Here is a 72,089-nt window from a genome sequence, read left to right on the forward strand (position 1 = left end):
CCACGTTGTTGTCAGCCTGGGCTTGGCGAGCATTGATGTTGAAGATTCTGGCGCGTGCTGCTTGTTGCTGCTGCTGAGGTTGTTGCTGCTGCTGGGGCTCTTGCTTCACAACCCTGTTTGGGCACATGTTTGCAAAGTGATTAGGATCACCACATGCAAAACAGACTCAAGCATTGACCGCAGGCGATTGAGCTGCTTAAAGCGAGCAGTCAAGGCAGCGTTGTCTCCATCCTTCTGCTTGATGTTCCAAAACTCGTCCTCCAGCTTTTGGCGTTCCTGGGGAGGGCAGATGATGCGTGGGTAGTGTGTTATATTTTTTATGTATATTTTAAACCCTTTTTACACTTTTAGCCAAGTTTTAAATTTATAAAACACGATATTTACTAACACTAAACACACATATGGACAAGTGCACCCATCGTGGACGTAGTATAGTGTTGGTAAGATACCGAGGTCGTCCAAGGACACAAGAGCTTTTAGTACCGGTTTATCCTCAACGTCTAATCAAATCAAAAAGTTAGAAAAGGTTTTTAAACTAAGAAAATAAAAGCTAACTAAATGCTGAAAAATAAAAATAAAATAAAAACAGATAGACAAGATGAATCACTTGGATCCGACTCGTGTATTAGTATAACCTTTAATTATTTTCGCACTTTTGCACTTGTTTAAGAGATTATCTTAGTTATTGTAGTAGGCCCCTCTTTTGAAGGCGACGTTACCCTCAACCCAGTAGTTTGAGTCAGCAAGGATACAATCCTAAAGGGTTGGATTATTGGAAGATAATGAATTAAGTTATTAATGCAAATTATGGTAGGCCCCGCTTTTGGCGGTGACGTTACCCTCGGCTAAGTAGTCTGAGTCAGCAGGGATACAGTCCTAAATAGCCGGGTTATAGTATTAATAGTAGTTAACTTATGAGGGGGTCAAAGAGTTTGGATCCCCGCCATCCAATACCTATGGGTATTGAAGGAGATCTTACTAAATTTGACCTAGGTCCCTTGCAGGACCTCTAAACGCTGAACAAGGGCAAGACCCTTAACAAACCGTTCCCTTAACCCCTGACCAGGTAGCCAACATACCTCCATATAGACCGTGGAGATATGAATGGTGAAAATCTTTTATTTTATATAGACAGTAAAATAATGCCAAGACACCACGGACAAACGATAAGGAAAGATCACCTTCAACATAAGCAACTAGTTATTAAAGTCATTAATACAAAACCAAATAAAAAGTGCAAAAGATTAAAAATAAAAAGTATTATACTAAACACTTGTCTTCACCAAGTGATGTAAGAGACTTAGACAAACATGGCCTTGATTGTCAAGAACTCTTACGATCAATCTTGGATCCCGAGACGGCTCACACACTCTATGATGGACAATGGATGATGGTGTTATAGTGGTGGTGGGTGGTGGATGAAGTGTGAGAGAGGTGGTGTGCCAAGGGATGAGTTGCAATGAAACCAAGCACTCCTATTTATAGGCTGAACAGAAGGCTGGGCACGGCCCCGTGTCCGCTGGACACGCCCCCGTGCCTGTTTGACACTCTCTCTCTTCATTAATTGTAATCGCAATTACAATTAATGCGCATGCTGTACTTTCGCCACGCCCCCGTGTTCACTGGACACGGCCCCGTGGTGGGCAATAGAAGCTTCTATAGGTTTGTCTTTTCTGCTGCTTCTTGGGCACGGCCCCGTGCTGGCTGAGCACGGGGCGTGTTCAGTCTTCTGCCTTTTCTACTTTGCTTGGGAGGATGTTGTTGAGGGGTCGGGCAATCCACTTATGTTCCTTTTCTTGTATTTATGTTAGATTTAGCTGTCTTTTTGCTTCTTTTGTGAATTTGAGCTCATTTGATGCTGAAAATACAAAAGGAAGACAAAAACACTCTTTTTCCAACATTAGTACTTAAAAAGGGTTAGTTTTATGCCTCATTTGATGTAATTTATATGTTGCATTTTACACACATCAGCAGAATTCGTCCATCATGATGGCTTTTAGCTCTTCCCAAGTCAGCTTATAAGCTGCATCATTCCCGCGTTTGTTTCGTTCGGCAGTCCACCAGTCTAGAGCTCGGGACTGTAAGACGCCGGTCGAATTTAGGGTACGAAGATTTTCCGGACAGCCGCTTTGGCGCAGAGTGACTTCGACAGAATCAAACCATTGAAACATAGCAGTAGGGCCATCTTATCCGGTAAATTCCTTTGGTCCGCATGCCTTGAGCTGTTTGAAGCTGAAAACAGTCTTGGTAGCATCTTTACGAGCTTCAGTTCTCGACTCCTCAGACGATTTGTCGACGTTTTCATAGACATCGCTCATAGCTTTTGCTACATGTTTTCGATGATAGCAGCAAGACGTCGGTCTCTCTTTTCTTGGCGAGTAAGAGGGGTTCGGTGTCCAGATGACGACATGTTCTGCAACAGACATCGTCGTAGGTCTCCGACACATTAAATCGAATCTCACCTCACACGTCTAGTGTAACAACTCTCATTAAAATTAAATAATTCGAATAATAATTAGTCAATAAGGAAACCCTAATTGAGACACCCAAGTGATTTGGCATAAACCCTGAAATTTCCGGAATAATCGGAATCAGGATCAGGGCCCCTAAAACTTAGGGGGGTTAAACCCTAATAGACGTTTATCCTTTAAATTTGCTGTAAAATTGAAATTTATTCGTTTAACTTACTCAGCAAGGCTACCTAGGACACGAAACAACCTAGGCTAGGTAGGTTTCCCAGGCGAGTCGCGACAAGGGTCACGACTTCTTCCGCGACACGCGGGGGAGTCCAATTTTCAGTATAAATAGAAGGGTTCGGGACTTGAATTCAGATGTTAAATCGACGATCGAATTCATAATATACGTCGAGTTATAAGCAAAACAGTCCAACACACACACACACCGATCACGAAACGCTGCCGCAGAACAGGGTAATTACTCGATCGCTATTACAATTCATTTCCGGGATCAATATATCCAAGAAATGTCTAAGTGCCGCCCACATTGGGCTATGCTTTGTCGTTTGTCGGTAATCCGATAAATGAGTTGAAGCATTGTACTTTGTCGTTGTCGATAATTCGATAATGAGTTGAAGTACTATACTTTGTCGTTTGTCATTTTGATAAATGAGTTGAAGTATTGCACTTGGTCATTCATTGTGAGAAATTGATCTCGGGAAATTTATTGTAACTGCTGTATTGATCACTAACTCTGTTTTGTGTGCATTATTGTTAAAATTAGGTTAACAGGGCTAATAGCATATTCCGTCAGTACTAAATCTGCAATGTGAGTTATTCTTCTTTTATAAATTCTTTTCTCACCGTTTGTGAGTTGTTAACTATTTTACAATACTCCAAATTCATTTTCCGAGATTATAATATCAGTGATTAAGTTGATGTAATCACCAAATTACAGCCAGTATGTGGGGTATTGTGCACATTACTACAGTTTAAATCATTTTAGGTGGGCGAACCTAATTTAATTGATTTACGTCATTCATTGGGGCAGCCAATGGTGATATGACCACTGTCACAGATCCGGTCGAGTGACAAATACTGTGGGTAGTTGGTTGATATCAGAAACATGCGTAAAAGATCTTAACACTGTGAATAATCATAAAATGTGTCATTTTCAGTAACTAGAATAATTCACTCAGTATTTCCCCGCTGACAAAATCTTTTTCAAACATATTTCAGGTGATCTGCTGTAATTCAGGAAAAATGCAGGGGAAGCATTTCAAGCTTAAAATAGTGGCTCAGTATAAATTAAAGAAAGTTGTTTTAAAAATAAAAATTTATCCCTAAACTTATGTATTGTAAATTATCAGGGTTTTATCCCAAATTGTGAAATAAAAATAATCGGGAAAAGTTTTAACTTAGCCGATCCTGTGAACAAATTTTCCGCTGCTAAACTCACAATAAATCAAGTACCGCAGGATTTCTGTCCCGCGGCTCCAGAAACGGGTAAAACCGGGTCGGGGCCGTGACATCTAGTTCTAACTAAAGCTCAGGAACACGATAAACCATGTATCACATAAACACATAGGCAAGAAAATCACATAATCACAGAAGCACGTAGGTATTTAATCACAGATGCAATCAGAATACAGAAACCTATCATTAAAAGCCCGCGTATCGTTCGTATATATCGGTCGCGTACAGCATATTGAGTAGTATAGTATATCATATAGCATGTCGAGTATAGTATAAGCGTATATCGTAGCATAATGTCGCCTAGAATTGCAGCGACTTGTTGGCGTATTGAGATAGGAGAGCAATGCGACTCGTGTGTGTCGATCGAAGTGATAGCAAAAATCGAATAATTCTCCAAAAATTTAAACAGGTAAATACACACAAAGCACATAAAAGTCGGCAAATCATCAGAGTCAGCAGTTGCGGGCTCAGAATCGAAACACATAAAATCGAGAAATAGATTGTCTGCGGCTATTAGATATCGACTACCCAAAGCGATTCGACTATTCCCTTTAGACTTGTCGTCACATTTCGACTTTTGGGATCGTGTTTCTGCCTTGATTCTTGGGCATTCAACATGCATTCCCTGGGTCATACTCGTGAGTTCAGGTTGTTGGAGTCCGTCGAGGCTTTGGTGAGATAAATAAAAGTCGGAACAAGTTGTCAAGGTTAGGGTTTCACCCCTGGCTTAGCAACCTTTTTTTCCTTGTTTTTAATAAAATAGAGGAGATTATTCATCAAAATATGGATTTCACTATTGATTTGGTATAATTCTCCCTATTAAACGGCGTTCGTTATTGAAATAATGAAGAAATCATTGATAAGTTGATAAAACAATACTGAGCAAGCAACTTAGTCGAGAGTTTGTGGTTTTCAAACCTAATCCCGACTTAATCACCTGTCTTTGGTTGAAAATTCGAGTGCAGTGATAGTGTAGGATAAGCGAGTAGTAGCACATAAACTTGGTATGTTGGTTCCTAACTATAGTCTAGGTCTCTAAGACATCGACCCGGACTAGGTCGAGTCTAGCCTAATTCCCTATAGTTATGGCTCTGATACCAATCTGTCACACCCCAATCGATGGCGGAATCATCGGGGCATGGCACTGAGCGAAATAGATTGTCCAGATGTTTCCACAACAACTATTATTACCATTCAATTTAAGTAATACGTCCCATACCGTACCTCAAATAGTAAACAAATTATTACAGATAACAACTAGCCAAATATTCCGTTCCGACAACTCAGATTTAAATATAAATATAAATATTGTTTATCTATATCTAGAGACTCGTCCTGCAAGATCTACAGACAACTATGCTCTAGACTCTTATTCTAGCTTCGCCTTCCTAGCAGCTAAGTATCTTAAACACCTGTCACATACGTTAAAATAAAGTCAATACATATAATGTAAAGGTGAGCATACAAGTTTGATAATAGCATATAGAGTTCGAAATAGTTTACGCATAACCAGCACGTACACAGAGGAAAACAAAACATGTTAATTATCGACATGGATCAATCGATACCAATGACTGCGGGTTGACTGCCTGAGGTAGTTTGCAATACATGATTACCACCGTAATCCATGCAAGTAATTGTCCTTAACAACCCCCGTGTGAACGGGTGCTGAGTCTAAACTATAGTATTATCGTTGTTAAGGCAGGTAGACAACATTCCACGTGTAAACATAACAACAAGCATTCATTTAGTCACGTAATACATGCAGAATGGTTAGCGTTTAAAGTAATTGAGTAGTGTGTTTGATTGTTATTTAGATAAGTAACGTATGTAACACCCAGAAGTGCTAAAGCAAAAAGGGTTCAAGTATACTCACAACGGTTGATGGATTGAAGGGAGCGCTTGAGAGTAGGGTTACCCTGAATAGTTCGATAGCATAACGATGAGTAACGCGTAAAATGGAAACAAGTGTTGGAGAGTCGGTCGGCTTAGTCGATCGGACGGTAGGTCCGGTCGGTCGGCTTGACCGTTCGATTAACAGTCCATTCGGACAGCCTGTCCGGTCGGTCGGTAAGTCCGATCAGATGGGCTGTTCGAGTGGATTGTTTCTTCCTTTGAGTAAGATGTGTTTGTGTATGTTGGTTTGACCTTTTGAAGTTTTCGTTGTAGTATTTGAAAACATTGAAGTATCCTTACCTTTCAGGTCGATCGATCGAACGGACCGTTCGATCAGCCGGTTTAACCGATCGGTCAGGTGCCTCAGTAAACAAGTTCTCAGCAGGGTGTCACCTGATCGGACGGTATGTTTGATCGGGTGGCACTCAAATGCATCGAACAAGTTGAAATCGATTAAGTGTTGAAGCATAGTATCTCATGATCCGAAGAGTAATCCAAATCAGACAGTAGTCCGATCGATCAGCATTCGTTCAATACTAGACTTCATAAGATTGTTAAAGTGTGGGGCCATGTACTAGCCGATCGGCTGGCCCGGTCAATCGGCTGGCGTGTCCGATCGGCTGGGTTGTCCGTTCGGACAGCCTGTCCGATCGGTCAGCATCCTGACCTGGTCGGCCTGATAGTCTAACACTTGGCTGTTCTGATTTGTTTGTCGTTATATCGAGGTATTTTGACAACGAGTTGAACCATAGAATCCTCGTTCTTACTTGTTTCTCCTTCTCGGACAGGAATCACCCAAGTCCGGCCGGTGAACGGTTCGGAATGGAGTTTAACGTGTAGCCCGAAATCGGTGAACCTCGTGGATAGAACCTGAATCTTGAACCGCATAACTACTAGAATGATTAGTAAGTCGGCTCAAGCCTCATCTCTATCGATATGAAGTCATTGTGTGTAAAAGAGTTGAAAGAAAGTTGGAAAATCCATCTTTCAATCCTTTACACCGTGTAAATGTTTAGATCTATGATGGATCTTTGTTTGTTTATGTGGAAATCGGTTAGATCCAAGTTATTTTTGGTGGATTGAGGCCAAAACATGAAGTTCTTTAAGAACACCATGATGACATCATCCTAGAACACTTGAATCTTGATGATTTCACGGTTAAAAGTCAAGATTCGAAAGATAGAAAGGTGTAGGAGTGTGCATAGATCAAGAAAGTACAAGATTTAGGATGAAATCTTACCGGAATCGGGAGAAATCTGAGAAAAAGGGTGAGAGCACGAGCTGGTCGGTCAGAGCTTTCCAAAAGTGGTAAAGATGACAATGACAAGGGTATTTATAGGCTTCAAAAAGAGGAAAGGGCTAGCCGATCGGCCAGGCATCCCGATCGGACAGCCTGCCCGATCGGACAGTCAGTCCAATCGGCTGGGCTATTCGATCAGCTAAGAGCCTGATCGTTCAGTTGCCTGTTTTGAGCGTTTGGCGCAACGATTTTTGATATTTCGATTTCGATTGAAGACGATACGAATACGATAGAGTTTCCTTTTCAAATTACTTTTAATCCCAACTACTATATCTACATACAAGCATCTATATCTCGCACTATCCCTTTTCTACCAATTATCATAATTCAATTTTCAATTGAGTTTCGAGTTTCGGTTCGATTTATCACCACACACATAACATAAAGTAAACACGCACAAGTAACACATAAGGCACACACACACGTATAATAACACCAAGGTTTGCATAGTTCGAGCTTCGAGTTCGATGATGATTTGATGTCACACCCCAATATTCCACGTATTACCGGTGGGCCCGGTGGGGAGTATCGTGACGTAGTTGATATCATCATTGTCAATACACACAATAATATAGCACAGCGGAAGGCTGGGTAATTAACTATTACAAACCATACTGTCTGTATGTTAGAATATATGAATAGTACAGACGGGAATGTAATAAGATCCACAGGCGGATCATAAAGTACAAAGGAAAACAAAAACTACAGACTCCGGGTATCTAATGGATTTGCAAGATCCTCTATGACACCCTATAGCTCCAGCCTATTTCGAGAAGTATCTGTCAATCAATCTTTAGGAAAATACGTCAGTATACACTGGTAAATACAATTTAACTGACTCATTTTGAAAAGGTTTAAGAAAATTGGTTTAGGTGCTCAATGCACAAATCATTTATAACTTGGGACAATCTTTATTAAGATCTTGTATACAGCTTTACTTATTTGTCATACAAGTGGGGCCGGTTTGAAAGCCGGACATGATTAACTGACTCACCACTTATAGAACCCACAGAGGAGTTATCCCCAACTTGTGGGTGATTATAATATTTAGCATTTGCATCTGTCGGGTGCATGCCTGCACCCCGTGCATAGGTCGTGGCCATTATTAACTTAAATAAGCCGAGGATATCCAGGACACGGTCGTTAACCCCCAAATTTATGTTATCAAATAATACAGATTAAAACGGGTTTTGCGGATTTATTAAATCACAATCCGACAAAATAATCCCATACCCGACCAAGCGGTATTAATATACCGTATCCCAAGCCCGTATAGGGAAAATAAGTTAAAAGTATTTACCTGATGTAGCAGTAATTTCCTAAGTTTCTTGAAAAGGCACTTTTTACTGGAAGCTATAAATCTGTATGGAAGGTTCAATTTATTTATTAGGATGCTAACGGGTCGTTATATAGTCAAGGACTTAGACCGGCTAGCTAGAAGGAAACCTTACGGTTCTAAACGCTAGATTAAGCGGAGACTGGGATAGAATGTGATTTAGACCCGACAAGCTTGGATACTTGTATAATATGGGTAAACTAAATACATTCTGGAAAATGAGAATTAAATGATAAGGTTTAGCCCGTTTCGGCTATTTTACGTAAACTAGTCACGTAACCGATCCGAACGCATAAATGCGTAACGGGTAACCAAATGAATTATATACAGGTCTTAATTATAATTATGCTCAAAGTATATAAATACATCAGCAATATATTAACATTTATGCCCAAAAAGCAATTTAAACCAAAATAAGTCCCATAAGGGCATTTTGGTAATTTTATATAGACTTAAAAAAAGTTAAAATAGACTTCTGAGTTTTAAGCTTTAGTTTACTGTATTATTATGTAAAATAGCTTAAAACATCAGTAGGTTATGTGTTTTATATGATAAAGATAGTTTTGACCCATACTAGGTGCTTAAAATGCTTAAAATGCGATTTAAAGGGCTATTATTGTAAAAATAGGAAATCTGAGATTTTGGTCAGTTTATAAGGTTCAAAATATTATATTTGTCAAATAAAATCATTAGCAAAAAGTTTGGTACTAAAATGATATGTAAAACTCATTTTATGTAAGAAAAGGGTAAAACCGACCATAACCGAAATTAGGCTATAATCCTATGTTATGCTCATCCTAAAAATAAATAAAAATCTTTAAAAATCCCAAAATATTATTTAACATCAGTAGGTAACAAGTTTGGTGTCAAAAATCGGGTTTAGATAGGTCTTATGCTAATTACGCCTTTTAATTACTAAAAAGTCCTTTAATTACGCTATTGAGCATAACTCCTAATCTAGACCTCAAACTGATGTCAAATTTTCGGGACATGTCTAAATATCAGTAGCAAAGGTTTTAGTTCATTCACTTTGCTAAAAATCTCGGTTTTATGTAAAAAGGGCGTTTTAGGCACTATTGAGCATAATTACGATGAAGAACATATATAACAAACGATTAGGCGCCATGCAATATAACTCCAGAGGGTTATACTACAATGTAATGTGGTCCTAATGGAAGCTTAAAACATGGAAGAATTAAGCTTGAACGGGTCAGAACTGAAAGTCATAGCAAAAGTCAAGCTTTTGCGACTTTCGGTTATAAACTGACCTTAGACTATTAATTGTCGGATTAGGACTGATGAAACATGTTTATATAATAGTTTCCAAGTCATTAGAATGTTAAAATATAATTTAGAACTCTTGGTTTATTAATTTTAATTAAATTTGAAATTTCAGTCCAGTTTGACTTTTTGTCGAACTACTTTGACCCGACAATTAACTGGTCAAACGAGATAATTAGGAGACACCCTTTCAGGGGTTAATCACCTATACTAATGTGGTTCTATAACCACTTTCAATTTGATCAGTGGTTAAGCCACATGTAATTAAAACGAAAGTCAAACTAATTATACACTAAGTTTGACTTTTAAGTAATTAAACTAATTAAACAACTTAAAGGAGTAATTAGAAGCTTACTAAAGCTCCAAGCTATCTTTTCTACACTTGATAGTCTTCTCCAAGTCCTTGTGAGCTCCAGAGATCAGTTATTTTTGATTGTTGCAAAATGTGAGTTTTTGAAACTCAACTTCAAGACCTATTTATACTAATTCATGAACTCTTGGATCATGCCCAGCTGTTATGGAAGGCCCTAGGATCACCCCAGGTGTCCTAGTGGTTTATTTTTACCGTCCAATCATCCATGGTATTGAAATTTACATGTTTAAGTCGGTTTAACAGCTTAACTCACACCTGTCCAATTTTTCTGCCCAGCGACGTCCTTACGGACCGTAAAGGAATTCTCTTGCGGTCCGTAACCATTGCTTACGGACCGTATGTCTAATGGTTTACGGTCCGTAACCGAACCTGGTTCGCATCGCCCAGATACGTCCTTGCGGACCGTAAGCCTAGGGCTATATGGTCCGTAACCGATGACCAGAGGACAAAAATTTTACAACTTTTATACACTTCACCATGCATATTAATGTCCGAATCTTGACCCATAATTCAGTGTAATAGTCCATATGACCAGTTCTGAATGCCCAATAATAATGCCATGCAATTGTGTTTCCTTGTATTTAAAGAAGTTGTCCAAACATGAAGGTTTGTTGGATTTTGCATAAACTTCAAATTCTTGAATTGAATTATGATCTATTATTAGCAACCGAGGTTTAACCTCCCTATAGCCATTTATCAATGTGTCAACCAGAAGTTTAAGATTGGCATGTTGACATCATAAGTCCCTTCGAAAGCATAGTTTCTCAGTTTGTCATTTTTAGTCCCTTAAACTCGATCTTTCATATCACCGGAGTTTAGGACACGTGTTAATGAATAATTGGACACGTTTTTACGTGGTGTTACATCCTCACCCCCTTAAAAGAAATCTCGACCCCGAGATTTACTAGAACAAGTGAGGGTACTTCTGCTTCATAGTGGATTCGACTTCCCACGTATACTCGGGACCCCTACGAGCGTCCCATTTAACCTCTAATATAGGCACATATTTCCTTCGGAGCTTTTTGACTTGTCGATCCTCAATTGATATAGGTTTTTCAATGAATTTTAGGCTTTTATCAACTTGCACTTCTTTATGAGACATTGCTAAAGATTCGTCGGCTAAGCATTTCTTAAGATTACAAACGTGGAACACATCATGAATTCCACTTAGCTCCTCTGGCAATCTTAGCCTATATGCTACACTGCCAACACATTCGAGGATCTCAAATGGTCCGATATATCTAGGGCTCAACTTGCCCTTTTTACCAAAACGCATCACACCTTTCCAAGGTGATACTTTCAATAAAACTTTATCGCCTACTTCAAACTTTAAGGGTTTTCGTCTCATATTAGCATAGCTTTTCTGCCTATCCCTGGCAGCTTTTAGGCGATCTCGAATTTGAATAATCTTTTTCGTTGTCTCAAGGACTATATCAGGTCCTGATATCTGAGCTTCTCCTACTTCGGCCCAACAGACAGATGTTCTGCATCTCCTACCATATAGTGCCTCAAAAGGCGTAGCCTGAATGCTGGTATGATAACTATTGTTATAGGAGAACTTAATCAATTGCAGGTGGTCGTCCCAGCTACCACCAAAATCAATAACACATGCACGAAGCATGTCTTCTAAGGTTTGAATAGTACGCTCACTCTGACCATCAGTCTGAGGATGGTAAGCAGTACTAAAATTCAGACGTGTGCCCAATGATCGTTGGAAACTTCTCCAAAAATGCGAGGTGTATCTAGTATCTCTATCCGAGATAATCGCCACTGGTACACCATGAAGAGCTACAATCTTATCGACATATAACTGGGCCAACTTATCGGAGTTATGAGTCTCCTTGATGGGTAGGAAATGAGCTGACTTTGTCAATCTATCAACAATAACACATATAGTGTCATTTCCGTGCCTTGTTTTGGGTAACTTGGTTATAAAATCCATGGTTACCATTTCCCATTTCCAAGTGGGAAGTTCTGGCTGCTGTAGAAGACCTGATGGCTTCTGATGTTCAGCTTTAATCTGAGCACATGTCAGGCATTTAGCTACATGGGTGGCAATAGATTTCTTTAAACCTATCCACCAATAATTTTCCTTAAGATCGTGGTACATCTTGTCACCTCCCGGGTGGACCTAATACTTAGAATTATGGGCTTCCTGAAGAATTACATCCCGAAGTCCTCCCTGAATAGGAACCCAAGTTCTACCATTCATTCTTAGGATTCCATCTTTACCAGGTGTTAATTGTTCGCCAGTTACACCTAACTTTTCGTTTGGAACATTATCTTCCAACATGGCATCTTTTTGTGCGGCCAACAGTCTTTCATTCAAATTACTCTTCAACTCAATACTCTTTGCATTAATCCTGATTGGCTTAACTCTTTCTTTTCGGCTTAAGGCATCTGCGACCACATTTGCCTTACCGGGATGGTAGCGAATCTCGCAATCATAATCATTTAATTTTTCCATCCAACGACGTTGTCTCATATTGAGTTCTTTTTTATTAAACAGGTGTTGGAGACTTTTGTGGTCCGAGTAGATTACACATTTTGTTCCATACAAATAGTGTCTCCACAACTTTAGTGCGAATACAACAGCACCCAATTCCAAATCATGGGTGGTGTAATTCTTTTCGTGCACCTTTAGCTGTCGCGATGCATAAGCAATTACATTGCCTCGCTGCATAAGTACACACCCCATGCCGGTGTGTGATGCATCGCAGTATACAACAAACTCTTCAGTTCCTTCCGGTAAAGATAAAACCGGAGCATTGCTTAACCTTTGCTTCAGGATCTCAAAAGATTCCTGCTGTTTTGGACCCCAATTAAACTTCACATTCTTACGGGTCAAGGAGGTTAATGGTGCAGCTATTCTTGAGAAGTTCTCAATGAATCTTCTATAATATCCTGCTAAACCCAGAAAACTACGAATTTCCGTAGGTGTCTTTGGTGCTTCCCAATTCATAATAGCTTCTACTTTGGCCGGATCTACTTGGATACCTTGTTCACTGACAACATGTCCAAGGAACTGGACCTTGCGAAGCCAAAATTCGCACTTGGAAAATTTGGCATATAACTTTTCTTGCCGAAGCAGCCCTAATATACACTTAAGATGCTTTTCATGCTCCACTTGGTTACGCGAGTAGATAAGGATGTCGTCTATGAAGACAATGACAAATTTATCTAGATACGGCTTGCAGACTCTATTCATGAGGTCCATGAATGCTGCAGGTGCGTTAGTGAGCCCAAAAGGCATCACTAAGAACTCGAAGTGTCCATACCTCGTTCTGAATGCCGTCTTCGGAACATCTTCAGTTCGAACCTTCGATTTTTAATATATAGGACAATTGTGCCCTCAAGTCTTTTCAAAGTGAGATGGTAAAGATTTTTATTGCAAAACACTCCAATGTTAAATTATCAAATTTTTACTTGGTTCAAAGGTAACAAATCACAATTTTAAATATCTTTTTCACTAACATATGCCTTCTAGACGAGTTTAGCAACTTTAATATAGAAAATAGAGTTATTTGCTAAAGTCGTCCCTAAGGTTTGGGCAAGTTTGTCATTTTCGTCTAAAATGAACTTTTTGTACCATTTTGCCCCACCACGTTTGTAACTTGTTGCCATTTTCATCCAAATGCCTAACTAAGTTACTTTATACCGTCAAACCTGCTAAACACAACAAATGACCTGTTAAACCTACTACAAATGATCACATCATAAAACACAACAGGTATTAAACATTCAATAGATCACATCATAAGTTAACCATTCAATAGATCACATGCAATTACAACCCAAAAACAAATGTCAAATAGCATTTTAACAGTTTACATAGACCATTTATTATAAACAACAAACTAGAACTTTAAACCTGATTATCCACACGAACTGCTAGATCTAATGATATATTGTTAAACCTACACAATGGAATCGACGACCAGGGTTTGATTTTGCAACTAAACCCTAATAATAACACATATGCATACCGCTCTATTGCAACAATGGAATCGATGATAGGGTTTTGCGAGGTCGACGACATTTTTATGATGGTATGAGCACCGTAATTACATACAACCATGTCTAGATTCATGAAGAACAAGATGAAGAAGGAAGGGGGAAGATTTGGGTGATCATCGATCGCTTGACTAAGTCCGCTCAATTCATTCCTATTCGCGAAGATTTCAAGGTTGAACGACTTGCTCGCATCTATACCGATGAAGTCATACGCTATCATGGTGTTCCTCTCGACATCATTTCTGATCGTGATGGTCGATTTACTTCGCGTCTTTGGCAAACTTTTCAGTCCGCTATGGGTACTCATTTGAATCTCAGTACGGCCTTTCATCCTCAAACGGATGGACAGGCTGAACGTACTATCCAAACCCTAGAGGACATGCTCCGTTCTTGTGTCATCGACTTTGGTGGTAGTTGGGATGTGCATTTACATTTGATCGAGTTCTCGTACAACAATAACTATCACTCCAGCATTCAAATGGCTCCTTTCGAGGCATTGTATGGTCGCAAATGCCGATCTCCTTTAAGCTGGCACGAGATTGGTGACAAACATTTTACTGGCCCTGAGTTCATACAAGAAGCAACGGATAAGATCCTTCAAATCCGTGATAATCTACTTAAGGCTCGTAATCGTCAAAAGAGCTATGCTGACAAGGGACGAAAACCAATGGAATTCGACGTTGGGGACCATGTCCTACTCAAAGTATCTCCTTGGAAAGGAGTGGTTTGTTTTGGTAAAAAGGGAAAACTTGCCCCTCACTATGTTGGTCCTTTCAAGATACTCGAAAGGATTGGTAAGGTGGCTTATCGACTCGATTTACCTCAAGAGCTCAGCAATGTTCATCCAACGTTCCACGTCTCGAACCTAAAGAAATGTCTCGCTGATGAAGGACTTCAAGTTCCTCTCGAAGATCTTCAAATCAACGAAACTATGCATTTCGTGGAAAAACCTGTGGAAGTCGTGGATCAGCAAGTCAAGTTGCTAAGGCGCAGTAAGATTCCTATCGTCAAAGTTAGATGGGAAGGAAAACGTGGCGCAGATCCTGGAAGGATATCTATCCTGAACTCTACTTGCCTCTCAGGATGTAATCCAGGTAATTCGTCATGAAAGACATCTGGATACTCTGAAATGATTGGAATGTCTTCAATCTTTGGCTTTGGATTATTCACAGTCAATCTTTGGCTTTGGATTATTCAAGCATTGAGATACTTTAAGAATGGACATATTGCTGGGCAATCCATATTGTGTATCTCCTTGGATGGTGACTAATTCGTCAGAAGGGGTTTTGATAGTAACTAGCTTTTTATCACATGCAATTTGGGCTTGTTTATGCGACAACCAATCCATGCCTAAAACTATATCAAAACCAGCCAATTTCATTGGCAGAAGGGACAGCGGAATAGAATGATTCTTAATAGCTATGGAACATCCATCCAGAAGAGTCGAAACTGATTCTAAGGTACCATCGGCAAGCTCCACCTCATATTTTATGTCTAGAGTCTTAATAGGCAAATTCAACAACTTACAGAACTTATGGTCTACAAAGGACCTATCAGCACCGGAATCAAATAAGACTCTAGCATAAATATTATTAATGAGGAAGGTACCTGTTATGACTTTATCACCATTCACCGCTTCCCTAGCCTGCATCTGGAATACTCTGGCATTGTTCTTTTTAGCCTCCTCAGGCTTCTTTGCATTCTTGGGGCAGTTGGTCTTAATGTGCCCCTTTTCGTTGCAACCATAACAGGTTGCATCCTTGATGTTCCGGCACTCTACAGATTTGTGCCCCATTTTCTTACAAATCCCACAAGGTTTGGCCTGTGGATCCCGGTTGCACTTTCCAAAGTGCCTTCTGTGACATACCTTGCACTTGGGCTTATCACCAGTTTGCCCTTTCTTGGAACCAAAGTTCCCCTTTCTTTTCTTGTTTGACTGAAAGGACTGATCATCCTCTCTCTTCCTCTTCCCCTCTTCAGAAACCTTCTTTGCCCGACTCCTCGCCACATCTAGGGTGAGGGATAATGATAGATCTACAGCGGATCTATAGGTGGCTGGCTGAGAAGCCTTAACATTCCCCTTAACTTTAGGGGCTAAACCACCAATAAAACGCGCAATGCGCTTGGGCTCAGGTGTGTAACGCCCTGCTCTTTCGTACTTTCCATTTATAGAAAGTTTTGTTCGTATTTCTATTTTTGGAAACTTTGTATTCTTGTAATCGTTCCTTTCCTTGTAATCATTATCGAATCGAGACTTGGATCATTAATGAAGCTTGTATTTTGTTACATTTATGTTATACGCATTCTATATATGCTCGTATGTTCGACTTCGTGAATCAATCACTGTTTAAACGTGATTCTTGGAAACTATGTGTGAAACTTGCAATTAATCTAAACTTATGCATTGAACGTATTTTGAACGAGAACGACACTTGATTTGATACTTATACGCTTGATTATACTTGGTTTATACTCCTCATGCTAAATCATAATCTAATCTATGCTTTTGTGACAAGAATGGCCCTTAAAACACCTTAAAAGCATCAATTACACAACTTCAGGGGCCAAATTGTAAAAAAATGAAACTTACCCAGAACCACAAATGGCTCACGGCCCGCGTGAACTTAGCCTGAAACCTCAGGCGGGCCGCGTGGGGATGTCAGATCGGGAAAAAACACAACAGCTGATTATCACGCGAATTAGCACGAAATCCTAAGTTCTAACACTTCCCAATCACCATTAAGCCACCTCCAAACACCTCCAATCATACTCAAACTCTTCCACTATAAATATACACCTTCTCCAAGCATTTCTACACTTTCAACACTCTCAAATCACTCCAAATTCACTCTCAAATCAGTTGTAAATCTGCATTTTCGGATAGAATTATACTCTTGCACAAAAGTGAGTATAACTTGCTCATTTCTTAACGAAATCACCCGATTCTTTTTCCTACTTGCTTGGTTAATCATGGGGTTTGATTCCTTGACTTCTCCTTGGAGAAATCAGACCTGGAATTGCCCCGAAATTGACCAAAAACTTTCTGTTTTGTTACAAACTTATGTAAACTTCATCCAACTTGTGTCTAACACATCTCATACCAATGTCCTAATGCTTACAACCTATCTTATGGCTGGTTAGGCTTAAAAACATGGTTGAGACACTTAAATCATAGATTAAAACCTCACAAACTTTCTGTTTTTAATTAGGGTTTTACCCACAAGTAGTGTTCAAGTGTGAAACTTGATGTATGTGTGATGGTTGGTTTAGCCTAGGCTATCCTTCATAAGAATCCACTCATTACTTGATGTTTTGCTATAGATTAGTTGTTATTATTACCTTAATACTTGTATGTTCATGACCCTCCTTGTTGTTTATAACAACAAGTGTAGTGGTGAACAATAGAGGTGCCTAAATGGAAGCTTGTTCTTCCTACCTCATGTATGAACTCTATGTCACAAAGAGGTACCTAAATGGAGACATTAATCTCCTACCTCATGCTTGAATATTAAGACTTGTAATCTATACTATCTAAGTTAACCTATATGTATATATCTAAGTAACTAAACTTGATGATAACTTAATAGTTACTTGTTAAGAATATGTTACATCATCTATGACCATGCCCTTGTTACGACTCTAATGGATCCTTGAATCCATGAAATCATACCAACTCTTTTGAGTTTTAATAGTGTCAAGAACAAGAGTTATGTGTACAAGATGATTATTTTCACATATGTTATTTTCTATACATCTTTAAACTCCGAATCTATAATCTTCCGACTTCCCCAAACTCACACACCTTTGCTTTCCCGTGTAGAAGGACAAGGTGCTCCAAACTAATTCCTCCACCAACTTGCTCTCGGAACTTCAAGTCACGACTTGTAAACCGTGAGTATACTCGATCCCTTTTTCCCCTTTACACTTTGGGATGCGACATGTATAACTATGCAAACGTCTTGAAACTAAACTAAACTTACTCAATCCTCGTACGAACATGAAACTAATATGCTTTACTTATGATTCTTGTATGCTCTATTTGAAACTTTTTGGAACGTATATGCTCATTAACTTTGCTAGCCCACCTTGACAATTATAGCACTATAGGATTTACGCACCGCCCGTTAAACTTGGGGTATTGTTAAGTTGAAACTTTTACCATCCCGTGACTCTTTGGGATTAGGCTATTTTATGCGTTGGATTCTTGGGTTTGATCATAGTGTACGCCAAAATTGCATACTAGTAATTCACATATTATGAATCATGTTGGATTTGAGTCTTTTATTCTATTATACTATGTAAACAAACTTGTATACTTGCTCTTTGCTTTTGCATTGAACTCTATTTTAATACATGCTGCAGGTTGATTATGAAGTATCGGATGATTGATGAAACGAGTTTAGGGTGGACTAGATACACACCTAGAATATTCTATCTTTTGTTTGTTATGTTACTTGTTGAAACAATGTTGTTATTTCCTTTTTGGATCATGTATGACATTTAGTTTTGAAATGAAATTTGAATTTAATTAATTATTGTCACATAGTGTTATGACGTTTTGAGCAATCTACACACTTCGTCTCATCCCGATGTTTCCGCCATCGGTTGGGGTGTGACAGATTGGTATCAGAGCCATAACTATAGGGAATTAGGAAAATGGCCATGCTTTTTCCCTAATCTATAGTTCTAGGAATTTTGCCTCTTATTTGTTGTTTAAAACTTTTGTACTCTACCATGCATGCTTCCTAGCTATACTCTTGATTAAATTTATGTGCCTTTCCTAAGGCTAACACGAATACACTTATGCTATTTTTATACTCTTGTAACACCAACGAGAAGAATTTACCAAAATAGGCGTGAAACCAATTTGGTAAACGACTCTCATTCTACCTTTAATCTATTTTTGCACAACTTAATGGTAATTTCCATTTCAACTCTAGTGGACCCTCGTCAAAGTGTCAAAATTTTATTTTGGCCGACGAGTACCAACCACATTTAGGGTACGAAATCGTCAAGTTAGGGGTGAAACCCGCATCTCGTCTTTTAAGTCCCATTCCTCGATTTTTATTCTCGCCAAAGTCCCGAATGTTTCAATCATTTAGAGATGTGTAGTAACCGGAAGGGTAAGATACCGTTAATCGCTTCTCGACGAGAGTATCTTACTTATAGGCCAAAGCACAATATCTCTAATTCGAAAGAACTTTCGACCCACTTTGGAATAGAGTTATAAAGTAACTTGGTTAGGCATTTGGATGAAAATGGCATTACAAACGTGGGGACAAAATGGTACAAAAAATGCATTTTGGACGAAAATGGCAAACGTGCCCAAATCTCAGGGACGATTTTGGCAATTAAATCTAGAAAATATTGTTTTTACATGTTTAAGTACTTTAGCAGTTTAGCATATAAAAGTTGGAGTTAAATGTCATTTAAGTACCTGAGGTTTGGACCATTTTGCCAGTTTAGTCCAAATGTTTATTTTTCGCCTATGGGTCCAAAAAGGTTTCACTGTTGCCATTTTAGTCCACTGAGTTAATGATGCGAGAATATCAAGTGTCGACTCAATTATGTAATGAAATAAATCCACATTTAGTGTTCATTAAGTTTTGTTTTAATTGATGTCCATTGAGTTGATCATAAAAACTCTATATAAGTTCTCATGTAATTTGTATTGGGGGATACTTTTGAGTTTTATAAAATAATTGTTTGACTTTTTGTAAATTCTTGTCTTTTGGGGGACGAATTTGGGGGTTTGGGAAAAGATCTTCGCGGGTATTCTTATAATCAACGTGTTTGATCTTCATTTTCGTATTACACGCTACATCAGTTGGTATCAGAGCTAAATTCCTGGCTCAAAATGGCTTGTGAGAGGGATTATCGCTTGTACCACACTCTACCATGTTTTGATAGATACGAGGATGAGCAATGGTATTCTTGGGCATGCGACGGTGACTCGGGTGGTACCAGTAGTGTGCTCACCATTAGGCATGACCACAAAAAAGAGTCGACGATCATGGGAGCCGGTGATGACGAATCAAGTTTCAAAAGTCATAGCGTTAAGGGTGATTCTCCTACTATGGTAACGGGTGGTCCAGCGGCTACATTTGAAACTCAACCTGTTAGCATGTGGGGCTTGAAAAAAAATTTCATGAGCAAAGCAATGAAGTCGAAGGCATTAAGAAACAAAATAGATTTTGGTGCTTCTCAAATTTACTTTTGTACAATTTTAAAAGGTAATTTTCCAACAAATAGTTTTGAGGAAATTATTTTGGATGATGAAAACCATGGTATACAAAATTCTCATGCTGTAAAAATCTGGTACGAGGTTCTATTTGAAAATTTGGTTGATGGCCAGATTGTGGAGGTTGGAGAAGCTATGTCGTCAAAAGATGCCCCTCATATTGATCAAAATGAAGAAAAAGTTGTTAAACTTGATGGGTATGTTGTAAAAAAATACAATGAAGTCCATGGTTTACGACTATATGGTTATTTAGTTGGAACTATATTAATTGAGAGGGTCAAGACAATAGTGAACAAGAAATGGTCCTATCTCCGTTCAACCCAGGTGGTACAGGTTCAGAGTCAAATGAGATAACCCGTGAAGTAGAACTACTTGGGCGGGCCTTGATAATAATCGAAAAGAATCGGATTGATGTTCCTTTCGATCCAGGTGGCTTTAGCCTGGGACAAAACTCGAGGTCGAGTTTTTCCAAAGGTGGGGAGAATGATGCGGGAATATCAAGTGTCGACTCAATTATGTAATGAAATAAATCCACATTTAGTGTTCATTAAGTTTTGTTTTAATTTATGTCCATTGAGTTGATCATAAAAACTCTATATAAGTTCTCATGTAATTTGTATTGGGGGATAGTTTTTGAGTTTTATAAAATAATTGTTTGACTTTTTGTAAATTCTTGTATTTTGGGGGACGAATTTGGGGGTTTGGGAAAAGATCTTCGCGGGTATTCTTAGAATCAACGTGTTCGATCTTCATTTTCGTATTACACGCTACATCGGTTAACTTCATCCATTATTTTTGTTAACTAGAAAGACAATTCGGTCATTTTATATGGCCGAATTGCCTTTCTAGTTAACAGAATTACATATAAAATAATCGAGTTGCCCTTCTCGTTAACATAAATAATTGATGAAGTTAACCCAGTGGACTAAAATGACAACGGTGAAACCTTTTTGGATCCACAGGCGAAAAAATGAAACCCTTATACTAAACTGGCAAAATGACCCAAACCACAACAACTAACATGACATTTAACTCTTAAAATTGAGTTGGGGAGTTTAAATAACAAATATAGAAGTATATTGATTTCTTTATACAATATTAATATATTATTCCTTTAATAATCTATTAAATTCGTATTATTAAAGCCATATCGATTCTGTTTCGAGGACAACAAATCAAAAATCACCATTCATGTAAAATATCTATACACAATGATCTATTATTGAGTTTTATAAGCGAAAATCAAGTTAAATATTATTCAATTCAAATTCAAATACTAAGAAAGTAGAAATGTACTTTTTCAATCATGAATTGTTTATTGCGTTATGCAACTTTACAAGATTATTATTATGTTAAAAGGCAAAGATATACGAATAATATTGTAATTTTTCAATGATTTTAAGATGATTATGTTCAAAAAAGAAAAAAAAGAGAGACACTAAATTATATTGTCTACCGCAAATAGAACATGAATCACAACCCATAGAAATGCCTTATGTCTGTACTATATACCGCAAACATTTTTGATAATTTATAAACACAATAAAACAATGATACGCAATACAAACTAGGCTTGTAAATGAATGGAACGTTCATGAACTGTTTGTGAACTTGTTCGAAGGGAAGTCCGTTTATGTTTCTTTATTTAATAAACGAACGAACCTGAACAAATTTATTTGTTCGTTTAATTAAATGAACGAACATGAATACACGTGTTGTTCGTCCATTAATGTTCGTGGACGTTCGTTTATGTTTGTTCATTTATGTTCGTTATGTTTGCTCGTTTATATTTTAACAAGTACATATGAAGTTGTATTTATACAAATTAAAATAAAAGAGGTTTTGTAACTACTTATATACATAGAACTAATTGATAATTGAGTTTTTTAGTGATAAAAATGTGTTTTTTCCGATAGAACTTATCGTAATTAATCAATAGTTTATATGGAAAAAGTTGAATTATGTCCGTTTATGTTCATTTGTATTATTTTATATTTGTTAAATTATGTTCATTTAAGTTTGTTTGTTTATGTTCATTTATCTCCGTTTAGGTTTAAATGAACACAGACATGCCCATTTTCTTAATGAATCAACACAAACACAAAAATTCCTTCAATTATATGTATATGTTCGGTTAAAGTTAAATGAACAAACGTGAATTAACATGTCTTTGTTCGTGTTTGTTCGGTCCATTTATAGGCATACCGCAAACAAAAGATGTAATAAACTAATAATAACATATTATGTACCACACACATACGGTTAATTACAGACGCTATAAAAAGCATATAATGTACCAAGAAAACATATCAATAGCCCTTGCAAAATAATTTTTTTTAAGGTTGACTTTCTATGTACAGGACCTATAGGTCATCGGGTTCTTGTCAAAGACAATCCCATGTCAGTCCGTGTTGCGGGCGCGATGTTCTATCAGGCCCCGGCCGCGTACGGGAACTGACCTTCGCCCGGAAACCATACTGCCCCCACACGGTAAAGCCGTTGGGGTAACAGCTGGGTGAAAACCGGGTTGCCCTCTGGATCGAACCATGCCAACTTCTAAAAACATGTGGATTAAATTGCGAATTTTAAAAACTTTTTTGAGCAATTAATCTTATTTCAATGGGATATTGGATTTAAATAACCTAAACTTTTATCAATTAGTCGATAGCATTCTCAATTTTCACTTTGTACCACACTACTCCTAAATTTCAACTTATTGGTCGATAGCACTCTCAAAATAAACCAACATTAACCCAGTTTGCTAACAGCAGCTGCCACGTCATAAAAAAGCCAAGTTAGGTGCCACGTCAACAAAAAAACCAAGTCAGATGCCACGTCAACACATAAGTGCCATATCAGCAAAAAAAAAAAAACTAACTGGGTTAGTGTTCAGTTAGTTTGAAAGTACTATTGCCGATTGATTGATGAAAGTTTAGTTATTTAAATCCAATATCCCTATTTTAATTATATAACTCTTGATATTTATTCGTGGAAAACTTGAATTGGTACACAAATTTATAGTTTCAGCCCGCTTGAAGATATGATTTGATGTTTGAACTCAGATTTTGGCCCAACACCAAAATCTCAAGTCGTATTCGCAACTCTCTAGAAAATGAAAAGTGGTGCAAATGAGGTAGTGGTAGAGTGGTTGGAAAGAAGTTGGTGTTCCTTATGATTCAGATTCGAATCCTACTCTCCTTATTATGTTCTGCGGCATCCAGGTGAAGAGCGAGTACGGGTGGGGACGGTTTGACTTAGATGGGAGGCGAGGTTTTACCGATTATTCCACTGTCGAGCATTCTTGTGGGTGGAGATCGGGTTTCCGCGCATCTGGGGAGAGCCAAGGGGCTGGCGGTGGTCAAGTAGTCGACCTTGGCCACAGCGCCCGGTGTCACGGTGGTTGGCACGTCGTTTCTTGCCGAAAAAGAAAACGAAAAATAGGGAATTTTTGACAAAAAATTCATATTGAAAACATTAATCGTTTCATCACGAAATAAAATCCACCGACCAATTAGATTATTTTTGAGTTTTCTATTATAAGACCAGAAGGTATGGGGCTCGTCCCTAGCCTCGTCCTCCCGCCGCCGCCCCATCTTCCCACCCCCTTGCTCCGGCGCCTGGCCAGGCCCGTGATATCCGGCCGCTGGTAGCCGATCTCACGCCCCTCATTCCTTCACACACTCCTATACATACATACATACATACATACATACATACATACATACATACATACATACATATATATATATATATACATACATATATATATATATATATATATATATATATATATATATATATATATATATATAGGGTGGAGTTATTGTAAAAAAGACCAAAAGTGTGAGAAAGGTAAGAAAGAATCTCAACCATTAGATCTAAATTAATTGAAAAGGGTATGATTGTAAATGCACTAACAAATTCAAATATGGTAATCCTTGATTTAAGGATTTGGAGAGAGAAAATCCTTGATTTAAGGAATTATAAGTTTATAACCGTCCATAACATCATTCATTTTAATTCTTTTTGCATCATTCACAGAATCAGAGTATGTTCATGACATGATGTTTTAAAAAAAGTCATAGTTCAATTCATGGTGTTTTTACAAAAAAAATATAACACCATTCAGTAAACAAAAAACACCATTCAGAAATAAAATAACACCATTCAGAAACAAAAAACACCATCCAGTAAACAAAAAATAACATCATTCAGTAAACAAAATAAAACCATTCAGTAAATAATATAACACTATTCAGTACAAGAATATAACACCATTCAGTAAATAAATATAACACCATTCAGAAAAAGAAAAAAAACATCATTCAGAAACAAAATAACACCATTCAGAAAAGAATAACACAATTCAGTAAAAAATAACACCATTCAGTAAAAAATAATACCATTCATAAAAGATAACACCATTCAGTAAAAAATAACACCATTCAGTAAAAAATAACACCATTCAATAATCCTTACATCTCTGTATCATCTTCTTCTCCGATTCCGGCACCACCACTGCCGGTCCGCCACCGCCGTCGTCGAACGCAACCACCCGACAGTAAAATCTCATAGTTCCCAATCGCCGCCTTCATCTAACCCAACCACCCGCCGTCGTCGAACCCAACCACCGCCGTCGTCGACCACCACTGCTGGTTCCGTTTCCGATTGATGTTTGATCTTCCGATTGATGTTTGATCTTCGTATTGATGTTTTATCTTCAGATTCGTGATGTTTGCAGGGATTATGTTCTGAATATGGAAGAAGAAAGAGAGAGAAAGAGAGAAATTAGGAACGTATGATAGAGAGAGAACGAAATTGTAGGGATTTTAGATTGAATTGATTTACAAAATGAAATAAAAAGACACAATTGCCCCTAGATATTTCAATTCAATCCAAATTAATATAAATATTTTACATTTTGGTCCCTATTGATCTCAACCATTAGATCAAAAGATCTAATGGCTGATATTATTTCTTACCTTTCTCACACTTTGGGCCTTTTTTACAGGATCCTAACTCTATCTTTTAATATAACTCTTAATAGTTCAGACTGTTTGTTTTTGAAATGCTTAAACTCCCAGATCAATTTTAAACACATTTAAGTATTAACTCAGAGTTAAACCGTGGTTATTTCCGTTACCGTCCACAAGATTCTCTCAGTTTTCCCAATCCATCCATTGTCACTTGCGTCTTCTGATCCATCTTCTTATCTCACTCCAAAAATGGCGATTCTTCCACCTCCAATTCATTCAACTTTCTCAACAAATTCAAGGTAACACTCACTTCCACATCTACAACTTCAAAATGAAGCACACCACTTGTTTCTACTCATCTTTACCCCTTACACACAGACCTCCTCCTCGATCTATATACACCGATGATCCTACTTACTTACTGTATCACCAATCCGTTACTAATTCAATCATCATACAATTGCTCTTCATGTTGCTGCTAATAATAATTCATATTATAACAGTGTACCTAGAATAGCAAACCCTAGCTTTTTGTGTAATGGATTGAGGCAATCTACTTTGATTCAGTTTTCACCTAGCAGGAGATTACTTGTTCATGGTAGTTGTGTGATAGTGCTTCTAGGTTTTCTTCAACTAGTGAGTCTGATAGAAGCAGCTCTTGTTATTATAATAAGATTGGTACTTTTAAGGCTAGGCGGAAGTTAGGAGACCGTAGGTATGCGTGTTCGAGTTTTGAAGAGAACAACATTGAACAGTCTTTTAGTAATGATTGTGTTGATGAAGTTGAGCTTTTGCTTGATTTGTTAACTGAGGAAGTTGGGTTGGAGAGTATTAGCGTTCGGGATAGAAAACGGGTCCAAAAGAAGGATTCGAGTAAGATTTCCAGTAGAGCGAAAACTGTGAAGTCGGGATCTGTGAAGAGGGATTTGAAGTGTGATGCTAAAGTTGCAGAAGTTCGGTCTAGTGAGAAAGAAAATAGTAAGTTAAGCGATGAGAGACGAATGTCTGTAACAGGGGTGAATCATGAAGGGAAAAGACAAGGGTCTACTCGGTTTCTTCTGCTGGTGAGTATGGTAGTGACGATGATATTGTAATTGAAAATGATGATTATTTTGTTAAAGGAGAATCTTCGAATGAGTATAAAGATGATCGAAGAGTTTATGATGAGGAACTTGAAGAAAACGTGGAGAGACAACAGGAGTTTGGTAAAAAAGAAAGTGAGATGGTGAAAAAGAATACCGCTGAATCGTATTATGGGAATCAAGAGTGGCGAAAGAAATCAGAAAAGAAGCTTAATGTGGAGTCTAGTCAAAGTCAACATACAGAGCGAAATAGTCAACAACATAGTGAAAAAACTGATAGAATTAGCTATCAATCTCGATCAGGAATGAAGAATGAGAACTCTAGCACCCAGAAGCTTTACAGTGGCACTGAAAATAAGTTTAGTGCATCAGTTCAAGAACGAACAAGTCACCATAAAGGGGAAACTGTTGATTTAACTCGCCAAAACGAGTACAAAAAGCAGTCAAATGTGAACTTAGAAGCCTCTGAAACTCATAACTTTGACAAGAGAATGGCATCTTCTTCTTCTTCTTCATCCTTTGAGACTCGAATGAAGAATTGGGAAGAAAATCGAATGAAGAACATGGAAGAAAGTTCAACACAAGTTAGTGGTCGGTTTAAAGATCAAAGAGAAGAAAAACACCAGAGAGTCGTCCAATTGGCTTCATCATCAAAGGATTCAAGAAAGAAATCGCAACAAATTTCAGATACGATTGTTACCAATACCAAAAACACGTCAGTTTCACAAACGCAAGCTGACATCAGAACCAACAAACAAGAACTGCATGATCAGAGAGAAGAAAAACACCAGCGAGTTGACCAATTGACTTCATCAAAAGAGTCAAGAGTGAAATCGCAACAAATTTCAGATACCCTTGTTTCTAATATTGAAAATACATCAGTTTCGCACACGCAATCTGATATCAGAACTAAAAAACAAGAACTGCATTTAGAGTCTTCAAATTCATCTCAGGTGGCAATGGTGGCAGGACCCACAGAAACGATGAAAACCGGTAGAAAAACAACTAAGGCTTCGAGTTTTCATGTTGGTATGCCGAAAGAGTCATCTAGTAGCTATAAAGCTTTGAAATTGAACCCTCATTCTAGTTTTCAAGAAACCGGTACACATATTGCTTCAGCCGATGAACAGCAGAAATCAGCGGGTCAATTTGTGGGGGAATTTGTCGAGAAAGCAAAACACCAACTCTCTATATCCGAAGTTGAATTAGCACGTGAAGACGACGCGCAACACGAACTAAAGAGTTCGGGTGAATCCGGTTCAGGAAATTACGATGAAAAAGACGGAGACATGGGACCGTCTGATGAGGTGTGGCATGAAAGCGGTGCACCAGGTAATACGTCTTCTGACGAACAGGCGAAAAGGAGTGGTCGGTCGTTATGGAATGTCATCGGAGACGTTGTTCGACTGCGGTGGGGGTCATCGCGTTCGGAAACGCATACACCTAAATCAGGCGGGGTATCGAATCAGTCTACAAGTAGTGAAAGATGGTTTTCTGGTCATGAACCAGATGAATCGAGTCGAAAAGAGGTTTCCACCCCTTCTAGTTTCAAAGAGAAACAAGATTCACCGTTATCTCCGTTAGTAATTGAAGAATCATCAATTCCATTGCCTGCAATTCGAATGAGAAGGTCACCTATCGTAAAGTCAACTTCAGTGACCGGTGAAACTGTTGACCAAATAGTCTCGAAACCGTTGACTCAAGTTCCACACGCGGATGCATCTGGTAGTGGCAAAACGGTAACAGTCGAACCACCACCGAATCCTTCGAGACGGAAACTTGCACGAACAGATCAAGTGTCGAAAGATAGATTTGATGAATGGGAAGAGGCGTATACTATCGAAGCAAAGCAACGTAAAAACGATGAATTTTTTATGCGAGAAGCATTGTCGGAAGCTAAAAAGGCTGCCGATATGTGGGAAGTGCCTGTCGGGGCTGTTCTTGTTCAGGACGGTAAAATAATTGCTCGTGGATATAATTTGTAAGTTCGTAATAACCTTTTCTATTCGTTATATTTTTCATAGAGGTTTTTCCATTAGTGTTTGTTAATAAGATAAACTTTATGGTTTTAGGGTAGAAGAGTTACGTGACGCTACTGCTCATGCGGAGATGATTTGTATACGTGAGGCTTCAAACAAGTTACACTCATGGAGACTTTCGGTAAACCTTCACCTCCACACACACACACACACACACAGCAACATCTTCTTTTTAACCGTGTTATGCAACATATGTTGCATTAAATGATAAATATGTTTTTTTACTTGTTACTAATTGTGTAGTTTGTTAAGAACTTGCAATTATGTTGCATTAAATAGTAAAAAATTGGATTAATTTCATATATACCCTTACAAACATTCAAAGTATCATATATGTCCAATGAAATCTTAAAATATCATATTGTTTTATGAACTTTTACTTAATGACCATACTACCCTTTGTAAAATAGCCCTTAATATTAACAAATAAAAACTTAAAAATAATTAAAGAAAACATATAGAACTATTAACTAAAAATTGGTGGGTCTAATCTTCGTTCTTCTGGAAATAAGTACGACTAGATTTTTCAGTCACTGTCTTTATTTTCCGATTGCAATCGCATCCCATTTTCCAATCATCGTCTCTCTTTATACGCTGAATATGTTGACACAAACCCATATCCGAACCAGTCGTAAATAATCTGGAGATCAGTTTTGGTTAACATGGGTGCCGATTATTAATCTATGTAGAAATATAAAAAGAATTGCTTACGAGTGAGTACTCAGATGTCATTTACTTTAACCTATGAACAAGTTTTTGTTAAATAGAAGTTTGCTTCAAGAATGCATGTAAGTAGGGGTGGCAAAATCAACCCAATGACCCATAAATTCAACTTTGGGTTAGGATGGGTATTATTTTTTGTAGTAGATGGGTTAACAAGAATTGTTAAATGGGTCAAGATGGGTAACTTTAAAAAATAACAAAATAACATGTGGGTCAGGATGGGTTTTCTGGGTAAACTAAACCCTAAAAGTCTAAAACTGCGCATTCTTCTTTTGTACCCTCCGTAACATCCAAAGACAGATTTCCAGAGAAAACTCCTATATAGTATTTTAAAGAGTCAAAAGCACAAATAAAATATGGAGTGTGGACTGTGCATATTTGGTGTGAGGATAGAGATCCTAACCAGTACCACTTTGTTCCTTTCCGGCATTTGTGATCTCTAAAGCTGCTGATGATAAACCTATATAAATTATGACACTAGTTATTTTTTAAGAACATAGACAAACACACATGTTTTCTGAGAAGCATATTTGTGTAAATGATCTGAATTGTAAGATGTACTTAAGGTGTAAGGATTTAAAATGACTCGCAAAAACTTCCATTTTGAACTTTACCAATAATGAGTTATGGATATAAAGGCAGTGGGCTACCTCCGTATTGAGAATCGGAATACAAGTGCCACTTCTTAAGCTCTTGTTTTGAACTGAAGTTGTATATATATCTTTCGCTAGGAGGAATCAAGTCATCAATGTTCCAAGTGAGAGCTGCATAGCAGCCATAATGACACATGGAAAAACAACCAGTTAAGGCTATTATGTCCTTTTGCACAACTAAGGGTTACAGTTATGCTGGACCGGCTGATTTGATGGTACCTGTACGTACCGGTACCCGGTACCAAATGAAGTTCATCGTGACGTACGTACAATCCTCAAAAAGCACTCAAAATGTCTGACAGTAAATGCATATGAAATGCTGATTATGTTTAATTGTAGAAACTGTTTTTTTTTTTTTTTCTGTTTGTTAGTTGCTCCTCAATCGATTCAACCTGCCGAATCACTTTGCCATTCCGATTGCAGTTAATTCAATCTACCAAATCGGGTTGATCTGCAGTTTGCAATCGATTCAATCTGCCCGAATCAGTTTGTCGTTCCGATTGCAACCAATTTCATATGCCATATCAGTTTGCAATTGACTTAATTTACTATCTGTTTTTCATCGATGGTGGTATCATAGGCGAGAGCTCTCGGCATCATCGATTATTTTGAGATATGGTTAATCATTTTTTATATCAGGGGTAAAAATGTCATTCACTAAAACATTTTTAATAAATTGGGTATATATGATATTACAACTATTTTGTAATGGCATTTTAGTTTTACATGGGTATATATGTATTTTGAATATTTGTAGGGGTATACATGAAATTGCCCCAAAAAATATGTTGCATTAAAAGTTTAAAAAGATGCATGCTACATATATGGGTAAAAGTTTTAGTAGTAAAAATGTACAATACATTTTTTTTTCTGTAGTTTGCCCTTTTGTTGTCTTATAAGGTAGAGTAAGATACCATTTTTGTCCCTGAGGTTTGGCCAGTTTTGCGACTTTCGTCCAAAGGTTTGCTTTTCGGCATCTGATCCAAAAGGTTTGAAATCTTGCCACTTTCATCCGGCTCGTTAACTCCATCCATTTTTCTCTGTCAAGTCCGGTGTATTTCCGTCTTTTTTGTTATCTTAAAGGGCAATTTGGTCTTTTTCAGGGGTATTCGGTCTTTTTACATTAAGTGAAAAAGACCAAATTGCCCTTTAAGTTAACAAAATAGACAGAATTGCCCTTGACTTAACGGAGAAGCCTTTTGGATCCAGACGCTGAAAAACAAACCTTTGAACAAAAATCGCAAAACTGGCCAAACCTCAGGGACGAAAATGGTATTTTACTCTATAGGGTATTATGAAATGTTTTTAAGACCCAACAGTTATATTTGTGTTTTTTCATTTTGGTCTTGTTTAATTGCAGGGTACGACACTTTATGTTACGCTTGAACCATGCCCTATGTGTGCTGGAGCCATCCTTCAAGCCCGGATCGACACAATTGTATGGGGTGCTCCAAATAAGCTACTTGGAGCTATGGCAGCTGGATCAGGTATTGACTATTTGACATTATATATTTAAAAAAAAACCACAATAATCGGGGTTTGATTCGTATAAGTTGCCATTTTGATTCGAGTTTACTTTTAATCTTGTAGACTTTTTCCTGATGTGGGTGGAAGTGGATCCGGGTTGGATAAACCACCCGCCCCTGTGCACCCGTTTCACCCAAATATGATAATAAGAAGAGGGGTATTATCGTCCGAATGTGCGGATGTAATGCAGCAGTTTTTCCAGTTACGGAGAAAAAAGAAAGACAAGAAACCGGAAGCTGAATCACCATCTCCACCTCAACCTCAACCGTCATGTCTTCCCATCCCACACCATCATAATTCAAAGTTGGTGACGAAATTGCATGATGTCTTCGGCATGATGTTTTGTTTGTAAATCAAATCTTTGTGACTCGTTATGATCTCTTTGTAACCAGTTTTCCGCAATGTTTTGGTTTGATTTGTAATTTGTTGTCTAAAAGTCTTTGGGTGATTCTAAACCTTCTCTTGATGTAGATTTTTGTGTTATTGTTTAATTTAAATTTACAAGTTAATTGAACGCGTAACCAAGGGCGTTAGGTCACTGTTAATTGAACGCGTGTAACTGGCGTCAGTTACTCGTGCAAAGCCGGTTTCGCGTCGAGCGCTGTGTTAAGCGCTTACCGCGTGTCCAAGCTCTGGTACGCATAACTGAAGTAAAAACGCGTAACAGACGCGGCACGCGTAATTGACACCTGAACGAGCGTAACCGATGCAGTTACGCGCTGAGCGGCTGGTTAAGTGTGTGCTGGGGCCTAGTAATGCATACTCGCTTTAGAATGACCAGAACTGCAAGAGGCAGTTGCAGGTCCAAAACCCTGAACATCAAAAGCTTCCGCCTTCATAGACTTAGACATCATCAACATCCATATCATGTTTAACTAAACAAATCAACCTGAATACAACCCGTTGATTAATTGGGTTAGAAACAACCCAAAACCTGATTAATGTGATTGTCATCACCACTATTGACACTCTTTAAAAGATATATGAAATACTCGATGGAGAACAAACGTTATAAATTATAGATTAAAGAAGGCTTATAAATGTATATTAACTGTTAGATAAAGAACAAATTTACAAAACAGAGTAGAACGATGAATCAAACTTGATCTGCATCCGGACTCGCATTGATTTCCTCCCGAAAGTCGTACTCCACCACAAGATTTAGATTGTCAACAAGTTTGTGATACTGTTCACATCCTGTACACTGGATAAAAATGTAAACAATTGTCATTGAAATCATCATACATATAAAGAAATTAACATATTCATATAATAACATGCCACAAAGGTGAAATACCTGAACAAAAACCATCCCTTTTTCATAAGCTAGTCTGTTTATGAGCTTTTGTGATCTTACACCGCAAGCATTGCAGGTAAACTGCACTAACAAGCTTCTTCTTGGGAGTTTGAGGTCAATAGTTGCTCCCTATATATTTCCATCGTTGAAAAAAGAACAACCTTGGTTAAGCAAATCTTGTTTTGGTGACCATGAGAACTTGTTACCAGAAAACTCAAGCGACCAAACAATACCCTTGAAAGTTATAGTCAAAGATATTGAATCCGACTAGTAAAAGAAAAAAAAATGTACATAAAGACGTCTTTTTTGTTTATTTCTTTTTAGCTTGTTTAGATCTTAATTCTAATAGTTGTTTGTTTACCTCTTAATGAGGCTCTTAATGGTTCAGACCTTTTTTACTGGTTCAGCACTTAATGGTTCAGACTGTTTGTTTCACGAGCAGATGTCTGAATGGTTCATACATTTGCCTCTGAATGGTTAAGATTTATACAGAGTCTGAATGGTTAAGACCTCTAATCTGAATTGGTCAGACATTTGCCTCTGAACGGTTAAGCATTATAAAGGCTCTTAATGGTTCAGACCTCTTACTGGTTCAGCACTTACTTAACCATTCAGATGTTGCCAAACAGCCCCTTAGTTCCTCCAAAGAAGAATTTTGGATATAAATCACAAATGATTTCTAAGGTTGGCAATGTAATTCCCCTTCATTCAAAACAAATATTAGCCACTAAAAATCAAAGCTAACCCTCAATTCAGCAGAAATTACAAAAGATTGTTGAAAATTAAAGGCCTAATTCATCAACAATTTTCACAAAGTTACAAACTTTGATAACGAAAGAATGAAAAGATCATACCAACAATGATTAAATAGGATATACTTACAGGGTTTGACTCTGATCCTTCAGCTGTCGAATTATGATCAACCAAGCAAGAAATCACAACGGTTGACCCCTTTCTATTTGTGTAAGAATTCCCCAATCTGCAAACCAAAACAAATAATTAACTGGAGCAATGAATACAACAAACCCTAGAAAACAATTAGCAAAAAAGAAGATAGAAATCAGAGTCGTACCTGCAGAATTTGAGGGTCAAGTTGGGTTGAAGGAAATTAGGGCATGGAAGAAGAGTTGTTGTTGTTCTGTGAGGTTTATTTGCTGCACTTGCACGCAGGGAAGGCAGAGAAAAGAGGGAAGAAGCTATGGTGGCCATGGTGTTCAACGGGTAGGGCTAAAAACCCGGTTCGGTTCCAAGAAGATGAAGGCTGAAGTGAAGACGCAGGTTTGATGAGTAGAGAGAGCGTGTGTCTGTGAGAGGGTATATGTGTAATTTCATGTTCTTTTAACTCTAATTCCTCTAACAGGTCCTAATAATCTCACAAGATCTTAATTTCACACCTTGTATACGAATCGTATAACGTTATGAGGCCCGTATAGAATAATTTAACATGACAAATTTTTGGCCGTATATGTTAGACGACACGTATAATGCTATACGGCTCGTATACATAGAGAAAATATTAGACCGTATAACATTCTATACGACTCGTATAACATTATATGGGTCGTATAACATTATATGATGTTTGGGTCGTATAACATTATATGGGTCGTATTCTATACATGTCGTATAATGTTATACGGCCCGTATACATGGACAAAAAAACAGTCCATGACATTTTTTTTTTGTGCAACAATCACTTATACGACTAAAATAACTCTATACAGGTCGTATACATGTAGAGGTGTGAAAATACGATTTTAAGGGTGTGGAAATAGTGAGACCCTGAAGCAAAATCTTACTTTTTTTTTAAACTCTAATTCCTTTAACAATTTTTCTTTAACTCTAATTCCTTTAACAAATTTTTTAAAGCAAAATCTTACATTTTTTTTCTTTTAACTCTAACTAGTGGTATCAAAGCGGCGCGTTGCGCCTACAATTCCCCATGCTACGTGGCGCATGAATTTAATTAGTATCGGTTAGTTCTGTTATAGTCCCCTTGATCTTGCTGCTTTATCCATGAGTCAAACCCACCTAATAATTATGAAAATTATTTCAAATGAATTCGTTTAGTCATTGATTTGGTTTACACATCATATAGACTCGTGGTTGCGAGTCTCGTGTTTCTTGGATGAACAATGGTGGGGAGCAGAAACTTCATGTTGTCGTTAAGGACCCAACAAAAGATACACTTCTTTTGCTCATTTCAGGATATTTATGGCTGGGGTTGACAAGTCAAGCCGACCCAGCTAAACCAGCCGTCTTGGTTTTGTTTTTTCAAGAACCATACTTACTGGTTCGGCCCAGAAATTCCGTCAAAACTGGCCAAACCACACCGTTAACATCGCCAAAAAGTTTGCTAAATACATACGTTTTGAATATTGGATTTCAAACTTGTTACTTATCAGGTACAAAACCATTGGATTTTGTATTTTAGAGGTAAAAAAAGATCAACATGTGGGCTGTAGCTGCAATAGTTGACATATCAATCTTTCTTATTTATCGAATCCAAGATTATGCAATAAAAAATCTAAATCTAAGTGTAAATGGTTATCATGAACGCTAATTTTTTATGATTATGCAGGAAATCAAGATTTGGGTAAATATATTGCTTTAGCATTAGCAGCAAGGTATCCCAACAATCTCAAATCCATCACTCTAGATGTAATCGTAAGTTCTTTTAACATGTTCAAGATAGTCAAAGTAAACTTTAGCCCTTTTAAAGTTTGAAGTTCATATCTTCATTCTTAAAAAAATGTTTTAGCTCAATACATGTTGTAATGTAAAACTTACATAGTTATAACTTTCTTTTATGTGAACAAATATTTCTCATAAAGTTTTAGCATGTAGCAGCTTGACTTTCAAAGTAAAACCTTTGTTATACTTGTTTGAACAACAAATAAATATTCTTTAAAAAACTAATGAGAAATAGAGATTACAACGCAGCTTGAAGGACACAAAAACGCTTAAGCTAAAACCACCACATTCAAAATCATAGCTTTTTGAAAGAAAAAAAAATTAACGGCTAAAGTCGTTGAAACATACTAACAAAAATCTGGCGGGATAGTTAGCCCTCCTGTCCTTTAATCCAACCAAAAATACCTGCAATAAAACCTTTTTGAGTTCCCAACAACATCTTAACCACAATCAAATAAGAGTATGAAGTGGTTTAATCGGACATTATTTCCGACTATAATCATTGGAAGCAGCACGAAAGCCGACTATTGCTTCTGTATCACTAAATCAATAAGCCTGGGTCAGGGAAAACCAAAACGGAATCTACACACATCTTCTTCTTCTCTTCCTCAAATCTATGGTTCTCAATTCCAAACGTCGTCACAACGATGGTCGTTTTATCAATGCCATGTTCTTTTGCAATCTCCAACCGATGAAGTGGTTTTTAGATGTGCACGAAGCTGATATTTGATACCTCCGACATCGTGCACCTAAAACCAACTCTACTTAACAAAAGAATTTATCTATATATCATTTTCACACTTTGATAAATAAAGCAAAATAATAAAAAGCGAACTCTAACCTTGGGCGACCCGAATCTCCTTCCGTAAGTCTTCAGAGTCAACGAAACGATGACCCGACTATGGCTGCAAAGAAGTTTGCAGGTGAACAGCTACCACCCTTCAGTGACACCAATCATTGACTCATAGCTAAAAAAATTCCAAAATCAGAAGGCCCGCTTATTACAGCATTCAAAAAATGTTACTCTTCATTTGACTATGAAAAATTAAGTATAGTCCATTTCAAACTCAATCACAGTCAACTATTTAGTTTCTTACCATTTAGTATTTGTTAACCGGTATAATTTAAAAAAAAGTGATTTCATACACCAGTTACCCACTAATGTTTTTTATCTTTATTTCACATATGAACATTTACAATCACTCCTATATAAGTTTAGATATTCATCTTAGCCATCAAACTCATACGAACAAATAACACAATTCTCCGTCCGGTCTACAATCTCTGTCGAAATCACAACCCGAAGTATACCCAAACGTATAATCTCTTAGAAATAAAAACATGCACGACCCAATCAAACTAAAAAGGATACATGCATACCTGGTTCATGTCATCAGGTTCTCGTCAGAGTTAACCGGAATTCGTGGAAATCCTCAAACTTCCAACCACAATAGACCCATACCAAACCCTAACCCCTCAAGGCTGCCTTGATCTGGTATGTTCATGTTGCACAACTACAATCACCTAGATCGAAGAGCGGCCAGTGACCACCGAGTCCCTTAACTCGGTGGGGGCTAAACACAAATCCAAGAAGGTAAAATACCTAACCACAGATCAAAACAAACATATGTTTTTTATACACTTTGGTTACAAAGTAGTTCTCCATTACATACCAATACCCAATTGATGAAGACTGGCGTCAATGACACATAACAACAAACACTTGGCATGCAAGACACAAATGTCTCACTAAACACATTGATATTCATTCTTTTTCAATCATAACTTTCACAAATTTGATTACAAAGCCCATTCAACAACAAACACCCATACGAATTTAAACACAAAATCTTTTTTTAAAAAGTAATTTACCCTATTTTATTCCTCATGAAAAAGGGCAATTACAAAGCAATGGCAGGTAGTCGGGCAAAACAACAACCGGGTAATTCAACAGGGATCTAGAATAATAATATTATTAAAAAAAAAGAAGATAAAAGCATGGGTTGAAACACAAAATCAAACACCAAAACGAAGAATCAAACAGATGCATATAAAATCCGACAACTGTAAACCATGGATTAGAAAGGTGATTGACGGAGGAGACGTACCGGAAAGAGGGAAGAGGCCAAGGAGGAGCAGGGGTGATCGGAAACAGAGTAACACTAAATCACGGGATCTAACCTCGGGTTTGTCGATCTCCTCGAAAAAGGAACATTCATCTTGAAGTTCGTACACCGAATCTTCGTCGGAACCTTACCTACTCGTGAAATCAACATAACTCGTCCGATTAAGGTTCATTGATAGTCGATCTATCCAAATAGCGCACACGCAGAACTTGGTCGGAACCCTAGCAGCTTGACCGTCATCACTGTCGGAGCTGTGGCAGCCATCGACCTTGCCAGAACTTGGTCGGAACCCTAGCAGCTTGATCGTCATCATTGTCGGAGCTATGGCAGCCATCGACCTAACATCCCTCGTCGCTCTCTACTTGTGAACCGTGGATCCGCCATAGCTCAGCCGCGCACCGCCATGGCCGGCTCCATCACCATCGACGCTGCATTGTCTCACTTTCTTATAAAGTCTTTACCCAAAAAAGCCCTTTGTTACTGTTCAATTCATTGTTACTGTTCAATTCATTCGTCTATTAATATATATAGGACAATTCCTTTAACAAAATTATAAACCAAAATCTTACTTTTTTTCTTTTTTAATTATTTACTTTTTTCTTTTAACTCTAATTCGTTTAACAAATTTACAAAATCTTACTTTTTTTCTTTTTTAATTGTTACTTTTTTTCTCTTTATTCCTTTGCCACAGACTTATATTGGTTATATAAATTTTTACATCTTTTCCATGATATGAAGCAATTCCTTCATACTTTCCATAATATGAAGTCTTTCCTTTATATTTTCACGAACTTTTATTCAAAGAATTATATTTTCATGAACTTTTATTCAAAGAAACTTGAGATATGAAGGTATGCCGCATCGTTCTTGTATCAAATTGCTTAATGTGTAACTTGTGAGATTTTAGTGACCCATTAAAGTTTCAAGGGACAAAGTAGACAAGCCGTTTGACTCTTCTGGACAAACTTCAAAGTATCTTCTCTACTATCTTTCGGTCTCTGGATCGATTTCACGGGTCAGTGCATCTTATTCACAACTGAGACCACCTGATTGAAGAATATATTCTTCTATTGATTTGGTGTCCTTCATTCTTAGCAGTCACTCTGTGATACCACTTTGTTAGATATTGAAGAAATCTAATGTGCACAATATTAAAAATACTGGACAAAGTTATTAACAGGAATCTTATATAAAACAGAACTCACATGTTACACTGATATGGATAGATTAATGAAGCTGCCTAAAATATTCAGGAGCTTGATACATGTACAGTGTACTTGTACATTTTATTTTGAACAACAATTTTTTTACTCCTAAACAAATACCATTTTGTTGTAGTAGTAGTCCATCGTAAAGAGGCCATTTAATATTTAACTATAGCCCAAGATATGTTCAGCCCACTTATGTTTTCATCACGGCCCATCTAAGGGGGAGTTTGTTAATGCACCTTAGGTGATAAGTGCATGACTCCCATGTTACCAATGAAAGGATGAAGATCTAAAGACCAATGAAGACCATGCACTGATCAAGGGGGAGTTTGTTAATGCACTTTAGGTGATAAGTGCATGTCTCCCAAGTTATAGGGTCTTTATTGTACATATAGTGAAAGTTAGTCCCAAGTTTATCCTTGGCCATTTTGTCCAAGTTTTAGAATAGTATTTTGTCTGAGTTTTGTTTTGGGACAAAAGGTCAGAGTTTTGTCTAGGACAAAAGTCAGAGAGTTTTGCTTGTGTAGTTTGTTTGTCCGGGCTTTCTAGTTTGTCTTGAAAGTCCGGGTTTTGCCTTGTATTTATACCTTTATGTGGAATAGACAAGGCGGCGATTTTGTGTGAAATTCTGTGCACCTAACCCTAATCATTGTGTGTGTTTTGTCTGGCGGCTGCTTTGTGTGAATGACGTCATTCATCTTCATCAAGAATACTCAGTGTATTCTTGATTTCTCTCCCAAATCCTTGCATACTAGTGTTTCATCTGCAGTGGTTAATCATCAGGTGGATTCCGCACACCTGTTGGTGGCTTTAGCTGAGTGAGATCTTGGATTAGGAGGCCTTTCAAGTGGTATCAGAGCAGTGTGCTCATACTACTGTAGGTGTTTCTTAGTTTGAAGGTTTTTATGAGAAAAGTTCAATCTTTGATAGGGTTTAGTGAGTTTTTGTGTTTTATTCATGATTCTTCGTTCATTTCTAGTGATTTGATGATGGATTTTGAGTAGTTTGGTGATTGTTAGTGTTGTTCTTCATATGGGTTTTATAGGGGTTTTGGTTCTTGTTCATACAGAGTTTGAAGGTTGAAAAAGATTTTGAGTTTGATCTTTGGAAGATTTGTCCGCAGTTTAAATTCTGTGTTTGTGTCTCCGGGTTATTGTTGAACCAGTGTGAAGTCACATTGGGAGATAGTCCGGGGATTGGTTCTTCTGAGTTTTGAACCTGTTCTGAGTTTCAAAATCTCTGTCCGAATTTTTAGTTTATAAGCATAGTCCGAATTTTTTATTTTTATTTAGGAGTCCGAGGTTTAAGAAGTTTGACTTTGTCCGACTTCTTTGTTGAGTTTTATAGTAAATTATTAGTCTCCGAATTTTATTTCTTCTTTGTTGACTTTGTCCGAATATTAGTTTAGGTGGTCTTTAAGGCTTTACCTAGTCCTAATTTTTAATATATTATTTGTCTGAGTTTTAAGTCATAGGTTCTAGAAGTCTGACTTTGTTTCTTTTATTTCACTTCATTAATTAGAAGTCCGAACTTTTAGTTATTATATGAGTCCGAATTCTTTTTATTTTGTTTAGTCCGAGTTTCAATTTAGTTAGTTAAGTCAAGGTCCGAGTTCTTTATATATAGGTCCGACTTTTTTGTTTAGTTAGTTAAGTCATATAGGTCCGAGTTCTTTATATATAGGTCCGATGTTTTTGTTTAGTTAGTTAAGTCTATAGGTCCGAGTTCTTTATATATAGGTCCGACTTTTTTGTTTAGTTAGTTAAGTCTATAGGTCCGAGTTTTTTATATATAGGTCCGATTTTTTTTATTTAGCTTTGTTAAAGTCCGACTTTATAACTATCTCTCTACCTAGTCCGAATTTTTTTAATCTTTATTTAAGAGTCCGAACTTTTAGTTAACCTTTATTAGAGACCCTTTTTTTATTATTTATTAGGAGTCCAAGTTTAATATATTTCGTCCGAATTTTACCTTGTGTGAGAGTTTTAACACCAGTCCGAACTTTGTGTTTTGTGTTGTTAGGGAGTCCAAATTCTCTTTAGGTGGTCTGAGTTTAATGTAACACCCCGTGTTTTCCAAAAGTCAAAGTCAAAGTCAAGTGTTGACTGTTATTGGAATTAAAGATTAATAAAGATTAATTTCATTTTAGTTTCATTTTGATTTTCGTATTATTTGGAGTAAGTGTTGTATAATCAAACTAATCGACCGATAATCGAATTGAGAATCAACGACCGACTGTGAATGATAGGAAGTAACAATGCAATAAAGCTAGTCAATCAATAATCAAGCTAATCAAATCAATCATCGAACTCAAGTGTGGATAATTTTAATGCTTTCATACGTGTGTGTGTGCCTTATGTGTTACTTGTGCATGTTTACTTTTATGTTAAAGTGTGTGGTGAATCAATCAAATCAATCAAGACTCGAAGGTGAATCAAACTCAATGGAAATCGAACCCGAAATGGTTGTAAGGATGCTTGTATGTTAGATATAGTAGTTGGAACTAAAAGTAATTTGATTAGGAATTCTATCATTCTCCAATCATCGTTCATCGAAGTCGAAATATCAGAAATCGTCGCAAAACACTCAAAACTAGGCAAGCCGTTCGAACAGGGCAACCTGATCGAACAGGCTAGCCGATCGAACAGGGCAACCTGATCGAACAGGCTAGCCGATCGAACAGGCTGTTCGATCGGACAGCTGCTCGATCAGGGATGCTGTTCGATCAGCTGACCCTTTCCTCTTTTGGAAGCCTATAAATAGGGCTGTCTTTGTCAACCTTTCCACTTTTGGAAAAGCTCTGACCGACCAGCCTCTTCTTCTCACTAAATCTCAGATTTCTCTCAAACCGGTAAGTATTTCGCTCTAATCCTTGTACGTTTTTGTTCATTAATCGATTCTCCATCTTTCTATCTTTCAAAATCTGAATTTCATCCATGAAATCACCAAGATCTAGGTGTTCTTGAGTGATGTCATCATGGTGTTCTTGGTGTTCATCAAGAACTTCATGTTCCTGACTTCATTCAACCATGAATAAGCTAGATCTAACCGATTTCCACATAAACAACCTAAAATCTTCCAAAGATCTTAACATTTCACGGTGGAAAAGGATTGGAAGATGGGTTTTCATCTATCTTTCAACTCTTTTACACTCAAAAGGGTGAAAACGAGACTTGAACCGATTTACAAATCAATCTAAACAAACACATGGTTCAAGATTCGGGTTCTACCGAGAGATATACCGATTTCGGGTTAAACGTTAAACTTGGGTTCCAAACCGTCTCTGACCGAGTTTGGGTGATTCCTGCTCGAGTCAGTAGGCTAAGTGGGGACTTCAGTTTTGTGGTTCAACTCGTAGTCAAAATATCTCTAAAACATCAACAATTAACGGGAATAACCAAGTGTTAAGTGATAGGTTAACCGAATCGAGAAGCTGGCCGAACGGCTAGGCTGTTCGATCGAACAGCCCAACCGAACGACTATGCCAGCCGATCGGCTAGGCTAACCGATCGACTAGCACTTAGTCCCACAAACTCATGAAGTGTAGTATTGACGAGGTACTGTTCGATCGACTACGCCACTCGATTGTAATCATTACTGCTCGAATCATGAGATACTATACTTCAAAACACTTAGACTTTTCAAAACATTGGAATGTCACCCGATCGAGCATGCCAGCCGATCGAGTGACATATTTGAACACAATGCAATGCTAACCGATCGGTTGGGCTAACCGATCGAACAGCTGTTCGATCGGCCAACCTGAAAGGTAGTACAAACCATCATACACAAACACATCCTTCTCATCAAAGGAAGAAACAATCCACTTGAAGGAACCAGCCGATCGAGCCAGCCAGCCGATCGAATGGATGTTCGAACGGACTTTCAACCCAATCGAACAGTCCACTCGATCGAACTGCTGTCCGATCGAATGGCCTACTCGATCCAAGTACATTGTTTACTTTTCCGCGTTACTCATCGTTGTGTTATCGAACTATTCAGGCTAACCTATTCTCAGTGCTCCCTTCAATCCACGATCAACCACTGTGAGTATACTCGATCCCTTTTTGCTTTCAGCACTTTTGGGTGTTACATACGTAATCTATCAAATTCACAAACAACACAAACTATTTGAACGCTAACCTACTTGCATGTATTACTTGTCTAAATGATTGCTGTTTATTATGTTTACACGTGGAGTGCTATCTACCTGCTTTAGCAACGTAGTACTATAGTTTGGACTCAGCACCCGTTCACACGGGGGTTGCTAAGGACAATTACTTGCATGGATTACAGTGGTAATCATGTATTGCGAACTGTCTCGGACAGTCAACTCGAAGTCGTTGGTATCGATGGTCCCATGTTGATAATTTACATGCATCGTTTGCCCTTGTGTACGTGCTTGGTTATGCGTAAACTATTCGAACTCTATATGCTATATCAAACTTGTGTACTCACCTTTACATTATATGTATTGACTTTTATTTTAACGTATGTGACAGGTGTTTAAGCTACTAGCGTGCTAGGGAAGCGAGGCAATAATAAGCTTCTAGGAGCCTGTGACCTTAGGACAGTGTCCACGTACCTGCCCCAGGGCCATAATTATCTGTAGATCTTGTACTGGCACCTGTAGTCAGTAAGATTTACGGATAGCCGTCTAGAAGTCTTAAAACAATATTTACATTCGGTTTGTAATAATTAAGAATTTGAGTTGTCGGAACAGTTCCCATATTGTTTAGTTGATTTCTATGATAACTTGTTATTGTTTGGGACACGGTATGGGACGTGTTATATAACTGAATTGTATGATAGTTGTTGTGGAAACTTCTGAACAATCTGTTTCGCTCAGTGCCGCGCCCCGATGATTCCGCCATCGGTTGGGGTGTGACAGATTGGTATCAGAGCCATAACTATAGGGAATTAGGTTAGACACGATCTAGTCCGGATCGCTGTCTTAGAGACCTAGACTATAGTTAGGAACCAAGAGACCAAGTTTATGTGCTTATTTTATGTTGTTTCCTTCTATTCTATCATTACATCCGAACTCCGAGCCAAATTTTGTAATTTGGACGGGATTAGGAGTGAAACCCGCAAATTCCTGCCTAAATTACAAATCTTTGCCAATTATTTTGTGCAAATTTCTATCAACAAACGGGGGAGAATTATACCAAATTAGGGCTGAAACCCGTAATTTGATGAAAACTTTCCTCTAAATTTTCTTAAAACAAGGAAGAAATTGCTGAGCTAGGGGTGAAACCCTAACCTTGGCAGTTATTCCAACTTAAATTTTATCTCGCCAAGGCAATTGACGGACTCCAACGACCTGAACTCACGAGTATGGCCTAGAATGCGCGTGCGTAATGCCCAAGAATCGAGGCAGAAACATGTCCCCCTAGAGTCGAAAGTGACGACAAGTCAACTGTGAATAGTTAAATTGCCATGGTTAGTCAAAGTCTAGTAGCCGCAGACAATCCCTTTTCCGATTTTGAGTGTTGCTTCGTTGATTTTATATGACTTACCTGTTTACGTGTTTTTAAGATTTGTTGGTTACTCCATTTGTTATCAATCCGCGTGACCTTTGTTGCTATCCTATCTCGATTCGAACCCCTGTTGATGTGATCTAAACGAAACCAGTATGCTACGCTACGCCATACTAAGCTACTCGATGTGTTGTATGTGACCGCTATATTCAAAACTTAGAGGTAGTCAGGAAACTAAGTGTGCTACTAAGTACTGTTAGGAGGAATTACGTGACATTAACTACCTCTGTGATAAAATTTCGTACGTGTTTAGGAAATTAAGTGCTCTATTTGCTTAATTGCTTATGTGCCCTAATTGCTTCTGTGCTTATGTGCCTCTATGATTATGTGCCTATGTGATTATATGTGTTACGTGACGAGAGATGCGACGTGATTCTAAGCTTTAGAGATCTAAGAACGTGTGAGACTCGAATTCGTTGTGTTGAGCCTGTGACGATGTCTATTGCAGACCATGTCGTCATCTGGACAACCTAGATCACGCTCACGTCTTACCCGCCAGGAGAAAAGAGATCGACGTCTGGCTGCTATCATCTCTAAGACCGTGGCGAAGGCCGTGAGTGAGGTTTATGAGAACGCCAGCAAATCATCTGAGATGTCACAAGCTGATGCTCCGAAAGAATCCAGCAAGACTGCTTTTAGCTTCAAGCAATTTAAGGCATGTGGGCCAAAAGAGTTCACCGGCGAGGATGGTCCAACGGCTATGTTTCACTGGTTTGACTCGATAGAAGTCACCTTTCGTCAAAGTGGATGCCCAGATAATCTCCGGACCCTCAATGCTACTGGCGTCTTCCAGTCCCGTGCTTTGGACTGGTGGACTGCTGAAAGAAACAAGCGCGGAAACGACGCAGCCTATGCTCTGTCATGGAAGAAGCTGAAGGAAATCATGATCGAAGAATACTGTCCCTCCCATGAGCGTCATAAGTTGGAGGATGAATTCTGGGGTATTAAACAAGACAAGGGTGACAACGCTGGTCTCACTGCTCGCTTCAAGCAGTTAAGCATCATCTGTCCAGACCAGGTCAAGACTCCCGACATGACCATCAAGAAATACATCCGCGCTCTTCCTGACTGTGTAGCGGATTTTGTCCTAGCTTCAAAGCCCGCAACGATTGAGGAGACCTACCTGCTCGCCGCTGAGATTAATGACAAGCGGGTGAAGGCTGGTTTCTGGGATAAGCAAGTCAAGCCCCTGCATCAAGTCACCGCCGCATCAACCGACAACCCTACTGCTCAAGCCTCCAAGTCCTCGAGAAGAAGAAAGAAGAACAAGAATTGCGCCGCCGCAACCAATGCTGCTCCACTTCAGTCTGTGCCAGCACAACAGCAACAACCACAGCGCACTGCACCAGTGATCAATGCGCCGCCAGCGAAGCGTGCGTACACCGGCCCCCACCCACTCTGTGCTACATGTTCTTATCATCACCCGGTGGGTGTGGCCTGCCGATTCTGTGCCCACTGCAACGTTTACGGGCATTTCACTGCGAGTTGCCGCTATGGTCCCCGTCAAACGCAAGCTCAGGCTGCTGTTAACCAAGCACTGCTACCTGCTCCTCAAGCTCCTCAAGCTGCACAGGCCCCGGCAAACAATGTTCGGACCTGCTTTGCATGTGGTGACCCTAACCACTTCGCAAACCGGTGCCCGAACAGGGTGGTGAAACAAGAAGCTCAACAACCCCAGCAACAACAACAACAACCTCAACAACAAGCCGCTCACGCCAGAACTTTCAACATCAATGCACGTCAGGCTCAAGCTGATAACAACGTGGTCAATGGTACGTTCCTTGTGAATGGTATATATGCATCATGTTTGTTTGATACTGGAGCCGATAACTGCTTTGTGTCATTTGAATTTGAGAAGCTTCTTAGACGTAAGCGCTCTTATCTTTCGACACCCTTCGAAGTAGAAATCGCTACCGGAAGAACCATTGCTGTCAATTCTGTGCTCCGTGATTGTACTCTCGAGCTCAACAAACATATATTCCCGATTAATCTCATTCCAATGCAACTCGGAAGTTTCGATGTCATAGTAGGCATGGACTTTCTTCGTGAAAACCACGCTGAAGTTGTGTGTGCCGATAAGATGATTCGTTTTGTGCTAGCTAGTGGTGATATTCTATGTGTTTATGGCGAAACTACTGCGAAAGATCTCAAGCTCATGTCCTGTCTTCAAGCTCGCAAATATCTCCGCAAGGAATATCGAGCCTTCTTGGCCAACATTGTTGTAGCAGAGACGGACAAGAAAAAGAAAGTTGAAGTCAAGGATGTCCCCGTTGTCCGAGAATTTCCTCAGGTGTTCCCTGATGATCTTCCTGGATTACCTCCTAGTCGTGATATCGACTTTCGAATCGACCTTATTCCAGGAGCCAACCCAGTGGCCAAAGCTCCGTATCGACTCGCTCCATCTGAGATGCGAGAACTCTCGAACCAACTCCAAGAGTTACTTGAAAAAGGCTTCATTCGCCCGAGCACTTCTCCATGGGGCGCACCAGTCCTTTTCGTCAAAAAGAAGGACGGGTCGTTCCGAATGTGCATCGATTACCGGGAATTGAACAAGCTGACCATCAAGAACCGATACCCCTTACCAAGAATCGATGATCTGTTTGACCAACTACAAGGTGCTCAGTGTTTCTCCAAGATTGATCTACGTTCAGGCTACCATCAGTTGCGGATTCAGGAGGAAGACATACCCAAAACCGCTTTTCGAACCCGATACGGCCACTACGAATTTGTTGTCATGCCTTTTGGTTTGACCAACGCACCCGCGGTCTTTATGGATCTGATGAATCGCGTGTGTAAACCGTTCTTAGATCGTTTCGTCATTGTATTTATCGACGATGTCCTGATTTATTCCAAATCGAGGGCCGAACATGCGCAACATTTGCGATTGGTTCTCGAGTTGCTTCAGGGAAACCAACTCTACGCCAAATTCTCCAAGTGTGAGTTCTGGTTGGAGGAGGTTCAATTTCTGGGTCATATTGTGAATAGTCGGGGTATACACGTTGATCCTGCAAAGATTGAGGCAGTCAAGGGATGGGTTACGCCAAAGAATCCGTCAGAAGTTCGCTCTTTTCTCGGATTAGCTGGTTACTATCGGCGATTCATCGAAGGATTCTCAAAGATTGCTGTACCGCTTACCTCCCTTACTCATAAAGACAAGCCTTTTGTGTGGGGAACCGCGCAGGAGACTGCTTTCCAAACCCTCAAACACATGCTGTGCCAGGCACCAGTTCTTACACTGCCGGACGGAAGTGATGACTTCGTTGTCTATTGTGATGCTTCAAACCTTGGACTTGGCTGTGTTCTCATGCAACGAGACAAGGTTATAGCTTACGCATCTCGACAGCTCAAAATCCACGAGAAGAACTATACAACCCATGACCTCGAGCTAGGCGCAGTTGTCTTTGCCTTAAAGATTTGGCGACACTACCTGTATGGTACAAAGTGTACGATCTTCACCGATCACAAGAGCTTACAACATATCTTTAACCAGAGAGAACTCAATATGCGTCAACGCCGATGGGTAGAACTTCTCAACGATTACGACTGTGAGATCCGTTATCACCCAGGCAAGGCAAATGTAGTTGCAGACGCCCTCAGCAGAAAGAATTACGTGATAGGTGTTCGAAACATCCAGGCTCAGTATAACCTCGAAGCTCTCATCCGCGAAGCACAACACGCTTGCTTTAACGAACGTACGTTGAAGAAAGAACGAATCTATCACGATGGAACTCAGCTCGTGAGCAAAGCCAACGGGATATTCTATTATCTGGACCGAATCTGGGTTCCGAGGAGGACAGATTTGCGAAAGATCATCATGAACGAAGCCCACAAATCCCGATATTCCATTCATCCCGGTGCGGACAAAATGTACCAGGACCTTCGCTACAAGTACTGGTGGCCTGGGATGAAAAGGGATATTGCTCTATATGTTGGTAGCTGTTTAACTTGTGCAAGAGTCAAGGCTGAACACCAAAGACCCTCAGGCTTACTCGAACAACCGCCGATACCCGTATGGAAGTGGGAAAGCATAGCTATGGATTTCATAACTAAGCTTCCGACCACGCCATCAGGTCACGACAGTATTTGGGTTATAGTCGACCGTCTAACCAAATCAGCCCACTTTTTGCCAATACGAGAAGACTATAAGGTGGCCAAGCTAGCCCAAATCTACACCGACGAGATCATTAAGAATCATGGTACGCCTCGAGACATCATTTCGGATCGCGATGCTCGGTTTACATCGAGATTGTGGGAAACTTTTCAAGCAGCTCTTGGTACGACGCTGAATTTGAGTACCGCATTCCACCCGCAAACCGACGGGCAGACGGAAAGAACGATTCGTACTATTGAAGACATGCTCCGTGCGTGTGTTATCGATTTTGGTGGTAGTTGGAGCAAACACCTACCATTGGTCGAATTTTCGTACAATAATAGCTATCACTCCAGCATCGAAATGGCACCTTTCGAAGCCTTGTATGGTAGGAGATGTCGCTCGCCTATTGTATGGCACGAGGTCGGTCATTCACAATTGACTGGGCCCGAGATTCTGCAAGAAACGACTGACAAGATCCACCAGATAAGGGAAAATTTGGTAAAGGCCCGGGACAGACAAAAGATGTACGCCGATAAACGACGCAGGCCCCGCGAATTTGCAGTTGGCGACTACGTGCTCCTAAAGGTATCGCCTTGGAAGGGAGTAGTCCGATTCTGCAAAAGAGGGAAACTTGCGCCTCGATTTGTTGGACCTTTTAAGATTCTGGAAAGGATCGGTAAAGTTGCCTACAAACTCGAATTACCGGAGGAACTCAGCAATGTTCACCCGACTTTCCATATTTCAAACCTTCGAAAATGCGTAGCCGACCACGACGCAATAATACCACTCGACGATCTTCAGGTCAATGAGACGCTACACTTCGTGGAAAAGCCTGTCGAAATCATGGACCGACAGACCAAGCAACTCAGACGCTCTCGCATTCCTATTGTGAAAGTACGATGGGAAGGCAAACGAGGCGCGGAGTTCACTTGGGAACTCGAAAGTGACATGAAGGCCAAGTACCCGCAGTTGTTCAGATAGATCTGAAGCATCAAATTGGTAAAAATCACACGGCGATGTACGGTTCTCGGCCTAATTTCGGGACGAAATTCCCTAAAGGAGGGGAGACTGTAACACCCCGTGTTTTCCAAAAGTCAAAGTCAAAGTCAAGTGTTGACTGTTATTGGAATTAAAGATTAATAAAGATTAATTTCATTTTAGTTTCATTTTGATTTTCGTATTATTTGGAGTAAGTGTTGTATAATCAAACTAATCGACCGATAATCGAACTGAGAATCAATGACCGACTGTGAATGATAGGAAGTAACAATGCAATAAAGCTAGTCAATCAATAATCAAGCTAATCAAATCAATCATCGAACTCAAGTGTGGATAATTTTAATGCTTTCATACGTGTGTGTGTGCCTTATGTGTTACTTGTGCATGTTTACTTTTATGTTAAAGTGTGTGGTGAATCAATCAAATCAATCAAGACTCGAAGGTGAATCAAACTCAATGGAAATCGAACCCGAAATGGTTGTAAGGATGCTTGTATGTTAGATATAGTAGTTGGAACTAAAAGTAATTTGATTAGGAATTCTATCATTCTCCAATCATCGTTCATCGAAGTCGAAATATCAGAAATCGTCGCAAAACACTCAAAACTAGGCAAGCCGTTCGAACAGGGCAACCTGATCGAACAGGCTAGCCGATCGAACAGGGCAACCTGATCGAACAGGCTAGCCGATCGAACAGGCTGTTCGATCGGACAGCTGCTCGATCAGGGATGCTGTTCGATCAGCTGACCCTTTCCTCTTTTGGAAGCCTATAAATAGGGCTGTCTTTGTCAACCTTTCCACTTTTGGAAAAGCTCTGACCGACCAGCCTCTTCTTCTCACTAAATCTCAGATTTCTCTCAAACCGGTAAGTATTTCGCTCTAATCCTTGTACGTTTTTGTTCATTAATCGATTCTCCATCTTTCTATCTTTCAAAATCTGAATTTCATCCATGAAATCACCAAGATCTAGGTGTTCTTGAGTGATGTCATCATGGTGTTCTTGGTGTTCATCAAGAACTTCATGTTCCTGACTTCATTCAACCATGAATAAGCTAGATCTAACCGATTTCCACATAAACAACCTAAAATCTTCCAAAGATCTTAACATTTCACGGTGGAAAAGGATTGGAAGATGGGTTTTCATCTATCTTTCAACTCTTTTACACTCAAAAGGGTGAAAACGAGACTTGAACCGATTTACAAATCAATCTAAACAAACACATGGTTCAAGATTCGGGTTCTACCGAGAGATATACCGATTTCGGGTTAAACGTTAAACTTGGGTTCCAAACCGTCTCTGACCGAGTTTGGGTGATTCCTGCTCGAGTCAGTAGGCTAAGTGGGGACTTCAGTTTTGTGGTTCAACTCGTAGTCAAAATATCTCTAAAACATCAACAATTAACGGGAATAACCAAGTGTTAAGTGATAGGTTAACCGAATCGAGAAGCTGGCCGAACGGCTAGGCTGTTCGATCGAACAGCCCAACCGAACGACTATGCCAGCCGATCGGCTAGGCTAACCGATCGACTAGCACTTAGTCCCACAAACTCATGAAGTGTAGTATTGACGAGGTACTGTTCGATCGACTACGCCACTCGATTGTAATCATTACTGCTCGAATCATGAGATACTATACTTCAAAACACTTAGACTTTTCAAAACATTGGAATGTCACCCGATCGAGCATGCCAGCCGATCGAGTGACATATTTGAACACAATGCAATGCTAACCGATCGGTTGGGCTAACCGATCGAACAGCTGTTCGATCGGCCAACCTGAAAAGTAGTACAAACCATCATACACAAACACATCCTTCTCATCAAAGGAAGAAACAATCCACTTGAAGGAACCAGCCGATCGAGCCAGCCAGCCGATCGAATGGATGTTCGAACGGACTTTCAACCCAATCGAACAGTCCACTCGATCGAACTGCTGTCCGATCGAATGGCCTACTCGATCCAAGTACATTGTTTACTTTTCCGCGTTACTCATCGTTGTGTTATCGAACTATTCAGGCTAACCTATTCTCAGTGCTCCCTTCAATCCACGATCAACCACTGTGAGTATACTCGATCCCTTTTTGCTTTCAGCACTTTTGGGTGTTACATACGTAATCTATCAAATTCACAAACAACACAAACTATTTGAACGCTAACCTACTTGCATGTATTACTTGTCTAAATGATTGCTGTTTATTATGTTTACACGTGGAGTGCTATCTACCTGCTTTAGCAACGTAGTACTATAGTTTGGACTCAGCACCCGTTCACACGGGGGTTGCTAAGGACAATTACTTGCATGGATTACAGTGGTAATCATGTATTGCGAACTGTCTCGGACAGTCAACTCGAAGTCGTTGGTATCGATGGTCCCATGTTGATAATTTACATGCATCGTTTGCCCTTGTGTACGTGCTTGGTTATGCGTAAACTATTCGAACTCTATATGCTATATCAAACTTGTGTACTCACCTTTACATTATATGTATTGACTTTTATTTTAACGTATGTGACAGGTGTTTAAGCTACTAGCGTGCTAGGGAAGCGAGGCAATAATAAGCTTCTAGGAGCCTGTGACCTTAGGACAGTGTCCACGTACCTGCCCCAGGGCCATAATTATCTGTAGATCTTGTACTGGCACCTGTAGTCAGTAAGATTTACGGATAGCCGTCTAGAAGTCTTAAAACAATATTTACATTCGGTTTGTAATAATTAAGAATTTGAGTTGTCGGAACAGTTCCCATATTGTTTAGTTGATTTCTATGATAACTTGTTATTGTTTGGGACACGGTATGGGACGTGTTATATAACTGAATTGTATGATAGTTGTTGTGGAAACTTCTGAACAATCTGTTTCGCTCAGTGCCGCGCCCCGATGATTCCGCCATCGGTTGGGGTGTGACATTTAAATTCCTAACAGTGTAGTGTCCGAGTTTTTCTGTTTGTGTTTTATTTCAGGTTTTTGTGATCCAGCTTTCACACTCTGATTAAAGCTCAGACATTTCACTCCGTGTTTTCTCTCCGAGTTTGGACTTAGATAATCTTTTCAGTAACACAGTTCTTGCTTGGAAACCTACTGTTGTTTTCTGAAATGGCAAACAACAATCTGACAGCAATGGTGCAAAACCTCAAGCACAATGCTGAGGTAGGGAGTAACGACAAACCTCCTTTGTTGATAAATGAGCTTGATTTTCCTGAGTGGAAGGAGCGTTTCGAAAGATATGTACGAGCAAAAGATATCAAAATCTGGTTGTGTATCGTTAAAGGATGTGGAGCTACTCCAGTACATACGTTGACGATTGATACGTATTTTGTGCTCACTGACGAACAGAAGAGATTTTTTGACTGTGAAGAGAAAGCTATGTCAATGATAACAATGGCAATGTCACAATCTATACTTCATACGTTCCGTAAGAGAAATAGCTCAAAGGAGTTGTGGGATAGCATGATCGAGCGATATGAAGGAAATGCAATTTACAAGAAACGACGACTCAAAAAGTTGAAGACTCAATTCGTTGTGTTTAAAGCGTTAAAGAATGAATCATTTGATGACACTGTGAACCGATTTTATCATCTGTTGAGCGAACTTGATAGAAGTCAGGAGGGTATCTACACTGAATTTGAGAAGGTCGAGAAGTTTCTGAATTGTCTTCCCAGAGAATGGAATATGTACACCGCATTGATTAGAGAGGGTGTTCTCTATGAGGAGCTCTCATTGGAAGAAGCTGTTCAAAAGCTGAAGGGTTATGCCTGGAATATGGAGGATCAAGCATCTGATTTCGAGAAGCTCCAGGATCCTTAGTTATATAAGGCTTCGAAACAAATGGAGAAGGGTAGAAACAGTGGAGTCGGTGTTGCTTTGTATTCGGAAAATGAAGGTTCTGCAAGTGAACACGCCTTTATAAGCAACAATGTTAGTTCAAGTGGAACAACCAATTCCAGTCAAGGGATGTACTCTTCTAGTGGAGCTCAAAAATCTCAAGGAACAAGTTTGAACATTCCTAAGATAGATGCAAGCGGCTTGAAGTTGATTGAAGAAAATATGAGTCTGTTGGCGTCCTTCATGACTGCCTACGAGAACTTCTGTCTTGGAAAGCTCGTTGAACCGTGAAGTCTCGATGAGGACTTTGATCAGATAGATCAAGACGAAATGGAAGAACTTGATCTACAACTCAATATGGCACTGTTAGTCCGTAGAGCGAAGAAGTTTCTGTTAAAGACGGGTAGGAAGTTCATAGGAGGTCAGACAAAGACTCGAATGGGAGTCGACATGTCAAAAGTAAAACGTTACAACTGTGGTGTCTACGGGCATTTCGCACGTGATTGTCGAAAGCCGAAGATGGAAAGATCTGATAGAGACAACAACTCCCGAGGAAATAATTCAAGACCTCACAACAATGCATCAACTGCTGCCTCTAACTCAAGTGCTCGCTCAAGTGGGTCTGAAAATCTTACACCTTCGACAAACAATGCTATGGTGGCTCAACCTCTACAGAGTGTGACTGAGCCTTATGACTGGGGTTGTGCTTTGGAAGACATCTCAGGAGCAATTGTGTCACAAGCATTTATAGCAGAAATTGTGAACGAAGAAGTGTATGACGAGGTTGTCGAAGAGACTAGTATTGAGGAGCTTGTGGTTGTAGCTGAGGTTCTTGGGGAAGAGTTGGATTCGGGGAATGTTGCTGAGAATGAAGATTCCTCGATTGAAGAGACCGTTGAAAAGTCTAACAAGACAGAAGATGGAGAACAGGGAGAACGTTTTGAATTCAACATCTCCACAACTGAAATGCAGCAATTTGCGGATGCAGAAGCTAAAAGGTTCGAAGAAAACTCCGTTGAAAACGAGGCTTGTGCATTCATGGCTGGCATTGAGGTAAAATCATCTTCTGTAGATAAGCGATGTGCTAGATGTGTTGAGTTTGTGACTAAGATTGATAGATATGCACTTCATAACACAAACTTAATTGCAGATTTAGAAAAATCCAGAGAACTCATTGTTGTTTTGTCTAATTCGGATAAAGAACACCGAATTAAGATAAAAGCGTTGAAAAATGATATCTCTGAATTTGAGAGACTTGTGGCTCAGGGAAATCTTAGAAATCAGGAATTAAGATCTAAACTTGAAATGAATCAAAATTGTGTTTTGGAAAAGAACAAAATCATTTTGGAAAAAGATAATCTGATTTTAGATTTGCAACGAAAGATTGAAAAGTTCAGGGATTCATCCGAAGTGATGAATTTTTGTATTAACAGCCAACGTCTCAAAGAATCTGAGGAAGAAATGTTCGGCATTGGTTATACTAAGGTGCCTCCTCCGGTAAACCATAATTATACATCGATGCCAAGCATTGATCCTGAATTGGCAAATTTTGTGCCAACGACCCCTCTGACGGTTGAACCGCAAAGTGAGTCAGAATCTGAGCCAGATGAAGTTACTGACTCGGATCAGTCGAAGACGAGTGGAGTTTCAAAGAAAAATGAGGTGAATCTTGAAAACATTGAAAATTTGATAAGCAATAAGATTTTGGAAATTTTCAATCAAGTTCAAAACATGTAAGGAGTCGTTTAGGTGTAAGAAACAAATTAATTTTCCTCATCTTCCTCTATTTGCAGAATAGCTAACCATATGCCAAAATGTCTGACAGTAAATGCATATGAAATGCCGATTATGTTTAATTGTAGAAACTGTTGTTTTTTTTCTGTTTGTTAGTTGCTCCTCAATCAATTCAACCTGCCGAATCACTTTGCCATACCGATTGCAGTTAATTCAATCTACCAAATCGGGTTGATCTGCAGTTTGCAATCGATTCAATCTGCCCGAATCAGTTTATTGCTTCGATTGCAACCAATTTCATATGCTATATCAGTTTGCAATTGACTTAATTTACTATCTGTTTTTCATCGATGGTGGTATCATAGTCGAGAGTTGTCAGCATCATCGATTATTTTGAGATATGGTTAATCTTTTTTATATCAGGGGTAAAAATGTCATTCACTAAAACATTTCTAATAAATTGGGTATATATGATATTACAACTATTTTGTAATGGCATATATGATATTTCTAGTTTTACATGGGTATATATGATATTTTGAATATTTGTGGGGGTATACATGAAATTGCCCCTAAAAAATATGTTGCATTAAATGTTTAAAAAGATGCAGGCTACATATATGGGTAAAAGTTTGAGTAGTACAATGTGCATTTTTTTGTAGTTTGCCCTTTTGTTGTCTTATAAGGTAGAGTAAGATGCCATTTTTGTCCCTGAGGTTTGGCCAATTTTGTGACTTTCGTCCAAAGGTTTGAAATCTTGCCACTTTCATCCGGCTCGTTAACTCCATCCATTTTTCTCCGTTAAGTCCGGTGTATTTCCGTCTTTTTTGTTATCTTAAAGGGCAATTTGGTCCTTACAGGGGTATTCGGTCTTTTTACATCAAGTGAAAAAGACCAAATTGCCCTTTAAGTTAACAAAATAGACGGAAATGCCCTTGACTTAAAGGAGAAAATTGGATGGAGTTAACGAGCTGGATGAAAATGGCAAGATTTCAAACCTTTTGGATCCAGACGCTGAAAAACAAACCTTTGAACAAAAATTGCAAAACTGGCCAAACCTCAGGGACGAAAATGGTATTTTACACTATAGGATATTATGAAATGTTTTTTAAGACCCAACAGTTATATTTGTGTTTTTTTTTTTATTTTGGTCTTGTTTTAATTGCAGGGTACGACACTTTATGTTACGCTTGAACCATGCCCTATGTGTGCTGGAGCCATCCTTCAAGCCCGGATCGACACAATTGTATGGGGTGCTCCAAATAAGCTACTTGGAGCTGATGGCAGCTGGATCAGGTATTGACTATTTGACTTTATATATCTCAAAAAAAAAAAACGCAATAATTGGGGTTTGATTCGTATAAGTTACCATTTTGATTCGGGTTGTTTTTTTTTTAAATCTTGTAGACTTTTTCCTGATGTGGGTGGAAGTGGATCCGGGTTGGATAAACCGCCCGCCCCTGTGCACCCGTTTCACCCAAATATGATAATAAGAAGAGGGGTATTATCGTCCGAATGTGCGGATGTAATGCAGCAGTTTTTCCAGTTACGGAGAAAAAAGAAAGACAAGAAACCGGAAGCTGAATCACCATCTCCACCTCAACCTCAACCGTCATGTCTTCCCATCCCACACCATCATAATTCAAAGTTGGTGACGAAATTGCATGATGTCTTCGGCATGATGTTTTGTTTGTAAATCAAATCTTTGTGACTCGTTATGATCTCTTTGTAACCAGTTTTCAGCAATGTTTTGGTTTGATTTGTAATTTGTTGTCTAAAAGTCTTTGGGTGATTCTAAACCTTCCCTTGATGTAGATTTTTGTGTTATTGTTTAATTTAAATTTACAAGTTGAGATAGAAGATAACATGTGTACAAATCTGATGTCGCAACCGGTTACTCATGTGGAGCTGATTACGTGTTGAACGCTTTGAACATCTTAACTGGGTTATGCGTGTTACGTGGCATAGGACGGGTGTTTTTTGGCCCTGGTACGCGTAACTGGCTTTTAAACATGTGTAACCAATTCTACGCGCATAACTGACGCCTAAATGTGCGGAACGACACCAGAATGTGCGTAACCGGCACTAAACACGCGTAACCAAGGGCGTGTGCGTAACTGGTAGTTGAACGCGTGTCACTGGCGTCAGTTACTCGCGCAAAGCCGGTTTCATGTCGAGCGCTGTGTTAAGCGCTTACCGCGTGTCCAAGCTCTGGTACGCATAACTGAAGTTAAAGCGCGTAACAGACGCGGCACGCGTAATTGACACCTGAGCGGCTGGTTAAGTGTGTGCTGGGCCTAGTAATGTTGCAGTAGACGCGTGTTTCCCTATCCTGATACATGTAACCGGCATTTAAACATCTGAAAACCAGAAAGTCGGAGCTTTTAATTTGTACAGTAATTTCAAAATAACTATTTTTAAAAGCAACCCTTTCTGAGCCGAAACCTGTTCCGAACCGGATCCGTCCCGACCCAAACCAAAATAACCCTTTATTAAATCAACCCGTTTTGATTTGAGCCACAACCCAAACCCGCCCGACCCGAGTCGTTTGACAGGCCTAGTTCTGTTGTGTAAAATTGAGGTTATCCAACTGGATGAAAGCTGTTGACTTTAAATGGAAATTTGGCCCAACATAGTGATTAATTTTTTAGCTCATCTTGACCCAAACCTATCCTAACCTAAACCCATCCTGACCCTTTTTTTTTAATCGGCTCATCCTGACCCAGCAACCAACCCAATTCAACCCGCCCATTTTGCCACCTCCAGTTATGGACAGAAAATTACTATCGAGACCAGGGGCGGTTCTTAGAAGGGTTGTGGCAGGGCCACGGCCCGGGCAAGCTTTTTGGCCGTAGTGCTAATTTTCCAAATTTCGATCGAAATTTTTTATATATACTATGTTTGGCCCGGGGTTGCCCGGGCTTTTTTTAGTGCCTGTGTCTTTCGGCCCTGGCACGTTCAACGGGCAAGATCCGCCACTGATCGAGACTTCTCCACATCATTCTTATTCAACTGAACAGACCCCAAAACAGAAGTACCAACAGGTTTTAGCTTCTCAATAACAACCAAATCCTTCTTCGATATACACTGACTTCTTTACCTTCAATAAGTTGCTTCATAGACGGCTTTACAGTTTTCTCCTTCTTGCCTTTTTCTGTAGCGCCGCTATTAGAACCCATGTTAACTGTCTTCTGCACTTTAGACAAACACGTTCCACTATTCAGATCACTATTAGATGGGTTACGGGTCATAAACTAGTTGACGCTTTGACCTTATATAATATAAATTTCATAGTTATTATTTTAACTTTAAACATGTTGATAGCTCAACATGTTTAACTAAACAAATCAACCTGAATACAAGCCGTTGATTAATTGGGTTAGAAATACTCGATGGAGAACAAACGTTATAAATTATAGGTTAAAGAAGGCTTATAAATGTATATTAACTGTCAGATAAAGAACAAATTTACAAAACAGAGTAGAACGACGAATCAAACTTGATCTGCATCCGGACTCGCATTGATTTCCTCCCGAAAGTCGTACTCCACCACAAGATTTAGATTGTCAACAAGTTTGTGATACCGTTCACATCCAGTACACTGGATAAAAACGTAAAAATAATTCAATGAAAATCCTCATAAATAAACGTAAAACCTGTGCACATAATAACACGCCACAAGTGTGAAATATAAAAAATACCTGAACAAAAACCATCCCTTTTTCATAAGCTAGTCGGTTTATGAGCTTTTGTGATCTTACGCCACAAGCATTGCACGTAAATTCCACTAACAAGCTTCTTCTCGGGAGTTTGAGGTCAATAGTTGCTCTCTATATATTTCCATCGTCAAAGAAACAACTTTAGTTAAACATATCTTGTATGGGTGACCGTGAGAACCGCACTAATACAGTTCAAGAGGGTTATAGGTAGAAAAAACAAGTGGAAACTGGATTCGACCCACTTAAAGGTTATAGTTAAAACATATTGAATTCGACAAAAGTGAAGAGAGCTGGGTATAAATACCCATGCAGTGTGTTGAGTGAAGAGAGATGCACACAGACAGAAAGTTAGAGAGTTGAGAGCATTCTGTCCGAAACACACACACACACACTTTGAGAGTTTGCAAACTGATTGTAAACATTGTGCTTGTAACCGGAACCTTTCATACGCATTAATACGAGTGGTGTTAATCGTTGAGTCTTGTGTGTTCTTGTGTTTGTTCTTGCATCATCCCGGTTTGCTTGCTAGCTTGGATTCCGCACTTGCTAGTGAGTTAGTATAACAAGGTTTAGGTTTGTTCTCGATCCTCCGAGAGGGACCTACAAGTGGTATCAGAGCTTGGCTCTTTACCTTGTTTAAAACCGGGTTGTTCGAGTTCTTTGGTGTGTTTGGACACTTGGTTTAGCACTCGTTTTTGGTAGTTTCCTTGCATTTTGAAACTGAAAAACGTGTTCTAAACCTTTCGGGAGTGTTCAAGGTCGGTTTGGGTAACATAAAATTTGTTTTTGTGAAACTTTGTATTTTCCGGCCATTTTTCCGGTCATATATCCGGTGACTGGTTGAGGATAAGGTTTGCTTATTTGGGTAAACTTTTTGAAAGTCAAAAAGTTGGTGGGAAAGGCAAGGGCAGACCATATCCTTTCTGCCGAAAAGTACTTCACCAACCCATCACCTTTTCACCAACCTGTCACGTCAGTGTCAGTGTGTCAGAAGCTTCCGAAAGATATCCTTCGACTTCGAAAGATCATCTTTCGATCAGAGACAGCTCGAAAGATTAGCATCCTTCGAGTAGTCTTTCGAAGTCTAAGCATTATCTTTCGTGTTTGGAATCTTTACGAAAGTTAGTTGTCCGAAAGATAAGGATACATCTCGAAAGATAAGGATCTTTCAGTGTGAATCTTTCGAGATCAGTATTCGAAAGATAAAGATCTTTCGAACTGTGAATCTTTCGTGATAATTGGTCGAAAGATAAGGATCTTTCATTGTGAATCTTTCGAAGACTTTGCTCGAAACTCAACAGTAATCTTTCGATCACTGTTGATCCTTCGAACTAGTCTTGATCTTTCGAACAAGGTTATATCTTTCAATTCTTAACTGTTTGCATTTAACAGTTTGTGGTTGTGTAGGTTATTTACTAATATTTAATCAAGATGAGTTGTACAAGTCCTTGGGATTGGAGTTTAAACTCACAATCTAGTCAAGAACTAACTACTGCTGATGCTTGGGCTAAAAGCATGTTTCCATCGCCATCAATCAGTCCAAGTCAATGGGCTTTGGTATCAAATCAAAGTCAAAGTATTCAGAATCTTCTTATTAGTGAAAGCGAAACGGGCAGCAACAATCGTCCTCCAAAGCTAAATCATATGAACGATTTTCCATCATGGAAAAACCGGTTTCACACGTACGTTCAAGGGCAAAGCACTGATCTTTGGACGTGCTTCATCAATCCATTCAATACAGCTCTTGAGGTTGCTGCGTCGACTTCAGAAGGTTATGCCAACATGCTCGAGCCTGACAAGAAATCTTATGAATTGGAGAAAAAGGCTTTTGCAACACTTACACAAGCGCTCAATAAAGATATTTATCATCAGTTCTCCTACTGCAAGAACACGAAAACATTGTGGGATGCCTTGGTTGCTAGAGGAGAAGGCAATGCAGCTACGAGAAAGTCTCGTCATGACTTGTTGAAGAAAGAGTTTGACTCGTTTCAGTTTTTGGAAAACGAGACTCTAAATGATATGACAACACGTTTCTATCATCTGATCAGTGAAATGTGTGCTTATGGGGTTATCGCTACTCAACAAGACATGGTGAACAAGTTTGCTGACGCTTTACCTCCAAAATGGAGTTCTTTCATTGAGTTGTTGAAGCACACTGGAACTCTAGACACGGTTAATATCTATGAGTTCATTCAGAAACTGGAACATAAGAATGAGGAAGAAATCAGGAAAGCTAAGCGAGCTCCAGTTCCTCAGAATACTGAAATGTATCTTCCAGGCTTCGACATCTTAGCAAGATCTGCTGCAGCTCAGCAACCTAAACCGCAAACTGCTTTTGTGTCCAACACAAGTTCCTTTCCGTTTCCTCAGTCAACAGCTGCTCCACCACAACCTCAATTCGATCTGAGGTCTTACATTCCTGTTCCAACACAGCCACAAGTCCAACCTCCACAACAACAACAGCAGGCTCATTATACAAACAATCCTCAACCTCAAAATTCTCACACAATCCGAGTCGATAATTCAAATCTTTCACACCTTAGCATTGAAGTTGCTAATGAGCATATGGAAATTATCAACACCATGGTCAGTGCTTACTGTGGTTTGGTAGCAGGTCAGCTTGGAAACATCAACATGACCAATGAAGATTATCAACAGATCGACAAGGAAGAAATGGAGTTGATGGATATAAAATGGGCGTTTGCTAGTGCGGTTAGAAGGGCCAAAGACTTCATGGCTCGTACTGGTAGAACTTCGTTGGAAGGGAAGAAAGATACGAAGTATGGGTTTGATATTAATGCCGTCACATGCTTTAATTGTGGCGAGAAAGGGCACTTCAAACGTGAGTGCACTCGTCCAACAAAACAAGGCAATCACAACCCATTCAGAAACCAAGACAGGAGGATTGTGGCAGTCAACAACAACCAGAACCAGTCTGGACCGTCAAATACCAATCGGGCTTTGACAGTTCAAGCTGATGAAGGATGTAACTGGTCTGTGCAGTTTGGTGACGGTGATCAAGGAAGTGGAACAACCCTTTATGCAAAGATCATCAATCAAAGGTCATCTGAAAGTGATGACAGTTCTGGTTATTCTGGGAGTTCGGATGAAGAAGGCTCTGTTTCTGGGGATAATCACTCAGAGTCTGATGTGAAGGAGGAGGAAGGTGATGACATTCAGAATCTTCTGAATGAAGCTGATGAGCTTAAATGTCAGAAATCAATTCTGATTAGGAAGGCGGCTACTGCATCAAAAGAAATGGAGAAGTTCTTTTCTGAAGATGGAGCTTTTTCTTTTCAAACTGCCCTTATGGCAAACGTCTCAGCCTCTTCAAGTCTGGTAAATTCTGAACCTCCTGCTCCTAGTGTTTGTAAATCATGTGCTGACATGAAGCTTGAATCAGAAAAGCTTCATAGTCATAATCAAAGTTTGGTTATTGAACTATCGAAATGCAAAGAGGCAAATATGGCTTTAACTCGGAACGAAAAAGATTTTAAGGAAGTAATTGAAACTTTAAAGAAAAATGTGTCCGAAGTTAACAAAGTAGTTTACCACAAACAAGTAAGTATAAATGAATATATTAACACTGTGGAAGAAACTAAGAAGCAATTAGCCATTGCCAAATCTGAGCATGATGCGATCAAACAGAAATTGGAAAGTTATTCTAACTCCCGATTTGTGCTTGATCACATCATCGATGTTCAACAACTGAAGGGTAATCAGAAAGGCATAGGGTACAAGAAATGTCCGCCCCCTTTGATGAACAATTATACCAAGATGCCTGATGAGGAGGAAATGCCTCGGTATGAACCTAGTGTGCCTCTTGATGTTGAGGAATTTACTACTGGCCTAGGGTTCAAACCGAACAGTTCCTCAAACACATCCGAAAAGCAGCAAGAAACTTCAACATCCATGAATCAAAGTCCTCCAATCATCGAGGACTGTGAGACATCGGATGATGAATCAGAAGTGGATGTGAGTGAACAGGATAAATCACTTAACAAGATGAAAGGAGTTGTCATTCCCATTGAGAATCACATCCTGTGTGATCATGACACTCCCGCTGTTTCATCAGTTGAGAAACAAGTGATAGATCCTGTCAAGGTTGAAAAGAAGGCGGTGTCTACTGTTAAAAGCAGTAATGTGTTGTATACCTTGGTTGGAGATAATAAAATCTATTCAGATCATGTTTTTCCAATTAAAAATGTAAATAAATCTTTGATTGATAAAGTCTTTGAAGACAATACAAACAAATTTTTGGGAAAAACACTTCCAGGAATTGTGGTAACACAATGTGATCCAATTCCTAAATCTGAGATTAGAAAACAGTTTAGGAATCAAAAATCTCCAACCATTCAACAACCTAGTGCTTCTTATGGTAAACAACCAATCAAACGAGCTCAAAAGTCTAATGTCTCCCAAATGAAATCTGAAACAAACAGAGCTCGGTTTCAAAAGAAAGCAAAAGATGTCAAGTTTGTGTCATCCAAGGGTACTGATAAGATTGAAACTTTTGAGAACAAATCTAACACAGATTTTGTAAAACAAGTCACAATCTTAAAACGAAACAGTGATAACAATTACACTCAACATACAAATGGGTGTGATGAAAAGGCTAGTACCTCTGGGTCCACGACTTCGACATCTTGTAATCAGTCAAGTTCTCCTAAGCTTGTTGAAAGGAGAAAATGTTTTAAATGTGGAACAATTGGGCACATCATCAGAAACTGCCCAAATGCTCCAAAGCAAAAATTTGTTGAGAAAGCTCCACCTGAAACAACTCATCCTCAGCGTCGGTCAGTTTCACCTAAAAATGATAAACGAACTGTAAAAGAACAAGAAACTAAACAACGACGTAAGAACATGAAAGCTGTTGAAAAGGTTTTAAAATCTGAAGTTAAAACAGTTCAAAAGGAACCAAGTGTGTCGCAATCTGCAAAACCAGAATCTTCAAAAACTGGTAAACAAAAACAACCTTGGTTACCTAAGAAGGGTGACAGTTCAGGGGGAGCAGTTGTTCTTAAAAACCATCAAGAGATTGATATCACGTTTCGTGATGCTAAGGGACGACCCAAGACCACTAAGGCTTGGGTCCCCATTCTCAACTGATTTTTGATTGACATGTGCAGGGTGTTCCAGGAGGAACTATGAACAGTCATTGGATTGTTGATAGTGGAGCATCTAGGCACATGACTGGCGACTTACGGCTTCTGTACGACGTGAGAAATATTAGAGGAGGCTATGTCGCATTTGCGGGAGATAAAGGTGGATATATCACTGGAGAGGGAAGTGTCTCCAATGGTATTGTTTGTTTCGACAAGATCAACTATGTGAAGCAAATTGATCATAATCTTCTGAGCGTGTCGCAAATCTGCGATAAGAAGTTCACCGTGCATTTTGATGATGCCGGCTGCTATGTGCTAAAACCCGGATTCAAAATTCCACAAGAATGGATTCTCTTATCGGCTCCGAGAGTTAATGATCTGTACATTCTCGACATGAGCCAGGCGATTACAACATCTGCACAAGTCACTTGCTTTGTCTCAAAAGCCACAGAAAAGGAGTCAATTTCATGGCACAGAAGAATGGGGCACATTCACTTGAGAAAAATGAACCATTTGGTGAAGAATAATCTTGTGAATGGTGTGCCTGTAAGAAGTTTTCATTTACAAGATATCTGTGTCTCGTGCCAAAAGGGGAAGCAAACGAGGAAATCCCATCCCTTGAAGAAAATCAACACTGTCAGCTTGCCGCTCGAACGTCTTCATATGGACCTCTTTGGACCTATGAAGCACAAGACAATGTTCGGTGACGCATATTGTCTAGTAGTTACTGATGACTACTCTCGATTTTCTTGGGTATCCTTCATGGCACACAAAAGTGAAACTCCTGGCATCCTCAAGGACCTTCTCACTATGTTGGAAAATCTCTATACGTTGAAAGTGAAAAGGATCCGAAGCGACAATGGAACCGAATTCAAGAATCAAGTTATGGATGAGTTCTGTACTTCTAAGGGCATTCTTCATGAGTACAGTTCTCGTTATACTCCACAACAAAATGGTGTCGCGGAGAGGAAGAATCGAACAATTATAGAAACTGCGAGAACTATGTTAGTTGAGTCGGAACTCCCTATTCAATTCTGGGGGGAGGCTGTGTCGACTGCGTGCTACACTTTAAACAGAGTTCTTACAGTAAAGAGACATGGCAAAACTTGTTTCGAACTCCTTCAGAAAAGGAAACCGGATCTTTCTTACCTAGAACCTTTTGGTGGTCCTTGTACCATGATTGAACCAGATGGCAAATTTGGTGCTAAGGCTATCGAGGGCTACTTTCTTGGATACCAAACTCCGAACTTTCGTGTCTGGAATCTAGCTACCAGAAAAGTAGAGCTATGGAGTGAGGTGAGGGTTCAAAGGTATACGAGTCCTGTTAGGGCTCCGGGTGATCCGTGGATGTTCGATTATGATGGACTGTTTGACTCCTTCAATCTGCCAACCTTTGACGAAGAATCAGCAGCGGCTCGAATGTTGTTGGAAAGTGACAACGCTGCTGTATCGCCTTTGGTTAGACCTATTGTTGTTGACCCTCAAGGTTCTTCATCAGTCAACAATACGGTTCAAAATGAGGTTTACGAAGATGCTGCTGACTATAATGAGTCTTCTGAAGATGATGAATATCATGATGCAGCTGACGGATCTTCCGCTCCAGTTGCTCCTGTTCAAGGTGCTTCTGTTGATACACCTCATGTGCAGAATGTTGATACTGCTGAAGGGAATGCATCCACCTCTACACACATTCCTGGTGTGGAGTTGGTTGTTGATCTTAATTTTAACAATTTGGGTATCAATGCTCGTGTGCCTGATAATCCTGAAATGAGGATTCATAATACCCATCCCCAGCAGAACATAATAGGAGATGTCCATCGCGGTGTGCAGACGCGTAATCAGCTGAGAAACAACCGGAATGCTGGTTTGTATTCAGCTATAAGAGAATCTGGTCAACAGAATGACTGGTCCTTCGCGTGTTACGTTTCACAAGAAGAACCAAAATCGTGGAAAGAAGCAATGAAAGACAGCTCATGGGTTGAAGCAATGCAGGAAGAGTTGGTGCAATTTCAAAAGCTTGGTGTTTGGAAGCTTGTCGAGAAGCCTGAGAACTACAAGAAGATTGGTACTCGATGGGTTTTCAAATGCAAGAAGGACGACCGAGGAGTGGTTATTCGAAACAAAGCACGTTTAGTCGTTCAAGGTTTTCGTCAGATAGAAGGCATCGACTACAACGAAGTATATGCACCTGTGGCACGTCTCGAAGCAATTCGAATTTTTCTAGCCTATGCATCCTTCAAAGGATTCAAGGTTTATCAAATGGACGTGAAGAGTGCATTCTTACATGGTGTGGTAGAAGAAGAGGTATATGTCGAACAGCCTCCAGGTTTTGAAGATCCTATCCATCCCGATCGGGTTTGGTTGCTCAACAAAGCTCTCTATGGTCTTCATCAAGCACCGCGAGCTTGGTACGCAACCTTATCAAACTATCTGCTGGAGAACGGTTTTCGAAGGGGTCTTATCGACTGTACTCTCTTCATCAAAGAACAAGATGGAGATCTTCTTCTGGTACAGGTATACGTTGACGATATTATTTTTGGTTCTACTAATGATGTTTTGTGCAGGAATTTCGAGCGCATAATGCAGGATAAATTCGAGATGAGTGCTATGGGGGAAATGAACTTTTTCTTGGGCCTACAAGTGCAACAAACGGAGTCTGGAATATTCATCCATCAGACTAAGTATGTTGGTGACATCTTGAACCGGTTTCAGATGTCTGATGCAACGCCCATTGGCACCCCATTGGCAATCAATCACGGAATTACTCCAGATTTGAAGGGAGAAGCTGTTAGCCCTTCATATTACCGCGCTATGATCGGATCTCTTATGTACCTCACAGCATCAAGACCAGACATAATGTACCTAACGTGCCTGCTTGCCAGATATCAAGTCAATCCAAAGGACTCTCATCTTGCAGCTGTAAAAAGGATCTTTCGTTATTTGAAGGCTTACCCAGACACCGGTCTGTGGTACCCTAGGGATAATAACTTCGAATTGGTCGCATTCAGTGATTCTGATTTTGGCGGATGTAAGATCGACGGCAAATCCACATCGGCTGGATGTCAGTTTTTAGGAAATCGCCTAGTCACATGGCAATGCAAGAAGCAGACGTGTGTCGCTACATCAACATGCGAAGCTGAATACATTGCCGCCTCAAGTTGTTGCTCTCAAGTTCTCTGGATCCAACAACAATTGCGGGACTACGGTTTTGAATTTCTAACTACTCCTATTTTCGTTGATAATTCTGCTGCATTACAGATCACTAGAAATCCAGTGCAGCATTCAAAAACCAAACACATCGAAATCAAATATCACTTCATACGTGATTGCTTTGAGAAAAGATTAATCGATGTTGTTAAGGTCCACACCGATGACCAACGTGCCGACTTATTTACCAAAGCGTTTGACAAATCAAGATTTGACTTTTTATTATTGGTAAACGGCATTAAGGTCAAGCAAGAGTAAAACCAACATCGGAAAATCATTTTTGTAAATACTTTGTGTTTTTAAATTTGTCTTAGTTTATTGATTTTAGGGGGAGTAAATCCAAAAATCTGAAAATCGAAAAACATTGAAAAATTTCAAAAACACAAAAACAATAGAAAATCAAAAATGAGTTTCCTGGCGAGCAAAAGAGAAAATGATAGTACATCAGTGGTCTATCCAAACCTCTTTAAACCTTAAATGAAAAACGATAAGCAGCTCTATATAAGATGTATCGGTAGGCTCACAATCATTTTAAAGTGTGCAGGGTGATATAAATCTTAACCGACTGAAGACCAGGTGGGAACCATTCATTGGCATATGGTCTTAGTACCGAAATTTCGTTTGATAGATTGCCGAGGTTCTGAGATATTCGGTCTTTATGCTACTTATCATCTGGGTATCATGGTTGCTTCTATAAATAGACTAAGTCTAAGATCTTCCATGATACCATACATACGTGTACATAATACATATTGCATACGACCTCAATAAGTGATAAACAATCACATGTCCAAATCAAATAAGTGATAAAATATCACATTATCCGGGAGTCAAGTTCGTCTCTCTGCTGTACGGAAGTACTGACCTGTTCACGGACTTGCTCCTGTGCCCTCATGCATATGAAAACCAAGTTCCTCATCAATAAGTGATTATATCACAAAGGACTTGCTTTCAAATCAAAAATAAGTGAGAATCTCACATCATATACGGTCAAACAGATGATAATCGGTATACTCACCGGTAAGATGAACTCTCGTGCATACCTTGATACGGGAATGTGTCGTGATGTGGATGAACACCGGTCGGTAAGTATAAATCATACCTTAACGTATCCTCTAAACATGATTACATCTGATAAGTTGAGCTTAAGGGGACAACAATACTGATAATTGTTATAGGATGCTTATCTTAATGTTTACTAACTGAACAACAAGAGTGTTCTGGCATGACCGTACACTGATGTGATTCTCTTACCCTCGAAACTCGCAAAAAGAATGTTTGTATATATTTATTTACTGCTTTCAGTCTTTGCTTGCAAAATATTCAAAAATCCCAAAAAGATTTTAGGTGTGTTTTAATATAAATTTTATAAAAGCCAAAAAGATTTTATTTCTTCCTTATTTTCGATCGTACGATGTTGGAACTCTAGTCTTCGTTGCCTGAAACCTGAACGAAAACCGAATTGACTAAATCTTCATAAATGGTCGAAATTTGCAAGTTTTTGAAAGTATAGGTTGAAATTGTTGAATTTATTAAACTTTCAAACTGTCGGACGGTGTTTGATTGTGACATGGTCATGAGTGTGTCATTTGTTTATGATTAACTATATTCCAAGCAGTTGTTCTCATTACGCGTTTAGATTTCTTGCATGTGCAGATTCTAAAGGCTAGGAGAACATGGTCGATGACAAGCTTCGGGATGAAGACACGACGTAAAGGCACTCAAGTGATGAAGTTGATCGAGTTGCCGCTGGCCATCATCAACACCTCAAGGATCTCACTTCATAAAGTTAAAGTATTTCACGAGCATAACTCAAGGGGGAGCTTATGTTAAGGGGGAGTCTGTCAACACACTTTCTACATGATACGGGTAGTTTGTTGATACACTCTCTGCTTTCAAGACGTGAAGACTTTGAAGATCCTCCGACATTGAAGACTTGAAAGGACATCAGAGTTTTGAGAACTCGAAGACCAAAGACCGTCGAAGTTCGAGACGAGTCTACAGCTATAGAAGATAAAGACAAAGCTACAGCCAAGGGGGAGTTTGTTGGTGTACTTGTGTCTGTACTTTGTCTGTATTCGGTCTGTATATAAACGATGTCCTAAGTTAGTCTGTAAGTTGACCAAGTCAACTATCCTCCTAGTTTGACTTGGCCAATAAGCTGTAATATGTTTGTCTGTATCGAAGGATAGCCTCGAAGGATACTGTTGATCCTTCGAGATGCTCGAAAGATATGGTTCGACTGTTAGACCTCGAAGGATCATCCTTCGAGGTTCCTGCTCATCCTTCGAATGAAATGTACTCGATAGATGATCCTTCGGACCATCTATCGGATCCTTCGGAATAGACAACATGAGCTGGGTATAAATACCCATGCAGTGTGTTGAGTGAAGAGAGATGCACACAGACAGAAAGTTAGAGAGTTGAGAGCATTCTGTCCGAAACACACACACACACACTTTGAGAGTTTGCAAACTGATTGTAAACATTGTGCTTGTAACCGGAACCTTTCATACGCATTAATACGAGTGGTGTTAATCGTTGAGTCTTGTGTGTTCTTGTGTTTGTTCTTGCATCATCCCGGTTTGCTTGCTAGCTTGGATTCCGGACTTGCTAGTGAGTTAGTATAACAAGGTTTAGGTTTGTTCTCGATCCTCCGAGAGGGACCTACAATGATCTTCAAAAGTGAAGTTCAGTAGCAACAATGTTATAAATCTTATGCTTGGTTCCTCACTGATCCTCACGTAAGTCCGCCCCTGTTATAATTTTCGTTTTTTCTATTTGGTTTTGAAGATTTTTTTATTACAACCTAAATATTATTTATAAAACTTCTAACTATTAAAGCTTTATAAAAAAATTGATAACCTTCTAGTGTGCATTTCGTACATCCATTAATAAAAAATATAATCAACGTATTCTTTAGAATAAAAAATAAATTATATTTGGATTATATAATTAAATAGTTTTCGATCTATAGCTCTATGATAAGTATGGAATATGTAGAGTTGATTAACAATTTTACTTTCAAAAATAGTTTCGAAACACATGTATCTATACCTAATTAATACGTAATTTCAGTTATATATGGTCTCAAGGACTAGCCGCGCAGGTCCCTTAAGTACTCTCGAATTCTCAGAGATGACCCTAAGTTAAAAAAAGGGCCCATTTTTACAAGCCGCACCGGGCTTTTGAATTCTCGAGAATGGCCCTAGATAAAAAAAAATAGGATACCCCTGAATTTTTCTTCTAGTTCCGCCACTGTTTATAAGGAACCCGTACTTCTAGTATTACGTGCCAATATTTGATCAAGAATGTTTATCCATTAAAGCATCTACAATGTGCACCCCGCAAACCTCTATACAAACCGGCATCTCACCACCACATCATATTTACAAACTTTCCTAAAAATTATAAATTTTTTCACAAAACTCCACAAACCCCATTAAAAATAATATATTACACACAGTGTGTGTGTGTGTGGGGGGGGGGGGCACAAGAAGTCTAACTGAGGCCCGGATCTACTGACTTGAAACGAATTGGACGTGTTGTCCACTGGGATCATGGCCAGCCCTGGGGTGGCAGGGAGGACCACCGGCCAGGGCTCTGATATGTCGAAGGGCACATTTTTTATGAAAAAAAACACAATTTATATATGTTAAATATCTTTTAATAGGGTATACACACGTACAAACACCAACATAGGTCCACTTACAAACTATTGTTATGGTTTAGATTAGTTATTAGCCCATTGGCATTAGGTTTAGACTTTTAGTGAGCTCAATACCCTATTTCGTTAAGGACTAAGGGCACGTTTTTCGAAGCTCGAAGAGGGTAACCGAATTCTCCGGGCCGGCCCTGACTGGGATGCCAATGGATGAGCGAAAAGCACCGCACCGTGGCTACTCTTAGCATATATAGAGACTCAATTTACATAAGATTTGCATTGACTAGACCAAGCTAACCAAGAGAAACACCCTAAACTCACTGGTGTCTTAGTGTAAATGTCATAAGCTGACTAACAAAGCGTGGGCTCTTGCCAAGCTAAACCCAAAAGTTTTTAGCAGTGAGGATTGTGGGTACTGAAATAAAGTTATTGGTAGTTATCCGTTCTTTCCAAGCTCTCTCCTAGTGTCTCCCTTCTATGTAACGTTTTTCTTGTTTTATTTTCCTATCTTTCTCATGGTTCCAGAAGAATAATGACAGTTGATGAAGATACCATAAACTGTTTGGCTTTTGCGGGCATAGAACTAACATGAAGAGACTCTTTGTTCATGTGTCCATGTGCCATGTGTTTGCGCGAATCTTTATCTATTATCACATCAACATACAACCTTTTGCATGTGAACAAGTTCATTTTGAATCAGATACATTGATACTGATAGATTGATATCTGAATTGACTACACAAATCTTTTATTCATAAGCTTGTAGAAATTGTACCAAGAGAGACACAAATTGATATCATAAAGCCATTGTATAATGGTTTATGCATTATGAAAAAGTGCTATCCTACTCACCCCCATGATTTTCATCCTCTTACCTTCTTTTACAATAGGCCAGCAGGAAAAACAGAGATTTGTACCCATGATTTCAGATATTGTCACTTAGAATTGTAATGTTCCTTCAGCTATAATTGTATATCACATAATGTAGTACAAATAGCTTTATTTTATATAAATGTGTTCTTGCTAGTAGTAGTAAACCTACAAGCTATATGAATTAATATTATTTATTATTGTTATTATTAAAGGAAAGATATATATAAAAGAACATCTAGCTAAGTAGGGGAGAGTCGTGGTGGAGGTCGTGGTGTCGGTCCTAACAGTGGTGTTGATCTTGACTGTTGTTGGCGTACCTATTCTTCCATGGTTGCTTGAAATATTCACATCGTCGTCTAGTCAGCCTCCAACTCCTATTGTAGCCTCTCCCTCCACCTTCATGTACCGAACAGCCCCTAGGCGATGATCTATAAAAAATAAAGAACATAATAATTAAAAGTAATTGTATACTTTTGGATCGACACGGGTGCGTGAGATCGCTAGGGTTATATATGTCAACCCAATTACAACCTAGGAATCTGTTTATAACCCATCAACTCATTTACAACTAGTCAATGATTAATACGAGCTATGTTTAGACTACACAGTTATATTTAGGTTTGTCTGTGTTATGCGTT

At 39.2% G+C, this 72,089-nt stretch overlaps 3 protein-coding genes, 1 long non-coding RNA gene and 1 pseudogene across 9 annotated transcripts; 2 read left to right on the plus strand and 3 right to left on the minus strand.

Moving 5' to 3' along the window:
• Positions 1-19,989: 19,989 nt before the first annotated feature.
• LOC110920190 lies at positions 19,990-31,882 on the plus strand (annotated as a pseudogene).
• Positions 29,459-29,959, minus strand: LOC110918687. The gene is made up of 3 exons (XR_004883939.1): positions 29,844-29,959; positions 29,597-29,653; positions 29,459-29,510 (listed from the first exon to the last, which is right to left on the minus strand). It is a non-coding gene; the product is annotated as an uncharacterized LOC110918687 (long non-coding RNA).
• Positions 31,883-32,369: 487 nt separating the features above from the next.
• LOC110918688 lies at positions 32,370-38,364 on the minus strand. 6 transcript variants are annotated; one of them, XM_035985296.1, is made up of 7 exons: positions 37,473-37,984; positions 36,745-36,967; positions 36,206-36,332; positions 33,743-36,125; positions 33,553-33,649; positions 32,671-32,799; positions 32,370-32,577 (listed from the first exon to the last, which is right to left on the minus strand). In XM_035985296.1, exons 4-7 carry the CDS (start codon positions 33,877-33,879, stop codon positions 32,470-32,472), a joined length of 471 nt encoding a protein of 156 aa, XP_035841189.1. In that variant the 5' UTR covers positions 33,880-36,125; positions 36,206-36,332; positions 36,745-36,967; positions 37,473-37,984; the 3' UTR covers positions 32,370-32,469. The 6 variants fall into 6 exon arrangements, with proteins under 6 accessions (XP_035841189.1, XP_035841196.1, XP_022018660.1 ...); XM_035985303.1 differs by having other exon boundaries at positions 33,743-35,769; positions 37,473-37,982; XM_022162968.2 differs by having other exon boundaries at positions 33,743-35,769; positions 36,745-38,364.
• A 17,655-nt stretch (positions 38,365-56,019) lies between these two features.
• Positions 56,020-56,718, plus strand: LOC118488139 (tRNA(adenine(34)) deaminase, chloroplastic-like). Its single transcript, XM_035985304.1, has 2 exons — positions 56,020-56,179; positions 56,291-56,718. The coding sequence occupies exons 1-2, from the start codon at positions 56,088-56,090 to the stop codon at positions 56,577-56,579; spliced, it is 381 nt and encodes a 126-aa protein (XP_035841197.1). The 5' UTR covers positions 56,020-56,087; the 3' UTR covers positions 56,580-56,718.
• A 1,558-nt stretch (positions 56,719-58,276) lies between these two features.
• On the minus strand, positions 58,277-71,202 carry LOC118486408 (DNL-type zinc finger protein-like). The gene is made up of 3 exons (XM_035982842.1): positions 71,131-71,202; positions 58,585-58,713; positions 58,277-58,484 (listed from the first exon to the last, which is right to left on the minus strand). Exons 1-3 carry the CDS (start codon positions 71,200-71,202, stop codon positions 58,377-58,379), a joined length of 309 nt encoding a protein of 102 aa, XP_035838735.1. The 3' UTR covers positions 58,277-58,376.
• Between the last annotated feature and the right edge of the window lie 887 nt (positions 71,203-72,089).

The sequence above is a fragment of the Helianthus annuus genome, chromosome 2 (genome assembly GCF_002127325.2).
Source record: "Helianthus annuus cultivar XRQ/B chromosome 2, HanXRQr2.0-SUNRISE, whole genome shotgun sequence".
Taxonomy (NCBI): Eukaryota; Viridiplantae; Streptophyta; class Magnoliopsida; order Asterales; family Asteraceae; genus Helianthus; species Helianthus annuus.

Excerpts from the sequence above, each read along its gene's own strand:
- LOC110918688 (XM_022162968.2), bottom strand. The coding sequence starts at position 33,879 with ATGGCCACCATAGCTTCTTCCCTCTTTTCTCTGCCTTCCCTGCGTGCA. Across the intron at positions 33,650-33,742 it reads TTGACCCTCAAATTCTGCAG|ATTGGGGAATTCTTACACAA; the intron begins GTACGACTCTGA and ends TTTGGTTTGCAG. Across the intron at positions 32,800-33,552 it reads AAGGATCAGAGTCAAACCCT|GGAGCAACTATTGACCTCAA; the intron begins GTAAGTATATCC and ends GGAAATATATAG.
- LOC118488139 (XM_035985304.1), top strand. The coding sequence starts at position 56,088 with ATGTGTGCTGGAGCCATCCTTCAAGCCCGGATCGACACAATTGTATGG. Across the intron at positions 56,180-56,290 it reads GCTGATGGCAGCTGGATCAG|ACTTTTTCCTGATGTGGGTG; the intron begins GTATTGACTATT and ends TAAATCTTGTAG.
- LOC118486408 (XM_035982842.1), bottom strand. The coding sequence starts at position 71,202 with ATGGCACATGGACACATGAACAAAGAGTCTCTTCATGTTAGTTCTATG. Across the intron at positions 58,714-71,130 it reads CAAAAGCCAAACAGTTTATG|AGAGCAACTATTGACCTCAA; the intron begins GTATCTTCATCA and ends GGAAATATATAG. Across the intron at positions 58,485-58,584 it reads AAGGGATGGTTTTTGTTCAG|TGTACTGGATGTGAACGGTA; the intron begins GTATTTTTTATA and ends GTTTTTATCCAG.